Source organism: Dendrobates tinctorius, unplaced genomic scaffold, assembly GCF_039654945.1.
Source record: "Dendrobates tinctorius isolate UK_male_01 unplaced genomic scaffold, ASM3965494v1 ptg000004l, whole genome shotgun sequence".
Lineage (NCBI taxonomy): Eukaryota > Metazoa > Chordata > Amphibia > Anura > Dendrobatidae > Dendrobates > Dendrobates tinctorius.
In genome coordinates, this window is record NW_027361672.1 from 38115589 (window position 1) to 38187677 (window position 72089).

General features: G+C 47.0%; 1 protein-coding gene across 1 annotated transcript; it reads left to right on the plus strand.

The window, feature by feature from the left end:
• The first annotated feature begins 26200 nt into the window (after positions 1-26200).
• On the plus strand, positions 26201-50672 carry EEF1E1 (eukaryotic translation elongation factor 1 epsilon 1). The gene is made up of 4 exons (XM_073566987.1): positions 26201-26363; positions 26543-26743; positions 39354-39449; positions 50259-50672. Exons 1-4 carry the CDS (start codon positions 26277-26279, stop codon positions 50397-50399), a joined length of 525 nt encoding a protein of 174 aa, XP_073423088.1. The 5' UTR covers positions 26201-26276; the 3' UTR covers positions 50400-50672.
• The last annotated feature ends 21417 nt before the right edge of the window (positions 50673-72089 follow it).

Here is a 72089-nt window from a genome sequence, read left to right on the forward strand (position 1 = left end):
TTGTTGCTGACCATGTCCATCCCTTTATGACCACAATGTACCCAACATCTGATGGCTACTTTCAGCAGGATAATGCGCCATGTCATAAAGCTCGAATCATCTCAGATTGGTTTCTTGAACATGACAATGAGTTCACTGTACTCAAATGGCCTCCTCAGTCACCAGATCTCAATCCAATAGAGCATCTTTGGGATGTGGTGGAACGGGAGATTCGCATCAGGGATGTGCAGCCGACAAATCTGCGCCAACTGTGTGATGCCATCATGTCAATATGGTCCAAAATCTCTGAGGAATGCTTCCAGCACCTTGTTGAATCTCTGCCACGAAGAATTGAGGCAGTTCTGAAGGCAAAAGGGGGTCCAACCCGTTACTAGCATGGTGTACCTAATAAAGTGGCCAGTGAGTGTATATACTGTAACTATAGTTTGGCACACATTTTCAGTTCTATGACCTGGAGGCTGAATAGGTTGCGCACGCACTGTAATCAATTTATGTTGCATTATAAATAAATGGTCAAGGTAATAAGGGTTTGGTGTATATAAAGTACTTCTTTCATCTGTAATTTATGGCATCATACATGAGTCACCCAAATGTCCACCCCTCTGTGTTAGTTTTTGTCTTTTTTTTCCATCCTACCTGGAGTTTTCCCTGTGACTTAAATAGGAGGTACACTGGAGACACATGTCTACAGTTATTCATATAGCTCTTATGGGCACAGCTTGATCTATAGATACTGGCAATTATACAATGTTATTTTTTGTTATTTTTGTGCCTTAAGCTATATAATTATCTCTTTTGATCTGCAGGTTCCAGATGTGATGTGGATCTATGATATCTATTGTCGCCTTTAAATTACTCCATATACTTAAGGGGGTTTTACACATAGCGATATCGCTAACAATATCGCTAAAGCATCACCGATTTGGTGACGCAGCAGCGATATCGCTAGCGATATCGCTATGTGTGATACTTACCTCCGACCGGCTCCCCCGCTGTCCATCGCTGATCGCGCAGCTCCATTTCTCGTCGGGCGCTTCCTGCTGGGCTTCCTGATGGCGCCGACGAGCGACGCGTGGACACGGACGGGAGGACGTCAGGATCGCCGCGTCTGACAGGTAAGTATCGTCCGCTGTATCGCTGCTGCATCGCTGTGAGATCTTCCTGTGTGGAAGCTCACTAGCGATCATTTAGCGATGCACCAGCGATCCTGATCGGGTCATATCGCTGGTCGGAATCGCTGGTGCATCGCTAAATGTAAAAGGGCCTTTAGTGTTATTCTCTCTGTGTTATTTTATTTCCCTGGCTGTAAGTCTCCATTACAGCAGCACCTCTGTCGCACAGAGGAGTCGCCTGCGCCAATGGAGATGCTACCTGGCATCCTTAGCTAGAGTAACTACTTTAACTGCTATCGCAGCGATATGGGTCACCTCCCAGGACACACACCCCTAACAGTAGCGCAGGACCTAGACTTCCGTTACGCTCTGCCTGCTGGTGTCCCTGGTTACCGCAATGCTGTTGCTAAGGGGGAGTGCCCTGGTTTAGGAGCACATGTGCTGGCGTCCAGCATGATACCTAGCTCTATCCATGTTTACTCCACTGTTGAAACTTTGTGGCGATCACCGATAACTAATTTACTTTGATTAGCTAGTATATTTATATCAGACATGCACTACTTGGTTCAAGCATCTTCCCAGATGAAGCTGTTTTACAGCGATACGTGTAGGGTATGGGATAACCTGTACCATGTCCTATCTTGGGTGGCTTTGCCCTGTACAAAGGGCTATAACTTAAGAGTTTATCCAGCCTGCTTTACTCTTTTTGTTATTAATGCACTGGTATCGTCAATGTTCTAATCTTGACCCCTGGGAGCGGGAACTCAGGGGTCCCCTCACATGATCTAGCCATATAAATGACCCCTACACAGTACCACCCCACTAATTGATGCCCCCACCCCCTGCAACCCATTGTCCGACCACACCGTGGGGGGGGGGTCAGCTCTGCTCCGGCCTTTGGTTGACACTGGTATTGTCCATGTTCTACTGGTGGGATAACCTGTATCAGTTTTTTACCAACTAACTGCACCTCCCCCACTTACTACACCTTAAAATAAAATAATGACACCATAAATTCTTTGGATAATTATGGCTACAGCAGCCTTTTTTTAAACAAAGCATACAATGATTAAACATTAAATAATATATAACAAGCTGGGAGGGGTCCTCCCAAAATCTGGTGATTACCAAACATAAAATATAAACATAAAATATACCATAAATTTCTCCCAGCCATTACCCCACTGGCTCAGGAGAACCATAACCACAAGGGTTCCATTGTTTGTTCACTTGAACTTCCTGGGGATGCCACAATCCCTAGCCGTAAATCCTCCCCAAATTCACCAGATCCAGAACCATATTAATTCAAAATTGAGGATTCCATATCCCAATGGATCCCCCAGACCAATATATAACCAACTTCAAGGACCCCCCCAACCACCACAATGAGGGCCTTTGACCACCTCAAACAGTCGAGACCCCCGTACACCGAAATGCTATGGCCCTTTCAAGACCCTTCTATAAACCAAGAGCCCAGAGGTCACTACCCACCGCATTCAAATTGACCCCATCTGCCAACCAGAAATCATCCTCCCCTTTTTCCAACTCAAAATACCGAACTGAAACACCCTGTTCCTTCAAACATAGCTAGACACTGTCCTGTTCACCTTTATTCTGGCCTTATTGATTTTTTTCCACCGACCTCACATTCCACCAACATTTACGCTGAACAGTTTCTGACCACGTTGTTATGATCCCAGAAAACGGCATCCAATGCCTTACCAAATCATGCTTTATATCCTTAACTAACTCTGTAAAAGGCCGAACCCCAAGATCATTACCCCAACATGCAAAACCAAAATATCAGGAGCCCTGTCCAACCGAGCCCTATTATGAACTTCCTGTAACACCTTGTTACAACCCATCCCCCTAATACCAAGCCACCTGATCACTGCAGTGCTCCTGGGAAACCCCAGCTTTTTACCCTCCTTCCTCACATCAGCTCACAACGCTCCTCAATGGACATACGAATGGCCCAGAATCCAAATCAACAGCGGATTGGAAATGAAAACACAAGGCTTTAAACACCAGCCTACTTATAATAAAGCAAACTTTCCCATAATTTCCCTCAGCCCTGAAATTCTGCACCTAAACACTGAGGCATAATGTAACTGCGATAATGCCTAGAACCCCACCTGCCGATCCATTGCACAGCTTCTGCACTGAGCCCGCCTATCGCTGCCTCCTTTAATGACCCTATACGAAACGAGTGAGGTGCAAAGTGGGATGCATCTAAATCCAACAACTGCAAACTCTTCCTAAACACCACAGTAAACTGGTATTTAGACAGGAAACACCCATCCACGTGACACAGTAAGGGACGCTCATGACTTGGCTGAAAAACATTAAACAACCGAAAACACTTTACTGGACACATCAAAGAATCCTTTACCGCTCCCAAAACTACGCGCTTACCCTTGCCCTCCTTATCAGTCATGGACCTTCGTATCCAAAACTCTACACCGGTTGCTGTAACCACCAAATCCCTAGCTAGAAGCCCTCCTAGTTTATTTTTGCTAGGTGATACCACTTCCCCAACTTTCAATGCCCCGAAGAAAGCAAAGAACGCTAACTGAAAAAGACAAACTTCAAACTCCAAAATAAGCAATGTTCCCAAAACCTTCATAATCTCTCCAAATACTGAAAGAAACAGGATGCCTCCCACTTACACCGCAATGGGCAATCTTCAATATGCTAGGGGAATCTCGGCAATCTCTGCCCAAACATATAAAAGCAATTTTGGTAATATGGACTTTTGGTAATATGGGGATAAGACAAATGGTGAATGAGACTAAACTTATTCGGCTCCTTCTTAAGCACAACCCCCAGGGGTAAAACAACCAAATCCTCAAATGGAGGGTCACAAAGTGGTCCCGATATCCATCCTAAGGTGACTTCCTTACCCAACTTCTCCGAAACCACCTCCCCATATTGCTCAGCCGACCGAAGAGTTTTAAAGGACCCAGAGAATATCAAACAGAAGACCAGAAATTATGAAGCTGTCCATAAAAACTGACAACAACAATTCCGCCTTGCCTCTGGTGGCCCCATGGGAGGAAACACTGCAATGCGAGCAGAGATGCTTGAATTTACAGTTGGCTCCAAATTTACAATCGCTTTCGTTAAACTGCCAGCATAAACCTGGCTTTTGCACACCCGAATGACCTGATAGTCAAGTACTCAAGGGACTGGTGGACAGACTATTGAATTGGCCAGTGCCCTCGGCCACCTGTGAAAGGAATGACCGAACCTAGTGGGAGCCATAACCTGTAACCAAAGGCCTATGTTTTTCTGATCCCACCGAATCGCAGGATGAACTGCTTTCTTCTGATGGAACTACTCATCATATTGGAGCCATGATTGTCTCCTGTAAATCCTATGGGCCTCATCAATGGAGTTTGTAAAACAGAATAGAGGAGAGCACTCACCAAAATAGCGAAAGCTTGAAGCCAATTGACAAATGTTTGAGGGATCAGGCACCACCTACACTTCTCCTCATCCTCCTTCTTACTATCATCTTTCTTGCTTTTATCCAGATTAAATTTCTCTAGCGGAAGCAGGGAAAAAAGCTCGACATATTTGTCCTTCCAGATTTTTTCCCTAACTTACTTTTTAAGATGAGCCCCTCAAAACACACATACACCTCGCCATGTGCCAAGTCATCCAAATGAATCCTACAATACTTTTTTTTCCGTCAGCACCAACATAGAAACGGGATCAGAAAATCTACCCGGTGCCTCTGATGCCCTACTGTCAAACCATAACCACTAAACTGCGGACCAACCCACGCCGCTAAATGCCCTGGAGCTGTTCCTCCCCTTTCCAAATGTGTGAGCAACTCTCTTACATTTACCAGGATATGCCTAACCCCCTAACTAGCAAAATATGATCTAACACCGACCCAATGACCTACACCTACTGGCTTCACTTTCTGGCTCCCACCCAACACGGGAGACATCAGAATTTGAGTTAACGGACAAGACATGGAATAACACTCACCAGGCTGCAAGTGAGCTGTCACCCCTGCAGCCGGAAATCCATAATCCCGATGTCTGCCCACTGCGCCGATCCATCCCACTGGACCCTCAGGTGCCTGAGGTCCGAAGCCAGGTGACGCTGTTTATGCTGATCCCATAGCCCTGGAAAGCCACACCATGCTGGGAAGTGCCGATCCAAATAATCCTCTTGAACTAGCAAGCTGTGTCTGCAATGGGGACCCTGCAGCACATAGCCCACTGTCCGATCTCCTCCTACGCAGCAGAGTGGGGGTGGCTACCAAAGGTAATCCTGTGGGGGCAGGTGGAACCACCATCGGGGGAAGTGACCAGGCTGATAACCCTGCAAGCAGGGACATACAGCCCGCCGGTGAATTCTCAGGTCCCATCCCGCTGTCCATCACCGCTGAGGAGCCGGACCACCCGACAGGAACAGCGCTGCGGCGAACCGTCATGCCGTCACTCCTCCCATGATGCCTGGCATACACAGACCCCGCCCTAACACAGGTTGAGGCAGAAGCCTGCTAACTGCCGCTGAACTCAGTCTAGCAATTGGATTTTTCCCAGACCAGGGACCTGCTGACGCTCTTCCTACCTGGTGCCTGGCTTGGAGGGTCCCCAGAGGGGCTCCTGTGCCTGCACTGGGTCCGGGGAGCTGTGTCCAACGATAGCCATACCGGAGGCCTTACCCGACAGGCAAACCGCTTGTGTGGGGGATCCTCCGCCACCGTACTTGTCCCCCACCAATAATGCCGGCCACTTTCCTGTCCAGCCAGCTAGTAGGCTGCGACTGAGCCACAACCCTGAGGCTCTGCAGGATCTGATCCACAGACGACATGGTAAGCTGTGATATGGGGTGAATAATCTTGACCCCTGTGAGCGGGAACTGAGGGGGCCCCTCCCATGACTTGACCATATAAAGGACCCTAACACAGTACCACCCCACTTATTGATTCCCCCTTCCCCCCAACCCAGTGTCATACCGGCCTCCGCCCACGCCGTGTGTGTGGGGGGTACGCTCTGCTCCGGCCTTTACTTTCAGACTTATGCCTTAGCTGGGTTATTGACTAAACTGTATATATGTCAATATTGCTACTTTTGACAGCCACATTGTACAGTCTATACGAATTGCTTTGCACAATATTACTGCTAATGCTTTGTTATGGTGGTGTATTTCACTGTTTATATCATTGTTATTGCCACACATTATTGCCAGGGAGTGTGGTCCCTTTCCTTGGCTATGTGGTTGTCAAACTGTGTATACGTGTGTTATGTCAAATGCTGGATAGCTATACTGCATAGTCGGGACTTATTTTCCTGTACTAATTAATACCATGTAATAAAAAGGGGGGAAGCCAGCGCTGCCTATGGTCAGAGCGCAATACATAAAGTGCATATGCACATATTTATTTCTATCTGTACTTTAAAATTAGACATTTAGCAAACAATTGATCAATTCTTTGAGCCACCCCTCCACGTCACGGCATTCTCATATGGGGCAGTCCTACTCTATGTTTTTTATATTCGCTGTGCCATTACGGCCTCCTAAATGTATTAAAAGCAAGACTGTATAAAATGCAAGTGTACCTGAAGCGTTTCTGAATCACTGCCATGGTGCCAGAAGGGCAAGCGCAGATAAAGGACTACCAGGTCCGGACATGGACATTTTAGATCTGACCTCCACACTGCCAGACCAGCAACCACAGATGAAGGGTGAAACATGCCCAGACACAGGTGCATAATCCAATTGAGCCTGAGGCAGGGTAGGGGTGATGTATGTGTGTATAGAAGCCTAGATCAATCACAATTAAGACAGATAGAATGGCGTGCATAACCCAGTGCGCACAGCAAAAAGTGGTGGTCAGCCACAAACCAATATCAAATAAAAAAAGGGGGGACGCCAGCGCTGCCTATGGTCAGAACGCATACATAAAGTTCATATGCACATCTTGATTTCTAACTGCACTTTAAAATGAGACATTTAGCAAACAATTGATCAATTCTTTGAGCCATCCCGCCATGTCACGGCATTCTCATATGGGGCAGTCCTACTCTACGTTTTTTATATTCGCTGTGCCATTATGCCCTCCTAAATGTATTAAAAGCAAGACTGTATAAAATGCAAGCGTACCTGAAGCGTTTCTGAATCGCTCCCATGGCGCCAGAAGGGCAAGCGCAGATAAAGGACGACCAGGTCCGGACATGGACATTTCAGATCTGACCTCCACACTGCCAGACCAGCAACCACAGATGATGAATTATGGATGGAAGAAGAGGTCATGGTGATCTGGACGGAATCCAAAGGAAAAATGAATGACAAGAATGAGCGAGACATCACTGGTGAGAACCTGCACAATATGCTCATGTATGGTCTGCAGAACATTAGTGTAAAACTGATATTAACGACACCAGCCCAGCATCTAGGGACTAATGACCGGGTATTTTTGACAAGGAGAGAAGTTTTAAAAGATGGTCAAGCAATACCTGGCCAACCAAATCAGCATACTCCCTACTTCTTCAGCGACTTCCAACAATTGGACCTGAAAGCTGGACACCTGGCATGGTCTGTCCCCTTATGCCTTGGAGGTGTTGTGCTGCCCTGCAGCTAGCATCTTGTCTGAGCAGGTTTTTATTGTCACGGGGGGCGATCATAACAGACAGGCAATTTCGCCTGTCAACAGAAAGTGTTGACAGGCTCACTCTTTTAAAAATGAACAAAGCCTGGATTAGATCTGACTTTTCCACACCACCAGATGACAGCAGCACATGGTGTTTTTAAAGTTCAATATTTGAATAAGGCCCGCCAGTTGTTGCCGTCTAAGGTCTATGGATGACTATCCTTATAATTTTTCACTGGCTTTGCACATTGTGCAAAGCCTTTATTAGTGTAGAAGCACCACAACTACACTTTCTTATTTTTTTATGAGGCCCTTAAGTTGGTGCCGTCAAGGGTCTATGGATGACCCTCCTTATAATTTTTTTTTTGCTTTGCATTGTGTGCAGAGCTTTTGTGAGAGTAGAAGTACCACAACTACACTTTATTAATAATTGAATGAGGTGCTTCAGTTGCTGCCTTCAAGGGTGTATGGATGAACTTGCTTGTAACTATTGACAGGATTTGCACTGTGTGCAGACCTTTTATGAGTGTGGGAAAACCACAACTACACTTTATATGCGCTATTTGAATGAAATAATATAGTTGGTGCTTTGAAGTGTGTATTGATGACCCTGCTTGTAATTTTTTGCAGGCTTTGTACTTCGTGCATAACTTTTATGAGACTAGGAGCACCACTACATGACAATTTGAACAGAATATGTATGAGACCCTCCTGCAAGTCTATGGGTGCGAGAAAAACTCGCACACCACACAGACCATCAGTGTGACTTGCGAGAAATACGCACCGGTGTCCTTTGAAAAGGTGGCAATTCAGTGCGGTGTACAGTAAAATCAAACTGACAGCTTACAATAGAATAGACAGAATAGAAATATATACCTAGTATAGGTGTGAGTGTATATTTATATATATATATATATATATATATATATATATACACACACAGTATATCAGTGATACACATATATATATGGTTATTGACCCCCCCCTTGGCTAAAAAAAATCTGCCCCCAGCCACCCCAGAAAAGGTGCATCTGTAAGATACGCCAATTCCAGCACTTAGCCTCTCTCTTCCCACGGCCCTGTCGCGGTGGCATATGGGGTAATAACGGGTTAATTTCACCTTTGTATTGTAAGGTGGGTGACATTAAGCCTGGCTTAGTAATGGAAAGGTGTCAATAAGACACCTATCCATTACTAATCCTAAAGTTTGTAAAGGGTTAAATAAACACACACAGGCAGAATAAAGTATTTTAATGAAATGAAAGAACACATAATTTTGCCATATTTATTCTTCTGCTAATCCAAATGATGCCCTCAATCTCCTGTAGCATAGTAACATAGTTTTGAATGCTGAAGGAAGACCTTATGTCCATCTAGTTCAGCCTATTTTTAGTGCAGCTGTTCTGCATTGTTGATCCTGGGGAAGGCAAAAACCCACAGAGTAGAAGCCAATTTTCTCCATAGGGAAAAAAATTCCTTCCCCTAAGCTGGGTCAACCATCTCCCTATAATATTATGTTATTCGTAACCTTCTATACTGTTACTCACAACTGCGTTACTGTTACTCACTATACTGCGTTTTACCTGAGGATTAGCCTGCAGTTTTCCCCTGCGTTTTGACACCTGATCATGGAGCAGGTATCAAACCGCTGCGGATTCCACACAAAGAAGTGACATGCTGCAGATTGAAAACTGCAGCAAATCCGCGCGGAAAAATCCGCAGCATGTGCACAGCGTTTTTTGTTTTGCATTGATTACAATGCTACTGTACAACACAGCAGAAACTGCTGCAGATCCGCAGGGCCAAAATCGCTGCGGATCCGCAGCAGAATCCGCAACGTGTGCACACACCCTTAATGTCACCTTACAATACAAAGGTGACATTAACCCCTTATTACCCTATATGCCACGGCTACAGGGCAGTGGGAAGAGAGAGAGGCTAAGTGCAGGAATTGGCGCATCTTACAGATGCGCCTTTTCTGGGGTGGCTGGGGGCAGATTTTTTTAGCCCATGGGGGGCAATGAACATGGTCCCTTTCTAGGCTATTAAAGGGAATCTGGCACTTATTTTTAGCCCTATCAGCTGCCGGCACCGCCATCAGGGGCTTATCTACAGCATTCTGTAATGCTGTAGATAAACCCCGATGTAACCTGAAAGTTAAGAAAAACGAGTTGTATTATACTCACCCAGGGGCAGTCCGGTCTTGGTCTGATGGGTGTCGTGATCCGGTCCGGCGCCTCCCATCTTGTAGCGGTGACGCCCTTTCCTTGGCTTCCCGTCGCGGCTTCGGTGCAGGTGCACTGCTGCTCTGCCCTGTTGAGGGCAGAGCAGAGTACTGCAGTGCGCAAGTGCCGGGAAAGGTCAGAGAGGTCCGGCGCCTGCGCACTGCAGGACTCTGCTCTGCCCTCAACAGGGCAGAGCAGTGCGCCTGCGCCGCGACGGGAAGCCAAGAAGAGGACGTCACCGCTACAAGATGGGAGGCGCCGGACCGGACCGCGACACCCTCCGGACCAAGACCGGATCGAGACCGCCCCTGGGTGAGTATAATATAAGGCTAAGTGCACACGTAGATTTTCCTCCTATGGATTTTTCCACGCAGATTTGAAGAAATCCGCAGGTCAAATGACCTGCATTTTTCCTGCGGATTTCTTCTTTTTTTATTGCGGTTTTCCAGCGTTTTTTGTGTGGTTTCCCACTGCGGTTTTCCCCCTGCGGATTTGGAGAATGGAGCAGGTGGAAAACCGCACAAAAGAAGTGACATGCTGCATTTTTTGTACTGCGCAGAAAAAACTGCAGCGTCTGCACAGCGTTTTTTTTTTGCATTGATTTACATTGTACTGTAAATCACTTTGCGGATCTGCATCGTTTCGGCGCGGTAAAATCCGCTGCGGATCCGCAGGAAAAATGCATCGTGTGCACATGGCCTTACTCGTTTTTCTTCTCTTTCAGGTTACATCGGGGGCTTATCTACAGCATTACAGAATGCTGTAGATAAGCCCCTGATGGCGGTGGCCGCAGCTTATAGGGCTAATAATAGGTGACAGATTCCCTTTAATATCTGCCCTTAGTCACTGGCTTTCCCTCTCTGGCAAAGAAAATTGCGTGGGAGTCCACGCCAGTTTTTTCCTTGAATATTATTAAATACATACAGGTCCCAAATTTTAAACACACATACTACTAACACTATTAAACACTGACATATATTAGGCTATGTGCCCACGTTGCAGTTTTGAAGCGTTTTTTTCCTGAGCAGAAATGCACACCCTTGCCAGGGAAAACACATGCATTTTTTCATGCGGTTTTTGAAGCGTTTTTGCATGCGTTTTCCTATGCGGTTTTTTGAGCGTTTTTGAGGCCAAATAAAGTTGAGACAAAAAAAAAGGCTAATATGAGGTTATTTCCTGTTCAAACTCCTTTTCTCCATTTTGTTTTCTTGCTGTTTTCAATATGCCTCCCTGCCAGTGCCCCCATACTGCTGCCAGCCAGTGCCCCCATACTGCTCCCAGCCAGTGCCCCCATACTGCTTCCAGCCAGTGCCCCCATACTGTTCCCAGCCAGTGCCCCCATACTGCTGCCAGCCAGTGCCCTCATACTGCTCCCAGCCAGTGCCCCCATAGTGCTGCCAGCCAGTGCCCCCATACTGCTCCCAGCCAGTGCCCCCATACTGTTCCCAGCCAGTGCCCCCATTGTGCTGCCAGGCAGTGCCCCCATAGTGCTGCCAGCCAGTGCCCCCATAGTGCTGCCAGCCAGTGCCCCCATACTGCTCCCAGCCAGTGCCCCCATACTGCTGCCAGCCAGTGCCCCCATACTGCTGCCAGCCAGTGCCCCCTATACCGCTGCCAGCTGTTACATCATCCCCAGTCATGGGCCTTACTGTTAAAGTAATCAATCTTTTTATTTTTTACAAAATTATCGCACACAAAGAGTTTCTTTAGAAAATTTTTTTAATAAACATAAATTAATGTTTTAAATTAAAAAAAGGCAAACAAATAGCACCCCGTCAACAGGACAGAGTAGGGGGGTGGGACGTCCAGCATGGTTGGTGGTGAAACCAAAAAAATTTTAAAAAAATTTCGTACTCTGGATTGTATCCATATGCTGGAAACATGTCTTGTGAAGACACAGTAGAGTTGGGTGATATAATATTATTACCAGAGGTTTGAGGTGCAGGTGGTTGGCCATAAGAAAATGCTGCTGCAGCGTCAGGCCTGTATGCTGCCGCCTGCCCAAAACGCTGCCATGTAGCTGCTGCTTGTCATGGTCACGCGTGGCTGGACACAGCGCCTCCAGCAGGGCGGATTTAGATGACACGCGTGACCCTGGATACACCTCCTCCAGCTGGGCGAATTTAAATAATAAAACGTGCAGCTGGATACGCCGCCTCCAACAGGCGAATTTCGGAAATACACGTATGTCTGGAAACTCCGCCTCCAGTAAGGCGATTTTAAACAATAAAAGGGAAAACCTGGGTAACAATAACAATGGTGGCCCTGCGATAGGGAACGAGGAAGTGGAGACCTCCTGCACTCCCCTGAGTCAGTGTCTCTACGCTCCTAACGTTCCCTAGGCCGGTTCCGCACCGCGCGACGATCAGGAACCTAAAAACCCTGACTCGCCCTGCACCTAATCCCTCACTAGTGAAGTGGACGGTGTGGAAACTAATCCCACCACTGCACTAAAACACACATAAGGAAAAAAGAGACAAAACAGGGAACACCACTTAGCTTTGCTCTGTTGCTTATGCTCCCAGCAACAGAGCCCACCACCTGCGTACATCTTTTCAGAGTCCAGCATATGAGTCCAGCTTTCCAGCAAAAGAGTCCAGCATCTCGAGTCCAGCTTTCCAGCAACCGAGTCCAGCATCATGAGTGCAGCTCTACACTATAGCTGCCACTCCACCAAGCCATGCAAGAACTCCTTGCTGACACCATAGCTGCAACTCCACCAAGCCATGCCAGCCCTCCTCGCAGACACCATAGCTGCCACTCCAAGACTCTCACTGAGCTGCCCGGGACTCTCCTTCAGCTCCATCCTTCACCCAGGCTTGCTTGTAACTGAGGACTATCACCAACAGTGATTACCAAACCTGACACTCTTTTATAGAGCAATCACACCTGTTTTATAATCATGTGCACTAAACTAAAGAAACAGAGTGCAATGATGCTCACCACCACCGAGGGGCAAATCTAGAACAAAAGACACCACAGTGCAATAATCCTAATGGCCACCGGGGGGAAGCTAGAATTGAAACACACAGCCAAAGGAAAAAAAAAGGTTACTTGTGCATTTTCTCTGTCATATCCAACCTGGATCATGACACTGCTGGTGGTGGTGGAGGCCCACTTTGGGGATTAAATATATTAAGTGACCCGTCATTATAGCTGATGACGGGGGAATTGGGGATGGGACGTCAACAGTCATTAAAAGTAAATTGACTGCTGACATCAACAGATTCTGCTGATCCCATGGCATGGATCTTAGGCGACCGGCTACAAATGAGCCGATATTGTCCAGCTCATCTTGCTTCGATGAAGTATCGAGCATACTGAGGGTTCGACTAGTGAGGTTTTCTAACGCACTAGTCGAAGTCTCAGTATTTGGGACCTTCTTGGGTGCCACCCTTCTCGATGCAACGGGACGGGCAGAAGCAGCCCCCATCCTAGTGGGCCTTGACACGCCATCAGCAGAGCTACAGGCAGCGCCCGAGGCAGGAGCAGCAACACAGGACTCTGACGCCACCTCCACCCCAGATGCCGAAGTGCCAGCTGCAGAAAAGATTGGCGTTGCAGATGATATATCAGAGGGCGCCGGGGATGATGGCTTGGCCTCCGAACCATCCGGTGAGGAGTACATCAGATGTTCCTTGGCCTCCTCTCCCAGACCCTGCTCCGGGCTGTTTTGATGGGCCGGTGGAGTTTCTGCCCTGATGTTGCTGTCAGTTCTGTAGAAGGAAGAAAAAACCCATGTTAATTAAAGACTACTTTAAAATGTTAACAAAATTAAAAAAAAAAAAAAAATATATATATATATATATATATATATATATATATATATATATATATATATATATAAAATTTACCTCTGCAAGTTCCTGTTTGTTAAAATGAATTGGAGTTGGCCCGAATATTGAACCCTAACCCTCGGAGGCGAGCTTCCGCTTGCAGGTTTCATCGACTTGATGAAGCAATCGTTCACTGACCTCCAACGTTTCTTTACATCTTCCACTGAAATGAAACAATAAAAAACGCTTTTTTAAAAATAAATCTTTACAAAAACTGGACAAATTCAGTTTATGAAATACATACTTATCAGTTGTTGTCCAGCTAAAGGCAGATGAGTTCACTGTGGATAAAGTTCCTTGACTATAGCCAGCCAGACATCCCGCTAAGAACCTTTGTATTCTTCGCAGGAGTGGTCCCAAAAGGCCGGATATTTTTCAATCTACAATAAAGTTAAGAAATTATTTTGAAATAATTGTGTAGTCAACAATATGAATATTATATCAATATCTACATTTGCACCCATAAATTCATATATATCCACTCGAAAACACACTTTCAAAACCAATATAGATATGTATGAATCCATGTACACATGTGCACACACACAACCACCCCAACATGGCTCTTTCAGCCTGCTCTCCGTTACGATTACGATTACCCTAACCTTATTCCCAACCCTAACCCTAATCCCAACCCTAACCCTAATCCCAACCCTAACCCTAATGCCAACCCTAACCCTAATCCCTAACCCTAATCCCAACCCTAACCCTAATGCCAACCCTAACCCTAATCCCAACCCTAACCCTAATGCCAACCCTACCCCTAATCCCAACCCTAACCCTAATGCCAACCCTAACCCTAAAGCCAACCCTAACCCTAAAGCCAACCCTAACCCTAATCCTAAACCTAACCCTAATACTAAACCTAACCCTAATCCCAACCCTAAACCTAATCCCAACCCTAACCCTAATCCCAACTCCAACACTAATCCCAAACCAAACCATAATTTTAAATTGTTATTTTTAATTCAAATTAGGATTCAGGATGGGATTACATTTAGGGTTTGCATTAGGGTTAGAGTTGGGATTTGGTTAAGTGTAGGGTAATTTTTTTGGGAGGGGGGGGTTAAAAATGGTGTATATATGTGTGTGTGTGTATATATATATATATATATATATATATATACACACAGTATATATATATATATATTATTTTTTTTTTGGGAGTGGGTGGGTTAAAAATGGGGTATATATGTGTGTATATATATATATATGTATATATTTTTTATTTTGGGGAGGGGGTCAAAAATGGGGTATGTGTATATATATATATATATATATATATATATATATACAGTCATATGTAAAAGTTTGGGCACCCCTATTAATGTTAACCTTTTTTCTTTATAACAATTTTGGTTTTTGCAACAGCTATTTCAGTTTCATATATCTAATAACTGATGGACTCAGTTATATTTCTGGATTCAAATGAGGTTTATTGTACTAACAGAAAATGTGCAATCTGCATTTAAACAAAATTTGACCGGTGCAAAAGTATGGGCACCCTTATCGTTTTCATGATTTGAACACTCCTAACTACTTTTTACTGACTTCCAGAAGCACTAAATTGGTTTTGTAACCTCATTGAGCTTTGAACTTCATAGCCAGGTGTATCAAATCATGAGAAAAAGTATTTAAAGGGGCCACTTGCAAGTACTCCTATTTGATTCTCCTATGAAGAGTGGCATCATGGGCTCCTCAAAACAACTCTCAAATGATCTGAAAACAAAGATTATTCAACATAGCTTTTCAGGGGAAGGATACAAAAAGTTGTCTCAGAGATTTATCCTGTCAGTTTCCAATGTGAGGAACATAGTAAGGAAATGGAAGAACACAGGTACAGTTCTTGTTAAGCCCAGAAGTGGCAGGCCAAGAAAAATATCAGAAAGGCAGAGAAGAAGAATGGTGAGAACAGTCAAGGACAATCCACAGACCACCTCCAAAGACCTGCAGCATCATCTTGCTGCAGATGGTGTCACTGTGCATCGGTCAACAATACAGCGCATGCATAACGCCTTTTTGTATGACCAAACAACTCAATCTTTGTTTCATCAGTCCACAGGACCTTCTTCCAAAATGTAACTGGCTTGTCCAAATGTGCTTTTGCATACCTCAGGCGACTCTGTTTGTGGCGTGCTTGCAGAAACGGCTTCTTTCGCATCACTCTCCCATACAGCTTCTCCTTGTGTAAAGGGCGCTGTATTGTTGACCGATGCACAGTGACACCATCTGCAGCAAGATGATGCTGCAGGTCTTTGGAGGTGGTCTGTGGATTGTCCTTGACTGTTCTCACCATTCTTCTTCTCTGCCTTTCTGATATTTTTCTTGGCCTGCCACTTCTGGGCTTAACAAGAACTGTACCTGTGTTCTTCCATTTCCTTACTATGTTCCTCACAGTGGAAACTGACAGGTTAAATCTCTGAGACAACTTTTTGTACCCTTCCCCTGAAAAGCTATGTTGAATAATCTTTGTTTTCAGATCATTTGAGAGTTGTTTTGAGGAGCCCATGATGCCACTCTTCATAGGAGAATAAAATAGGAGAACTACTTGCAAGTGGCCACTTTAAATACCTTTTCTTATGATTTGATACACCTGGCTATGAAGTTCAAAGCTCAATGAGGTTACAAAACCAATTTAGTGCTTCAGGAAGTCAGTAAAAAGTAGTTAGGAGTGTTCAAATCAAGAAAATGATAAGGGTGCCCATACTTTTGCACCGGTCAAATTTTGTTTAAATGCAGATTGCACATTTTCTGTTAGTACAATAAACCTCATTTGAATCCAGAAATATAACTGAGTCCATCAGTTATTAGACATATGAAACTGAAAAACCTGTTGCAAAAACCAAAATTGTTATAAAGAAAAAAGGTTAACATTAATAGGGGTGCCCAAACTTTTACATATGACTGTATATATATACACACATATATATATATATATATATATATATTATTTTGGGGAGGAGGGTTAAAAATGGGATTTATATGTGTATATATTGTTATGGCTGGCAGAACGCACCAACTTATAAAATAGTAGTAGGTGCGTTCGCAGCCCAGGGTCCACTGTGCAGAGGTGGTACGCTGCTGCTAGATAATGGCGGGAGACTTAAGCGGTGTGAAAACAGTCACACGTGGATTACGTCACCCAATGTTAACAGTAGCGAACTCTGTTAACTCACAGAGCCGCACCACCGCTGAATGTAAATGCCGGAGACTGTTTAGCTCACAGAGCCCGGCCAAAAGAGCGCACAGTGAGCGGCCACAGAACTCTACCCCAAGGACACGGGGTTAGAGTCCCTCTATGCACACTGAGCGCGCGGCGTCGCTGCCACGAGCGTCGCTAAGGACACTGGCTATGGAGTGTGGAGCACTCGCACTGAGGCGTGCCGAGTCACTGGTGTGGACTAAAGCCTGACTCCAACTCTGACCTACCTACACCTAAGCCTGGGCGCTAGCAGGCTAGGCTGCACAACACATGCGTACCAAGGGTAGAGGTTTCTTAATGAGTCAGTCACCAGAGACATTCATACATGCATACACCACTCACTCCTCATAGTCTGAAATTACAGTCTATCCTAGCGCATGGCCAAGCGGCCATGCGAACCTTTTGTAGCCGTGAGCGTCCGGGACCTTCCTTGCTTCTCGGATGGGCCAATCCGAACACGAGCAGGACCTGAGCACGTGACCTTCGATCTCCAATGGGAGATCACTCCACGGGCATGCTCAGTGGCCCGACATGAGGACTTAGTCCCTGGAGAATCTCGCTGCTGAGCCGCATGCATTGCCATAGCTGTGCCAGAGGTGGCAGCAGCAAGCAAACCCACGGAGCTGGTCTGCGCAGAGCGCCGGGGCCGACGAGTTTGCTGAGCAACCTCCTCTGCGGCTGGAGAGGAATGGGAGACCGTCGGAGGCAAGGCTTGGGATTCTCGCTGTGCAGCGACTGAAATCCGACGCCTAACATTACCCCCCCTAGGGCCCACTCCTCTCTGAGCCTCGCTCTGCTCAAACTCTGCAATGAGAAGAGGAGCGTGGATGTTCTCCATCGGCTCCCAGGTCCGGGCCTCTGGACCATGACCCTTCCAATCCACCAAGTAAAACTTTTTGCCCCGCATCACCTTGCATCCCACGATGGCATTGACCTCAAACTCATCAGATGACAGGTCTGATGTCCTGGCAGATGGCTCAGAAAACCCGGACATGTGAACCGGCTTGAGGAGAGACACATGAAACGTGTCCGAGATAGCGAAGTGTGGTGGAAGGGCCAGGCGGTAGACTACAGGGTTAATCTGCTCGAGGACCTTGAAAGGGACAATATAGCGTGGTGCGAACTTAGCGGATTCCACCCGCAGCCTGATGTTTTGAGCGGAGAGCCACACTAAGTCGCCAGGGGCAAAGGTCAGAGCAGGGCGCCGGCAAGTATCAGCGGAGGACCTCATTCTCTCCTTGGAGGCCCGGATAGCATCCTGCCTGCGGTCCCAAATGTCACGTGCCTCCACCGCCCAGTCTGCCACCCTAGAGTCGGTGGACAACACGGGCATGGGCACGAGGATGCGCGGATGCTGACCGTAATTTAAGAGAAATGGGGTCTGACCGGTGGAGTCGGCCACCGCATTGTTCAAGGCGAACTCCGCCCACGGCAGCAAGGATGCCCAATCGTCCTGCCTGGCAGAGACAAAATGTCGCAGATATGTCACCAGGGTCTGGTTGGCTCTCTCCACCAACCCATTCGTCTTGGGATGATAGGCCGAGGAGAGATTTAGCTCAATGCTGAGAAGAACAGAGCTCTCTCCAGAACCGAGACGCAAACTGAGGACCCCAGTCACTGACAATCTTATCAGGCATGCCGTGTAGGCGGAATACATGTTTAATGAACAACGCTGCCAGGCCTCATGCCGAAGGTAGCCGAGAGAGTGGTACCAGAGGCACCATCTTGGAGAAATGATCGGAGATCACCCAAATGACGGTGCTGCCACTGGACTTGGGCAGACCCACCACAAAATCCATACCGACCATCTCCCAGGGCCTGTCCGCAATCGGCAGAGGATAGAGTAACCCAGCGGGCCGCTGCGGAGAGGACCGATTCTGGGCGCAAGAGACGCACGCCTGAATATAGTCCCTGACGTCACAGGCCATATGCGGCCACCAGTACGTCCTCACCAGGAGTTCAGAGGTCTGATCCCAAAATGGCCACCCACTCTGGACAAATGAGCCCAAGAGAGGACCTCCGGTCGCAGATGGGCAGGGACAAAAGTCATGCGCGGAGGTACAGACTCGAGAGCAACCGGAGCCATGGTCCTCAGGCTCTCCGATGGGACTATCAGTCGAGGCTCCTCCTCCTCCGATGACACCACGGAATGAGAAAGAGCATCGGCCCAGACGTTCTTCTCCCCGGAGAGAAAATGCAATGTGAAATGGAATCGGGAGAAGAACAAGGACCATCTGGCCTTGGGAGAATTCAGCCGCTGAGCCGTCTGTAAATAGACCAAATTTTTGTGGTCGGTGAACACCTGGAAAGGGTGGTGAGCCCCCTCCAGGAGGTGTCTCCACTCTGAGAAGGCCAGCTTCATTGCTAGCAACTCCCTGTCCCCGATGGAATAATTCCTCTCCGCCGGTGTGAAGGTCTTGGAGAAGAAGCATGGATGCTTCCAACCTTGCGAGTCCTTCTGAAAAAGGACCGCTCCAGAATGAATGGCTTATCTACATCAGGGCGATGTAGAATGGGAGCGCTAGCAAAGTGGGGCTTAATGGAGGCGAAGGCCTTGGAGACAGTTTCCGACCACAGTTTGGGATTTGCACCGTTCTTGGTGAGGGCTACCACGGGTGCTACCAAAGTTGAGAAATGGGGAATGAATTGGCGATAGTAATTTATGAACCCCATAAAGCGCTGCACCGCTTTGAGAGAATGAGTTTCCTGCCAATCCATCACCGCCTGTAGCTTGGCAGGATCCATGGCCAAACCCTGGGCTGAGATGATGTAGCCCAGGAAAGGCAAGGACTCCTGCTCAAACACACATTTCTCCAATTTAGCATAAAGAGAGTTGGCCCGCAGGAGATCGAAAACTTTGCGAACATCTCTCCGGTGGGAGTCAATGTCTGGAGAGTAAATGAGAATATCATCCAGATAGACTACTACCGAGGTGGCAAGCATATCCCGGAAGATATCGTTCACAAAATCTTGGAAGACGGCTGGGGCATTACATAGCCCGAAGGGCATCACCAGGTATTCATAGTGCCCATCTCTGGTGTTAAAAGCAGTCTTCCATTCGTCTCCCTCACGAATGCGAATCAGGTTATAGGCTCCCCGCATATCAAGCTTAGTATACACTCTCGCTCCTTGTAGCCTATCAAACAGTTCCGATATCAGGGGCAGAGGATACTTATTCTTAACAGTTATGGCGTTAAGTCCCGTGTAATCGATGCACGGACGTAATTCTCCATTCTTCTTTTGGACAAAGAAGAATCCCGCTCCCGCCGGAGACACCGACTTCCTAATGAATCCTCTTGCCAGATTCTCCCTGATATACTGAGACATGGCCTCTGTCTCTGGGAGAGATAGGGGGTATACTCGACCCCGGGGAGGCTCAGCGCCGGGCATGAGGTCAATAGGGCAGTCGTAAGGGCAGTGTGGCGGAAGGGTCTCCGCCGCCTTCTTGGAGAAAACGTCTGCATACTGCTGATATGGCTTGGAAAGCAAGGAGAAATCTGCAGGAACCTCGGAAGTAGCGACCTGTACGCAGTCCCTCAGACACCTACCCTCGCAGGACTTGCTCCAACCGAGGATTTTTTCCGAAGACCACTCTATGTGGGGAGAGTGAGCTCGTAACCAGGGAACCCCTAGGAGGACCTGGTCGATACCTTCTGGCATCACAAGGAGAGACAGCATCTCCTGATGAGAAGGAGACAGTGAGAGTCTCAGTGGAGCCATCTGGTGGGTGATTTGGGACGGGAGTGTCGCCCCATTCACCACCCTGATGGTGACTGGTTGAGGTAGCAAGACCAGGGGGACTGCGTGTTGTTGAGCGAAGGCAGATGACATGAAACTGCCCTCCACCCCAGAGTCCACGCAAACCTCCACCATCAGAGTGGAAGAATCAAACTCTAACGTCCCTTTAAACAGGAGCTTGGAGGAGAAAGTAGCAGTGTCTAGTAGGCCCCCTCCGATAACCACTAGACGGGAGCATTTCCCGACCGCTGTGGGCACTGGTTAGCAAGGTGCCCAGTCTGCCGACAGCGGAAGCAGACTGGAGGTACCCGCGTGGCCCGGGCCCTGGGCCCCGTGCGGGACACCTCCATGGCCTCTGGAGGCTCGGGCGGTGGACCGGGGGGTTCCAGCGGTCTAGCAAAATTTGGAGCCAACTTATAACGTTGGCGGGACCTGGAGCGCTCCAACCCTCGCTCAGTGAAGCGAACGTCAATTCGGGTGGAAACCCTAATGAGCTCCTCTAGAGTGGTGGGCACCTCCCTGGTGGCCAGGGCGTCTCTGACATGATCAGCCAGGCCTCTCCAGAATATGGGTATGAGAACCTTATCTGGCCACTCCAGCCCTGAGGCCAGAGTTCTGAAGAGGATGGCATACTGGCTGACCAAAGACGAACCCTGGGTTAGAGCAACTGAAGTGCCGTATCGTGCGTGACCCGAGGTCCCAGGAACACCTGTTTCAGAGTGACCAAGAAATGGGTGGCACTCTGTACCATGGGATCCCCGTGCTCCCACAGCGGGGTGGCCCATTCCAAGGCCCTGCCCGACAGGAGGGAGATGATAAATCCCACCTTGGCCCGCTCAGAGGGAAATCGTATAGCCAGCAACTCCAGGTGAATGGAGCACTGACTCACGAAACCCCTGCATGAAGCACTATCACCCGAGAACTTCTCGGGCAGCGGGAGGCGGGACAAGGTCGGGGCAGGACTGGCCGTGGAGACATGAGCGACAGCCTCTGTAGTTGCCTGAACGGCGACCGAGGTAACATCCGCAGCTGAGGTGGAACGCTCTAGCGCTGCCAACCTACCCTCCAGCTGCTCGATGTACCTATGCAGACGTTCATCCGCCATTATTAGCCAGACCCTGGTGCTAGGATAATGTTACGGCTGGCGGAACGCACCAACTTATAAAATAGTAGTAGGTGCGTTCGCAGCCCGGGGTCCACCGTGCAGAGGTGGTACGCTGCTGCTAGATAATGGCGGGAGACTTAAGCGGTGTGAAAACAGTCACACGTGGATTACGTCACCCAATGTTAACAGTAGCGAACTCTGTTAACTCACAGAGCCGCACCACCGCTGAACGTAAATGCCGGAGACTGTTTAGCTCACAGAGCCCGGCCAAAAGAGCGCACAGTGAACGGCCACAGAACTCTACCCCAAGGACACGGGGTTAGAGTCCCTCTAGGCACACTGAGCGCGCGGCGTCGCTGCCACGAGCGCCGCTAAAGACACTGGCTATGGAGTGTGGAGCACTCGCACTGAGGCGTGCCGAGTCACTGGTGTGGACTAAAGCCTGACTCCAACTCTGACCTACCTACACCTAAGCCTGGGCGCTAGCAGGCTAGGCTGCACAACACATGCGTGCCAAGGGTAGGGGTTTCTTAATGAGTCAGTCACCAGAGACATTCATACGTGCATACACCACTCACTCCTCATAGTCTGAAATTACGGTCTATCCTAGCGCATGGCCGAGCGGCCATGCGAACCTTTTATAGCCGCGAGCATCCGGGACCTTCCTTGCTTCTCGGATGGGCCAATCCGAACACAAGCAGGACCTGGGCACGTGACCTTCGATCTCCAATGGGAGATCACTCCACGGGCATGCTCAGTGGCCCGACATGAGGACTTGGTCCCTGGAGAATCTCGCTGCTGAGCCGCATGCATTGCTAAAAATGGGGTGTGTTTATATATGTATATATTTTTTTTGGGGGAGGGGGGTTAAAAAAAACCACACACGTTAATTAAAAAAATATTTAATGAAGTTAAATACACCAAGTTTTTGACAATTTTTTATTTTTTAGGCAATCCAGAAAAAAAAATTCTGAGAAAAAAAAATGATGTCATTCTGCTCTGCGCAGGCGCCCTGGCACACCTGAGATGAACTAATTGGCGTGGGAAAATTGCCCACACTCCTGAGCTCATCTCAGGTCAGCCTGGGAGTCCGCGCATGCGCAGACCGCACCGCCCGAGTTCACCTGCTTTATGGCCCCGTTCATTGTAGCGGCGTCGGTGGTTTAGAGTGGCCACATGTCATGTGGCCGCTCTAAACTGTAGATCTTCGTGGGACACTCGTTTTTGGGAGGGTAAGTATTTTTGTGGTTTGTTATTTTATATTTTTTTTTTAGGTGGAACATGGTCTTCGGGGAATTAGCTGTGTAGGTAAGTAGGGATTTTTTATTTTATTTTTATTTTAGGTGGCAACATCGGGGACAGGTATTTATTATTTTTTTCCACAGGTAACCACTGGCCACCAATGAAAAAAAATTATTGGACAAATTTTAAAATTAAAAAAAAAAAAAAAAAAAAAGAAAAAGGTTTGTAAAAAAAAAAAATGGATTTCAAAATATTGGGGGCCCATAATAAGTATTTTAAATAATTTATTTAGAAAAATAAGGGGGGGGGGTTATTTTATGGACGGACGGGGGTGGAAAAAAAATAGGGTTTTTTTGTAACAGCAGGAACAGCTCGATGGGAAATACTGCTCCCATCGTGCTGAGCCTGCTACCACTCGTGTGAAGGGGAACAGACATAGGCCGATGGGAGGAGTAGTCCTATTGGCCTATGCCAGACAGCACACAGACGCCGCACACCCTGACACACACACCGAGACACACACATAGACACACACACAGACACTTACCACACTGATCAGGAGGCCCACATCCAGGTCCATCCTGCGATACCATTCCATACCGGCAGCCATGATCCAGGAAGACAGGAATTATGGGATTGATTCTCGTCTTCCTGGATTATGGGATGCTCATGGGATGGCATTATGGGATGGCCTGATGTCACTTCCTGTTGTGTGCGTTTTGAGACGCTTGAAAAACCGCAAATATTTGTTACATTTGCGATTTTCAAGCGTTTCAATACAACTCTATGTATGCGGAATCGCAAACGACTCCGCAAATTAATTAACCTGCTGCGATTTTTACCGCTTAGCGATTCCGCAGTGGTAAAAATCGCACCATTGGCACAACATGTGTCTTCAATTAGGAATGCATGGAATGCTTTTCTTAAGCGTTTCCGCGGCAAAATCGTGCATTTAAAATCGCCGCGGAAACGCTTAAACGCTATGTGGGCACACAGCCTAAATCTAACTGTTCTGCATGGGTTTACTGTATGTAAACCATGTCTCCTATCCTGTCGGGTTCTGCAATGATTTTACAGAAGCCGACAAATGAATTATCGGCTAGTCTGCTATCTCTGTATGAAATATAAAGATATAGTGTGTGTGTGCGTGCGTGTGTGTGTACATACACACCTATTCTACATGTATATATCTATTCTAACCTATTGTATTCTATACTGTACGTGGCAGATCATTTGCCGGCTTTTAATATCTATAATAATAAATGCGCTAAGCAGCTTCCGGGTTGTAACAACTTCCGTCCAGTTTTAACTGGTGACGTCACCGCACACCTCTTGCCATGTTAACCCTCAACACACCACTCCTCCTCAACACACACTCCTCTCACCTTTCACCATCTCCACTCACACCCCCCCCTCTTTCACTCCACATACGACCCTTTCTCTCACTCAGTCTCTTATACTCACGCCGTCATCGCCGCTGCTCCACGATCCCCGACAACTTCTTCCTCCGGCGCCATCCTGGATCCAGACGTTGTCCACGCCGGCAACATGTTCTTGCGGCGACGCCATCTTGAGTATCGTGAAATACTGAAGATGGCGTCGCCGCAAGAACATGTCGCCGGCGTGGACAACGTCGGGATCCAAAATGGCGCTGGCGAAATCTCGCGAGATTTCGCCGACGTCATTTTGGATCCCGACATTGTCCTTGCGAGATTTTGCCGACGTCATTTTGGATCCCGACATCGTCCTTGCGAGATTTTGCCGACGCCATTTTGGATCCCGACATCGTCCACGCCGGTGACATGTTCTTGCGGCGACACCATCTTGAGTATCGCGGGATTTCACGATACTCAAGATGGTGTTGCCGCAAGAACATGTGGCCGGCGTGGACAACGTCTGGATCCAGGATGGTGCCGGCGGAAGATGTCGGGGATCGTGGAGCAGCGGCGATGACTGCGTGAGTATGAGAGACGGAGTGAGAGAAAGGGTCGTACGTGGAGTGATAGAGGGGGGGACGTGAGTGGAGATGGTGAAAGGTGAGAGGAGTGTGTGTTGAGGGTTAACATGGCAAGAGGTGTGTCACTATCCTCCCGATGCGATAGCATCGGGCCTTAATCTAGTATATATATAAATATATAGTGTGTTTTGAAGATTATTTCGTTTTAAAACGATGTTTACAGTTGTGTTTTACAATGCGATTTTAACATGAGCTTTTACATAGAGAACTGCTGCATGTAAAATTTCATGTTAAAATCGCACTGCATACGGATGTCACACTGTTACTAGATGTGAGGAAATCGCATCCTCACATTGCAAACGGATTACATAGGGATCACTGTTCAGGGAACATTTGTGCGATTCTTGGTCACCAAAATCAGACCCATTTTTATACAGTAAGGGTGACTCCAGCCTTAGGAATTGCTCAGAGTAACATTTTGGTGCTCACTCATCTCTGCTTGCTGATCTTCCACGTAGCCATGCAGAAGGCTGTACTAACAGAGGGAGCGATCACTGCCGATCTTCCCATAACCATAGATCAGTAAGTTCCACATTGCTTAATAAAAGCGCTTTTATGATGCATCAGTGAAGAAATGAAACCGTCTTACAGGTCAAAAATAACATTTTTCTGCCACCACCACCATATAGAAAAGAGAGGAAAGAGCCTGCCCACAGTGGTGGGAACACCAGCCTGATCTGAAAAAGTAACAAAGCTTTATTATAAATGACATTTTTGTGGCTTATAATGACGTTTTGTTACTTTTTTAGATCAGGCTGGTGTTCCCACCACTGTGGGCAGGCTCTTTCCTCTCTTTTCTATACACGCTCATGGAGAACCCTTTTCAGCATAGTGAAGTGGGGCCCTCCGTGCTTTCTTCTACATTTTCTGCCACCACAATACAATTCTGTGCTTATTCAGTCACTAAGAGGCCAGCAGAGAGGAGACGAGTATGACTCTCCCCCGCCGCTCTAATCTAACACACTGCCACACGTCAACGCTGCGGGCGATCTTCCCCCAGATCATTCAGCTCTATGGTTCCATAAGGATACGCCCCGTTCATGACATCCACCAATCATCGCTAGCAACTTGCGCAGCACCGAGCCACTGCCTATGTAATGACCAATGAGAGTGAGCTGTTTCCCGATGGGCGGGGCGTACAGTGTGGTTGGCAGCGTGTGTGGCTTGATGAGAATTGCCAACCAAGATGGCGGTGGAGGAGCTGACCGCGCTGGAGAAATGTCTGGGGCTGAAAGCGGGAAAGTACAGCAGCCGTGTCCAGGGGAGCAGCCAGGTGAGCTCGCATTGTGCCCCCACCCATGTTAAGTTGCTGATCTATTCTAATGAACATAAAAGTAGCGTACAGACCATTGTGCTAAGGACAGCATGATGTTAGCTCCATGCTCCCTCTAGTGGTAACTTCAGGCAGCCAGCAGACTGTGTTTTGCCATTTATTGTTATTTTTTTTTCCAGATTCCTGTGCTTCAGACCAATAAAGGTCCCAGCTTGGCAGGCCTCGCCACCATTGCCTCCCATTTAGTTACACAAGCCAAGAAAGAGGAACTATTAGGTGTCTCTATAGAAGAGAAGGCCGTTGTGCAGCAATGGCTAGAATACCGAACAACACGCATAGACAGATTAACCTCCAAGGAAGATGTCAGGACTGCACTAAAGGTCAGTGACAAGACCATGTCCTCTGTGATGATGGCATCGGGGTGCAGGGAACAGCTGAGCGGCTTGAGTCTGACACTATGGGGACTACGAGGAGAATCGTCCTTCTGGTATCTACCCGTTCATCTCCGTGTCCACATTGATGGGGATCAGGGGAATAAAACCTTTATCTGCACACAATTACCTATGTCAAGTACTAGAATTTGTAGGGTTCTTCATTATATAAATAGGAAAATGAGCTGAAGTCACTAATTAGCTGCAATCCTGTATAAGATCCTGCTGATAACAATGGAAGCCACCAGTCTGCACCTTTCAGATAAAGTCCCACTGGAATTGTGAGTTACTAGAGGGACGTTTCCATTTGGGACTTGCATATATTAGAGGAGATTGGCTTCAGTGAGCAGGGGTCTCCAACTCGGCAAAGTAAATGGGCCGCACATAAAAAAAAAATTAAGCTGGCGGGCCACATTCCTTTCAAACTTAATACAGTCACAATTGATAGCGGTATCTAAGGGGTTAAACGGCCGCGAACGGTGCAAATACCGATCGTGGCCGTTCAAATAGGTTGTCAGCTGCGATGTACAGCTTACCTCAGCGGATGATAGTGTGAGTTCTGCATGTGAGCCGGCGCTATCATCTCGCTGTACACAGCCACAGTCACCTGCAAAATCCAGCAAGGGGGGGGAAAGTCACGCCACCGCTCTCTGCACGCTGGCGTGATATCATTACACAGCGCCAGAGAGATGTCATCATGCAGGGCCACAGCCACTATGGAGTGGCGCACTCCTCCTCTCTTGTGGCGTAACTACAAAGTTATGGACCCTAGTGCGAGCTTTCAAGTGGGGCCCACCCCATGCCAAAATACACGCACATCTCCGCTCAGCAAACCTCGCGCGCACACACGCGGCTCTGCTCCATGCACCCTGTAAACCCCTCCTGACCCCACACAGAAACTTACCCAGCACCATGACAACCAGCACAGACAAAGACCGCAGCGTTCTGCATACAATGAGGCCCCTGATCATGTGACCCCCTGACTCCTCCCCCTCCTGTGACCTCATTACAGGTCCTGTGCACACAGAATACACAGCCATCGCGCGCTCCTGGATGGCTGCGTGCCTTCCCCCTTCTACCTGTCTCAGGGGGTGAGACATGTGGTGCACTGCGGGCCGCAGATGATTGCCTCAGGGGCCGCATGGTTGAGAACTCTGATCTAAAGCTTCATGTTTTAGTATGATGGCGCTTAAAGGGGTTGTCCACTACTAGAACAACTCCTTCTCAATCTAAATATTTGACCCCGATAAAATAAAAAAATCTCGCCTCCCGTTCCAGCGGTGTCAGCATTCGCGGCCTTGGGGCTCTTGTACCTGTGCCCCCCCAAAAAAAAAAAAAAAATGATGTGGGCTCCCCCTTATTTTTATTCAGCAAAGGCTAAGCACACAGTTGCAGGCTGATATTAATACCCTGGTAAGGGGCCATGGATATTGGTCCACTCCCAAACCAATAACACCAGCCCTCGGCCACCACAGAAATGGCGCATCCATTAGATGCGCCAATTCTAGCTCTTAGCCTCGGCTCTTCCTGCCTGCACTGGTGCATTGGCAAGCGGGGTAATGGTTTTGGGGTTGATGTCAGTTAACATCAAGCCCAGGGGTTAGTAATGGAGAGGCGTCTATAAGACACCCCTGTTACTAACCTTGAAAGTTTAAAGCAAAAAATACATACAAAGAAAAGTTCTTTATTTGTACAAAACACTCACTGACCCTCTTTTATCCATTTGTTACCTTTAAAACATCAAATATTCCAAAGGGGTCAGCTGTAAGTCCATCACACGTCCCACACCGATCTCCAATTCTGCTGCATCCGGATGTCGAAAAGTGTAATGGCTCCCACCAAAAGAAATAAAACGAAATCAACGCTTCTAATTTCAAATGCACCACTCCTCCTGAGGCCCAGTGTGCCTCAACTGCAGTTAGCGTCCACATGTTTGCCATTACTGTAGCGAGGAGAGCCCACTTACGGTAATCTATGGGGTGCATATCTCCAGGTCGCTAGAATGTACGGACACTGCAATGCATTTGCAGTTTTCACTCTGCAACATCCACTGCTGTTTGTTTCTAAAAAACACCCATGGAGTCAAAATCATCACTACACCTGTCATTACATTTCCAGAGGGATGCAATTTCCAACATGGGGGCAATTCAGGCAAACTATTCTAGGAAAACCTGCGCTCCAAAAAGTCAAAAAGAGCTCCTTCCCTCCAGAGTCTCGCCGTGTGGCTAAGCAGTACTGTATAGCCAAATGTGGGTTATTTTCACCTTCCACAGAAATTGTGTAGTTGATTTTACTCATTTCCCCTTGTGAAAATGTAAAATCTGGGGCTAAAACAACATTTTAATTTTTTTTCTTTACCGCCCAATGGTAAAATTTTTTCTGAAACAAATGTGTCAATATGATCACTGCACTAGAATATTTCATTAAGCGCTGTAGTTTGTAAAATGGGGTCACTTATGGGGGGGGTGTCATGCTGTCCTGCCACCCCCAAAGGCTCTGCCAATGTGACATGGCACTCGCAAACCATTCCAGACAAATCTGCACTCTGCTTTAGCACTCCTTCCCTTCTGAGCTTTGCAATGTGCCCAAATAGAAGTTTATAACCAAATATTGAGGTATTGCCGTAATCAGGAGAAATTGCGTAACAAATTTTGTGGTCTCGTATTTAGTATTTACCCTTTTGAAAATTAAAAGCTTAGGGCTAAAACAACATTTTAGTGGAAAAATTTAATTTTTCGTTGTCACAGCCAAATATTATACAATTCTGTGAAATGGCTGTGGGTTCGAAACGTTCACAACACCCCTAGCTGAATTCTGTGAGGTGTAGTTTCCAAAATGGGGTCACTTGTGGGGCTTTCTGCTGTACTGGTATCGCAGGGCTTTTGCCAATGTGAAATGGCATCAGCAGTAAAATTGTGCTCCAAAAGTCAAATAGCGCTCCTCCCTCTCGAGCCCAGCTGTCTGCCCAAGCAAGAGTTTCTGATCACATATGGGGTGTCCCTGTACTCAGACGAAATTTCACAACACATTATGTGGTCCATTTTCCGTTACCTATATTAAAATAATTTGGGGCTAAAACAACATATTTGGGTAAAAAATGTAATTTTCTCTAATCCCCTCCACAACAGCCCATAGGAGGTTGCCTCCCCATCCTGATTAGGGACAGGAAACGAGAGGTTAAATAGCCCTCCCCTTCCTCTAATCCCCAGTGTTTTCCTGTCCCTAAACAGGAATGAAGATGTGCTATGTGCTCTATGGATGGGTCCGGCGACATCCCGGGTTTCTCCTTGAGCCGGGCAGCCGGGGTCGATCGTCCTGCACCTTCCTCCCCGTTCCTGCTCCCGCCGCTGGCGGGACCCGCACCATCCTCCGGCACTTCGGCAATGCTGGATGGTGATTGGGGCTGGGGACCTCCCGTAGCTCCCCAGCCCGGTATTTGCTCCCCCCCCCCCCCCCGCGCGCCGCATGCCTGTCTCTCCTGAGCGGCATGCACCGGAAGTGACGTGCACCACAAGGCCCGGAGATGCGACGTCGCTTCCTCCTTGCGTTCCACAGTGGAACGCACCACCATTTTGGCGGGAAATTTAAAAAAAAAGAAAAAGGAAGAGGAAAGGTGGCGCCTGGAACTTGAGGGGGAGCGATCTCATCCGATTGGATGAGGAAAAGGTAGCTGGATCTCGGTTCCTATTTAAGGACCCTGATGGAAGACGCCATAAGGTAGGACAAACGTCTGCATGATGGATGCGCCTTCCCTGAAAGCTGCGTCTGCAGAGCCCAGCTCAAACCCTGGCCCAGTGAGTACACTTGGAAAAGGGTATATACCTTTTTGGTTTAGGACCCATTCTTAGGGGCCCCCCTCCTTCTCTCTCTTTCAGGGAGACAAGGATCCTACACCAAAAACGGAAGAAAAACTCACAAGCCGAAAATGCACCATCTGTAGGAAAAAACTCTCCCCTGATTATAAAAAGACATTGTGCCAGCAGTGCACGGCAAAAATCATACGGGAGGAACAACCATCCCTGATAGAGGGATGATGCGACAGGAAATCCAGTCGTCCCTGTCTACCTTCTCCCAGTTATCCGGGGGGGGGGGGCCCTCAACCTGAAGGTAGAGGAAATACGCCCCTGAGGACATCTCAGATTCAGAACCCGAATCATCGGTTTTGGCGGACTGGAGGGAAGAGGGTGAACTAACCCCAGTCCAGTCAGAAGATAAGTGGTTCTTTTCCTCAGACGATATGGATGAACTACTCTCAGCAGTCAGGAACACAATGGGAGTAGAAGAAGATAGGTCATCCTGCACTGAGCGGGGTGGCCTATTTGGCGGCCTGAAATCCAGGAAGAAAATGATTTTCCCTATCCATGATAATATCCAGAGTCTAATCCTGGAAGAATGGGAACTTCCGGACAAGAAGCTAAGTATCCCGGGCGAAATGAAGGATCGATTTCCCCTGGACGAAGTAGTCGCGAAACCTTGGACTGAGATTCCAAAAGTGGATATCCAGGTAGCCAGAGTAGCTAAAAAGACTACGCTACCCTTCGAGGACTCCTCACAGCTGAAAGACCCGCTGGACCGAAAGATGGATAGCCTATTGAGAAAGTCCTGGGAAGCCTCAGCGACTTCCTTGAAAACAAATGTTGCATCGGCCTGTGTAACCAGGACCCTGTACCTCTGGCTTCAGCAGCTAGGAGACCATATAAAAAGGGGAACTTCGAAGGAAGTTCTCCTAGCCTCTACCACTTCTACAGAAGGCAGCCGCCTTTTTAGCAGACTCCTCGGCGGAGTCAGTCCGTATTGCGGCAAGAACGTCCGTGCTCTCTAACACCACTCGAAGAGCCCTATGGCTAAAAATGTGGAGTGGGGATATCCTATCAAAATCATGCTCTATCCCATTCAAAGGTGAATACGTATTTGGGCCGGTTTTGGACGAACTATTAGAGAAGGTGACCGACAAGAAGAAAAACCTTCCTGAGCCAAAACCACCAATGAAAAAACCCTATCCACCCCAGACTCAAACCCCGCAATACAGGGGTAAAGGGAAAACGGGACGTTGGAGCTACCCAAAAGGCGGAAGAGGCAGGAATATTTTTCACGATTCCCGTTCAGACAGAGACAAAAAATGACGCCAACCAAGTAGGGGGCAGAATTGCAGATTACTTCCCAAGCTGGCAGGAGATAGCAACGAACCAAAAAATCCTGGACTCGGTCAGATGGGGAGAAAAAATAGAATTTTCCTCCAGCCCCCCACAAAACTTGGAAGTTACACTTCTTCCGTCAGCAAAACTGCAAAAGATTCTACACGGCGAGCTCAAAAAGATGCTATCATCAGCGGTAATCTCTCCAGTCCCAGAACTGGAACAAGGTCAGGGCCACTACTCACGACTGTTCTTAGTAAAAAAGCCAAGTGGGAAATACCGGATCATCATCAATCTGAAGAAGCTAAACCAATACGTCCAGTACCAACGCTTCAAGATGGAATCGATAAAGACTACGATACCACTGATTGGACGAGACTTTGCCATGGCCACCATCGATCTCCAAGAGGCCTATTACCACGTTCCCATCCATCCATCCATCCCATTGGCAATATCTAAGGTTCACAGTCACTCTAGACACGAAAGTACACCAATTCAGAGTTCTACCCTTCGGCATCTCTTCGGCACCCCGAACATTTACAAAGATAATGGCAGAAGTGGTAGCATTCCTCAGAGGGAAGGATATATGTGTCGTCCCTTACTTAGACGACCTCCTGGTCTTGGCTCCTTCCAACACCATTCTAAGACAACACCTACAAACAGTCCTGCAGACCCTGACGTCCCTGGGCTGGATGGTAAATATGGAGAAATCAGACCTGAATCCCTCAACCAGGAAGATCTTTCTAGGGATACTCCTGGATTCCCACAACCAAATATCTTTTCTTCCGTCCACCAAGCAGGTGGGTGTGAGATCAAAAGTTCAGACTCTAAAAAGTCAGAAAACAGTGACCATAAGGTTTGCCATGTCAACATTGGGGTCAATGACTTCGTGCATCCAAGCGGTCCCCTGGGCCCAGGCCCACTCAAGTATACTCCAGAGATGTATCCTTTCCGGCTGGAACAAAGACCCAGAGACCCTCAATACGAGAATCTCACTACCCCAGCACGTAAAGCTGTCTCTCAACTGGTGGCTCAACCAGGGAAATCTAGCGAAAGGGACACCCTGGATACAAGATCCCATGACATCAATCACAACAGACTCCAGCAAACGCGGCTGGGGAGCAGTATCATCTCAGGGAATCTTGCAGGGACTCTGGCCCAGAGACATGGAAAAACAATCTTCAAACTACAGAGAGCTGAGAGCGGTAGAAGAAGCCCTAAAGGCAGCAGAAACATTAGTCCAGGGAACCCATGTCCGAATTTACTCCCAACAATATGACCACTATGGCCCATCTACGTCATCAGGGCAGCACAAAATACGGAAGTCTGCAAAACATTTCGGCACGAATATTCAGCTGGGCAGAACACAATCTCCAGTCCCTTTCAGGTCTCTACCTAAAAGGATCCGACAACACCGAGGCAGACTTCCTAAGCAGGACAGACTTGGATCCAGGGGGATGGAGCCTCAATGCCAGAGTATTCCAGACCTTAAACAAAAAATGGGGTCTCCCAGAGGTAGACCTATTTGCGAGCCGGGAGAATGCCAAAACAAAGCATTACTTCTCCATAGGGCTGAACGAGAAACACTCAAGAGTAGACGCCTTCGCTCACCAGTGGAGCTTCGGACTGGCATACGCCTTTCCGCTGATTCCCCTAATACCAAGAACTCTGCAAAAGGTCAGGACAGACTGGGTCAACACTATCTTGAATCCCCCTCTCTGGCCAAAAAGGAGCTGGTTCGGAGCCCTAAAACTGATGAACTCAGAGGGTCCCCTGATGCTGCCCACGGACCGCGACCTTCTACATCAAGGTCCCATCCTTCACCCGGCTCTCCACAGTCTAAGCTTGGCAGCCTGGTTTCTGAAACCACAATTCTAAAAGCCAGAGGCCTCTCAGATGCAGTGATAGCTTCACTTCAAAAAAGTAGGAAACCTATTACAAATGCCATATATATTCCAAAATATGGAAAACCTTTTCAGCATGGTACAGATCCACTCCCATAGATCCCTTCCACCCCAACGTGTCAAAGATCCTAGACTTTTTACAGGATGGGTTATCCAAGGGTCTGAAACCAAGCACCTTGAAGGTCCAAATATCAGCCCTAAGTTCTTTCTTCGATCAAAGCCTGGCAGAGCATCGATGGATCAGGAGGTTTATGTCAGCAGCTTCCAGAATCCATCCAAATAAATCCAACATGGCCCCGACATGGGACCTGAATATAGTACTAAAAGGTTCAAATGGAGGGTTCGTTAGACCCATCGACCAGGCCCAGATAGGTAAACTATCCTGGAAAACAGCACTACTCGTAGCCCTTACAACGGCAAGGAGAGTGGGAGAAATTCAGGCTCTGTCCATCAGAGAACCCTATCTAAAAATTCTGGACGATAGGCTAATTCTTCGGCTAGACCCTTCCTTTGTGCCAAAAGTGTCTTCAGATTTCCACAGATCCCAGGAAATAATACTGCCCTCCTTCTGTGATAGCCCGAGGGACGAGAGAGAAAGAGGATTCCATTTACTGGATGTCCGGCGGGCAGTTATGACCTATTTGGAAGAGACAAAACTTTGGAGGAAAGATCAGAATCTCTTTGTTCAGTTTGGCGGACCAAACAAGGGGAAGAAAGGGTCCAAAAGCTCCTTAGCTAACTGGATCAAAAAAGCGATAACGGCCGCTTATAAAAGCCAGGATCTACCTCCTCCGGTATCCCTGAAAGCCCACTCCACCAGAGCTGTCTCCGTCTCCTGGGCAGAAAAAGCTGATGCATCCATTGAGCAGATCTGCAAGGCCGCGACCTGGTCTTCAGTCTATACCTTCACGAGGCATTATAGATTAGATCTTAGGTCAGTACGAGATCTAGCCTTTGGCAGGAAAGTCCTGCAAGCCATGGTCCCTCCCTAAACCATTATCCTTTGGTATACCTCCTATGTGCTGTCGTGGAGGGGATTAGAGAAAATAGAACTACACTTACCGGTAGTTGGGTTTCTAAGACCCTCCACGACAGCACGGGTAATTTCCCCCCCTAACAAAATTTTGTTCTTGTGACTTATGTGAATTAATATTTCAAGCATTCACTCTATGTGGTCCTTGGAAAACACTGGGGATTAGAGGAAGGGGAGGGCTATTTAACCTCTTGTTTCCTGTCCCTAATCAGGATGGGGAGGCAACCTCCTATGTGCTATCGTGGAGGGTCTTAGAAACCCAACTACCGGTAAGTGTAGTTCTATTATTACAGTCCAGTACTTTAAAATTCCACTAAGCACCTGGGTGTCTAGTTTCCAAAATGGGGTCACTCGTGGGGGTGTTTCCACTGTTTAGACACATTGGGGGCTCTGCTAATGCAACATGGTGTCCGCTATCTATTCCAGCCAATTTTGCTCTCCAAAAGTCAAATGGTGCTTCTTGCCTTCAGAACCCTGTCGTGCACCCAAACAGTAGATTTCCACCATATATGGGGTATCTGTGTACTCTAGAGAAATTGCACAACAAATTGTGTGTTCCATTTTCTCCTGTTACTCTTGTGAAAATTAAAAATTAGGGGTCTAAAGCAACATTATGTGGGAAACATTTTCATTTTTTCCTTCCGCATTGCTTTAATTCCCATTGTGCACCTAAAGGGTTAATAAACTTAAATGTGCTTTTCAGCTATTTGAGGGGTGTCACTTTTGGGTATTTTCTGTCACATACGTGCCCCATAGGTAAGTTTTGCTAGAAAAACGCTAATTGGCTTTTAACCCTTCTAACTTGATGCTGTTGTAAAGTAGACACGAGAAATGTTAACTATTTTGTGTTCTATAACTATTTGGTTTAAGGGCATAAAAACTCAGTGTGAAAAATTGAAACATTGAGATTTTCGTAAATAAGCGCAAATCCTATCAATTAAAATTGACCACTAAAATGAAGTACAGTGTGTCATGGAGAAACATTCTAGGAATCACTGGGATACATTGAAGTGTTCCAGAGTTATTACCTCATAAAGTGACACTGGTCAGAATTGAAAATCGAGGATCACTCATTAACGTACAAAGTGGCTCTTAACCCCTTTTCGACATCAGATGTAATAATACGCCGATGTTGGACTCCCCCTGTTTGGTGCGGGCTCCAGCAATGAGCCCGCACTTTTCCAGGCACGTCAACTGATACATCACTCCCGGCTATTATCTAATTAAATGCCGCTGTCAGTCTGACAGCGGCATTTAACTCAGGCTTCCGGCAAGCTTACCAGAATCCCGCTCATCGGTGACCCTGCCACGTAATCGCGGGTCACCGATGGGCTGGCATGACAACTAGAGGTCTCCAGCAGATCTCTATGGTTGTCAAAACAAGATTGCTATGAGCGCCGCCTGGTCGTCAGCGCTCATAGCAAGTGAGCATTTCTGCTACATGCAGGTGATCTGTTCATCACCTGTATGTATCAGAGCCTATGTGCAACCTATAGTCTCCCATGGAGACTATTGAAGCATGCAAAAAGCAAAAAAAAAAAAAATGCTTTTAAAATTATTTAAAAAAATAAATAAATAAAAAAAATATAAAAGTTCAAATCACCCCCCTTTCGCCCCATTCAAAATAAAACAATAATAAAAAAATCAAACATACACATATTTAGTATCGCCAGAATTAAGTTTTTTGTTCACTGCAACATTGCATTAAAATGCAATAAAGGGCGATCAAAACATCGTATCTGCACCAAAATGGTATCATTAAAAATGTCAGCTCGGCACACAAAAAATAAGCGCTCACCCAACCTGAGATCATGAAAAATGGAGACGCTTCGGGTATTGGAAAATGTTGCACTGTTTTTTTTTTGTTTTTTTTTAAACTTTGGAAAAAAATTTCACCACTTAAAAAACCTAGACTTGCTTGGTGTCTATGAACTCTTAATCACCTGGAGAATCATAATGGCAGGCCAGTTTTAGCATTTAGTGAACATGGTAAAGAAATTTAAAAAAAAAACTGTGGGATTGCAGTTTTTTGCAATTTCACAGCACTTGAATTTTTTTCCCGTTTTCCATTACACTATATGTTAAAACAAATGGTGTCATTCAAAAGTACAACTTGTCCTGCAAAAAAACAAGCCCTCACATGGCCATATTGACTGAAAAATAAAAAAGTTATGGCTCTGGGAAGAAGGGGAGCAAAAAATGAAAATACAAAAACACCTCTAGTTGTTAAAGTGGTATTCCAATCTCAGATCCTTTTTCAATGGGCGACTTCTTTTGCTGGTGCCATGTGGTAGTCGCCATGCAATTCTGCACCTCATAGAATAGGAATCCATTTCAGTGCATCTGTCAGTGATTGTGCGGCCCATGTTTTTCCTACGGTTATACAGTATGCTGCATTCTCTCTGATGGCTGGAACCAAAGATCTCAAATTTAAACTGATCAGACCAAAGCACAGATTTCCACTGGTCTAATGTCCATTCCTTGTGTTCTTTAGCCCAAACAAGTCTCTTCTGCTTGTTGCCTGTCCTTAGCAGTGGTTTCCTAGCAGCTATTTTACCATGAAGGCCTGCTGCACAAAGTCTCCTGTTAACCGTTGTTGTAGAGATGTGTCAGCTGCAAGAAATCTGTGTGGCATTGACCTGGTCTCTAATCTGAGCTGCTGTTAACCTGTGATTTCTGAGGCTGGTGACTCGGATGAACTTATCCTCCGCAGCAGAGGTGACTCTTGGTCTTCCTTTCCTGGGGCGGTCCTCATGTGAGCCAGTTTCTTTGTAGCGCTTGATGGTTTTTGCCACTGCACTTGGGAACACTTTCAAAGTTTTCCCAATGTTTCGGACTGACTGACACCTTCATTTCTTAAAGTAATGATGGCCACTCGTTTTTCTTTACTTAGCTGCTTTTTCCTTGCCATAATACAAATTCTAACCGTCTATTCAGTAGGACTATCAGCTGTGTATCCACCAGACTTCTGCACTACACAACTGGAACGCCGTACGCACCCCACACACACTGTATACACCGTATGCAGCCTCTTGAGCGGTACCACCAGCGGAACACCATCGCGAACACGCCGCCGCCAGGATCAGCCAAATGATTCACTGACCGCCACCATCTTTGTACAGGAGGAGCGCATGCGCAGTTTTAGGCTATGTGCCCACGTAGCGTTTTAAAACGCACAGTGAAAACCGGACTCCTTCCCAGAAATCGCGCGGTTTTTTACGCGTGATTTTGCCGCGATTTTCTCAAGCACTTTCCAAGCGATTTGAAGCATCGCTTGGAAAGTGATTGACAGGTTGGTCACACTCGTCAAACATAGTGTTTGACAAGTGTGACCAGGTTTTTACTATTGAGGCCACCTATGCGGCATCAATAGTAAAAGATAGAATGTTAAAAATGATAAAAAAATAAAAAATCAGGGTATATTTACCTTCCGACGTCCCGCGCTGCTATCCCGGGCCTCAGCGTTCCCAGCGATGCGTTGCGAGACCTGTGATGACGTTGGTCTCGCGTTACTATAGCGATCTTGCGAGACTACGTCATCACAGGCCCTTGCCGCAAGGCATTACTGGGAACGCTGAGGCCCGGGAATGCAGCGCGTGACGTCGGAAGGTAAATATACCCCGATTTTGTATTTTTTCTTTTTTTTACAGGGGTATGGTACCCAGGGCCTGGAGGACAGTCTCCTCTCCTCCACACCGTGGGTACCAACCGCACATGAGACGCTTAATTTCCCGCATGGTGGGCATAGCCACATGCGGGAAGTAAGCGATTCTCATGCATTCCTATGGGTGCGGAATCGCGGCAATTCTTTGCGATTCCGCACAAAAGAATGATCATGCTGCGATTTTTTTTTTTTTTTTTTTTTTTTCCATGATGCGATTCCGCCGCAGAAAAAAGCGCAGCATTAGCACAGCATGTGCGGAATGCCATAGGAATGCATGGGGGGGCGTTCTGTACACAATTTTTAAATGTTTTTGCGCCGAAAATCTCGGCAAAAACGAATCGCATCGTGGGCACACAGCCTTAATGTGACCGCCGCTATCTGCACAAACATGGCGGCGGTCTGATTTACTGCACCTGCTGAAATTCTGCGCAGGTGCAGTGAATCATTCGGCTGATCCCTGACATGACATTAGAAGACAGCAGATGGGGGAGAGAGAAAGCGCACATGGGGAAAGAGAGTGGATAAGTGGGTGAGCACATGGGGGGGGGGGGGATTCTCAATGCTGCAAAGTCTGCCCCCATCGTGACATTACTGCCCCCCTGATGCGATAGCATCAGGACTCCATCTAGTATATACAGTATATAAAAACCACTGCATTGTTGGGATCTGTAACCTCCTTTATGCTTTCCTCGTACTATGCATTCATCCAATAATGGTTCTTTTTACCGTTCTGTTACTAGTAATGTAATATACGTGACTGAGCAATATGCACGGCATTGTGGTCTCATTTGTCATTTCTCTATTGCTACTTTTATTTTCTCAGGATCTAAATTCCTATCTGGAGGATAAAGTGTACATGGCTGGAAATGCAATCACTGTGGCTGATATCTTAACTTATTATGGGTTGCATCCATTCATAGTAAGTATTTAAAAATAAAAAAATCTGATCTTTAAGCCAGGTTCGGGCAGCCATACAAAAACTCAGACCCTGGTTCCGCCGCAGCTTTGTCTTCTCATCAAATATCGGACATTGCCAGAGCTACCAGCCATTTACGTGCACTATTCTGGGCCACAAATCGGCCAAAGTGCATGCTGCAATTGTTTGGTTTTCACTTGGTCATTCAGTCCGTGAGAGGGGATTGTCCTCTGAACGCCTACATTGACTAATAATGGTCAGTGTGCTGTCCGAATTATGCACTCCTCCGACAAAGCCCCAACAATCTCATACCTTTTTCTACAAAAAAAAAGTTGCTTTGAAGCTGCTCATTGACCTGTTAGAAACATTCCTGTAACACCTGAAGACCTATAGTTTTATGGAACTTCTGTTATCGGAGTAAATATATATCCAGCACCTTGCTGTATAATAACGAGTCAGGACTAGTCCGGAGAGGCATTTACTCACTGACACTAGTCCTTCACTTTTCCCCCAATTGCCAGTCCTTGCACTGCCCAGGTCTTCCCATTGTGTTCTTCTCCTGCCTCCCAGCTCTCTGCCCACCCCCATCACAGCTCTGCTAAAAACTTACTGATCCCAATGCTGACTCTTCACAAGCATACTGCTGAGACGGGAAGAGCACAGCATGGCCCTATTATTGGTAGTCACATTTTTCAACTATAATTTTTTTTTAATTATATATAAATAATCCGTTTCACCTCAGATGACCCTGTGCCTTTTCCATTAAAGGGAACCTGCCGATACGGGATTAATAGTAATCTGACGCTGTCTAGTCCTTGCATTGAAAGCCCGACTGCCAGGAGGAGATTAAAGGGGTTGTCCACTACTAGGACAGCCTCTTTTTGATCCAAATGTTTGACACCCATAAAATAATAAAAGCCATACTCGCCTTCTGTGCCGGTGTCGGCACTCAGTCTCGGGGCTACGGAGTTGCTGTTGTGACTAGAGTTGAGCGATACCGTCCGATACTTCAAAGTATCGTATCGGATGGTATCGGCCGATCTTTAAAAAAAGTATCGGTATCGCCGATTCCGATACCGGAAGTCCCATTCAAGTCTATGGGACTTCCGGTATCGGAATAAGAAAAATCCTTTCCTGCCCTTGTACAGCCTCTCTGGGGTCTGTACGGGCCTTTCGGGGGGCTGTGCCGGCCTGCCAGGGGGTCTGTGCAGGCTCCGGTGGTCTGTGCCGGCCTGCCGGTGGTCTGTGCAGGCTCCGGGGGGCTGTGCTGGCCTGCCGGGGGGCTGTGCCGGCCTGCCGGGGGGCTGTGCCGGCCTGCCGGGGGGCTGTGCCGGCCTGCCGGTGGTCTGTGCAGGCTCCGGGGGTCTGTGCAGGCTCCGGGGGTCTGTGCAGGCATCGTCCGATGGGACTACAAGTCCCATCGGGCGATGCCTGCTACCATGACAGTGATTGACACATTAGCCAATGATGGGACAGTAGTAGTCCCATCATCCGGCTAATGTGTTAAATGTAAAAAAAAAAAAAAAAAAAAAAATTACATGCTACATACATACAACATGCATACTACATACATGCTACATTCATACTACATGCAACATACATACTACATATATACTACATGCATGCTACATACATACTGCATGCTACATACATACTACATATATACTACATACATACTACATGCATGCTACATGCATCATACATAACACATATATACTACATGCATGCTACATACATACTACATATATACTACATGCATGCTACATACTACATGCTACATACATACTACATATATACTACATGCATGCTACATACATACTGCATGCTACATGCATGCTACATACATACTACATACATACTACATGCTACATACATACTACATACATACTACATGCTACATACATACTACATACATACTACATACATACTACATGCATGCTACATGCATGCTACATACATACTACATACATACTACATACATACCACATACATAACACATATATACTACATGCATGCTACATACATACTACATGCTACATACATACCATATACATACTACATGCATGCTACATACATACTACATGCATGCTACATATATACTACATGCTACATACATACTACATATATACTACATGCATGCTACATACATACTACATGCTACATACATACCACATACATACTACATACATGCTACATACATACTACATATATACTACATGCATGCTACATACATACTACATATATACTACATGCATGCTACATACATACCACATATATACTACATACATACAATACATTCATACAATACATACATAGACATACAGTACATATAACATAGAGTAACATACTTACCAATACTTGTCACATTGTTCCCCGAAGCCATTGTCTTTCCGGAATAAATATTAACATAACAAACCACAAAAATACTCACCCACGATCCGAAGCAGTCCACGAGTGTGTCCCACGACGATCTTGGGTAGAGAACTGCAGCATCAGCTGTTGCTGCCGTTCTCTACTGGCTGCAGGAATCCAATGACGGAAGGTAGGTATCCTTCCGCACTGTATTCCTCCGCCACTTAAAAAAAAAAAAGTCCCTAGTCTCACTTTATGCCATTGCTGTGTGGGAAATTCCCACGCAGCAATGGCATAAAGTGAGACTAGGGACTTTTTTTTTTTAAGTGGCGGAGGAATACAGTGCGGAAGGATACCTACCTTCCGTCATTGGATTCCTGCAGCCCGTAGAGAACGGCAGCATCATCTGATGCTGCCGTTCTCTACCCAAGATCGTCGTGGGACACACTCGTGGACTGCTTCGGATCGTGGGTGAGTATTTTTGTGGTTTGTTATGTTAATATTTATTCCGGAAAGACAATGGCTTCGGGGAACAATGTGACAAGTATTGGTAAGTATGTTACTCTATGTTATATGTACTGTATGTCTATGTATGTATTGTATGTATGTAGTATATATGTGGTATGTATGTAGTATGTATGTAGCATGCATGTAGTATATATGTAGTATATATGTAGTATGTGGTATGTATGTAGCATGTAGTATGTATGTAGCATGCATGTAGTATGTATGTGGTATGTATGTAGCATGTAGTATGTATGTAGCATGCATGTAGTATGTATGTAGTATGTATGTAGTATATATGTAGCATGCATGTAGTATGTATGTGGTATGTATGTAGCATGTAGTATGTATGTAGTATGTATGTAGCATGCAGTATGTATGTAGCATGCATGTAGTATGTATGTAGCATGTAGTATGTATGTAGCATGCATGTAGTATGTATGTAGCATGTATGTAGCATGCATGTAGTATGTATGTAGCATGCATGTAGTATGTATGTAGCATGCATGTAGTATGTATGTAGCATGTATGTAGTATATATGTAGTATGTATGTAGTATGTATGTAGTATATATGTAGTATGTATGTAGCATGTAGTATGTATGTAGCATGCATGTAGTATGTATGTAGTATTTTTTTTTTTTTTTTTTTTTTTAACATTTAACACATTAGCCGGATGATGGGACTACTACTGTCCCATCATTGGCTAATGTGTCAATCACTGTCATGGTAGCAGGCATCGCCCGATGGGACTTGTAGTCCCATCGGACGATGCTTGCACAGACCCCCGGACATCAGCACAGCCCCCCGGCAGGCAGGCACAGCCCCCCGGCAGGCCGGTACAGACCCCCACAGGGTGCACAGACCACCGGCAGGCCGGCACAGCCCCCCGGCAGGCCGGCAGAGACCCCGGGCAGTCCACACAGCCCCCCGGGCAGTCCACACAGCCCCCCGGCAGGCCGGCACAGCCCCCCGGCAGGCCGGCAGAGACCCCCGGAAGGCCCGAAATGACGGCGCATCATGATGCGCACACACCGCGCATCATGATGACGTCAGGCCGTCAATCAACTGAACTTCCGATTCCGATGCCGAATTCCGATATTGAAAAAATATCGGAAGTCGGTATCGGAATTCCGATACAGCAAGTATCGGCCGATACCCGATACTTGCGGTATCGGAATGCTCAACACTAGTTGTGACACTTGACGATGGCCCCTATGAGTGCTGGAGTCACTGTCCCACCTACGAACAAATCGAACATGAAGCGGAAGTCTGGGTTGCAACTGATCCTGGACTTCATCTTGCTGCTCAGTTTGACAGAAGGTGGGGACAGTGACTCCAGCTCTGATTGGACGCCAAGGTCATGTGTCACAACAACAGCACGGAAGAGTGCCGTGGGAACGGCTCCAGCACGGGATGTGAGTATAGGCTTTATTATTTTACTAGCTGAAGAGCCCGGCGTTGCCCGGGCATAGTAACTGACTGCCACCCCGGTCATGCTAAAGGATGTTGCAGGCAGCAGGTCGCTCTCCACGGCATCTCCAGACTCTGTCACGTCTGTCACATGTGCTGAGTGTGAACCTGCTGCATGCAGCATCATTCAGCATGACCGGTTTGGCAGTGGGTCAGTAATGGTATGGGGTGGCATTTCTTTGGAGGGCCACACAGCCCTTCATGTGCTCGCCAGAGGTAGCCTGACTGCCATTAGGTACCGAGATGAGATCCACAGACCCCTTGTGAGACCATATGCTGGTGCGGTTGGCCCTGGGTTCTTCCTTATGCAGGACAATGCCAGGCCTCATGTGGCTGGAGTGTGTCAGCAGTTCCTGCAAGATGGAGGCGTTGAAGCTATGGACTGGCCTGCCTGTTCCCCAGACCTGAATCCGATTGAGCACATCTGGGACAGCATGTCTCTCTTCATCCACCAACGTCACGTTGCACCACAGACTATCCAGGAGTTGACGGATGCTTTAGTCCAGGTCTGGGAGGAGATCCCTCAGGAGAACATCCGCAACCTCATCAGGCGCATGCCCAGGCGTTGTAGGGAGGTCATACTGGCACGTGGAGGCCACACACAATCCTGAGCATCATTTTGACTTGTTTCCACTTTTATTTTGGGGGTCTCTCCAAATCCAGGCCTCAATTGGTTCAAAAAATTGATTTCCATTGATGATTTTTGTGTGATTATGTTGACAGCACATTCAACTTTGTACAGAACAAAAGTATTCAATGAGAATATTTCATTCATTTAGATCTAGGATGTGTTATTTGAGTGTTCCCTTTATTTTTTTGAACAGTGTATATAGATGGGGGCCAAGCGAGGAGTATGGGAGGAAGATGTCTAAGTAGTGGACAACTTCTCTAACTTTAGCACTACTGACAGCCTAAGGTTTTCTGTTATGGAGGCATCGTCGACACGGCTTCAGTCACCGCTCAGTACATAGTGAGCGGCGGCTGTAAACACGCTTCGGCACTGACTGACAGCCGGCTGCACGGTGCGTCATGGCATTGAACAGTAGCTGAAGTCACGCCTCTCTGACTGAAAGCCCAAGACTGCACAACATCAGACCACTATTATCCTGCAGGCTAGCCCATTATCTGCAGGATAATGCTTTTTTTTTTTTTTTTTTTTTTTTTTTTTTTTACCCTTCGCCACGACAGCACCCACTGGAGGTATCGGATCCGCCCCAGTTGGAACAGGAAACCCTACAGGAAGATAAAAAGAGGCGGTCCGCCTTTCCTCCTCAGTTTTGGTTTCCTGTTCCCGCGGAACCTCAGGATTGATCCTCCAGGAAGATGTACCTGGGCCATATGCACGCCGCCTGCGCGGTGTCCATGAGAACGGCAGGGGCTGCGGTCTGGAAGCAGCATCGGGGGAGACTCCGTTAGACGGCTCCCCCCCTCGTCTGATGGCTAGAGGTGATGACCGGGTCCGGGAGGGGCCGCCCGGTCTCACCTAGGGGCGCGCCAGGTGGCACCAAGCACGCAGGAGCCACCGCTGCAGGAAGCGGTAAGTGCGCCAGTGGCGCGAAGAAAAAAAAAATGGAAAGAGAGAGGCAGCGTCGGGAGAAGCGCGGGCTGCATACAAAAGCGGCGGCGCGGTAGCCGGCCGGCGCAGATGCTCCTAGGCCCTGGAAGTTCACTCATTACATGATGGCTGAGGAGCGCAACGGTGCATGCGCGGTGAACCCGGGGAGGAGGAGCGACTTCCGGGAGGAAAAAAAAAAAAAGATCTATTTAAATAAGCGCCGCAGTTTAGCGGCAGGAAGCCATGTCATCCCCAGCGGAAGTACACGCTCCAGCAGGAGACTCGACGGGGGGCAGCTCCTCCAGGGACCGCGCGACCAGGACAGACACCGCCCGCAGGAGCGAAGCGGGAGAGTCAAGACCTAGGACAGGATCTCCGCCATCTGATCCGGTAATAAAAAGCTTCACTGGATGAGTGTGCAATATATATACGCTGCCTATTAAGCTGACCTCCTCCCCCCCCCCCCTCCTTTCGCTATGTCTCCCCTCTTCCAGGCGAAGAAAAAAGAGAAATCCAAACATAAAGAATGCGCTTTATGCGCTGAGCCTCTCCCTGACTCCTACCCCAAAAAGCTCTGTAAGCAATGCGCCAGAGAGCCTAGACAAGGGTCGGCAGTGTCTTCAAAGGAGATTCGGGCCATAATTAGGGAGGAAATACAGGCTATCACCCATGCCAGTACTCCCTCAGAAGCTAGGAGCAAAAAACAGGTGATCCTCAGAGTCAGAGGAAGAACAGGGGATATTCTCTGACTCTTCACTCGCATCATCGTAATCATCATCATCAGACATTGAGTTACGATCTTGTTTTCCCCTGGATAGTGTGGATAACCTAGTCAAATCTGTGAGGAACACTATGGGGTGTGAGGAGACAAGGGGCGCCCAAACCGCACAAGAAATAATGCTTGCGGGGTTGGCGGAAGAGCAAAGGAGAGCGTTTCCAGTAATACCGGCAGTTAAGGCCCTAATAAAGAGAGAGTGGGAAAAACACGATCAAAGAAGTTTTCTCCCATCGGCCTCAAAGAGGAAGTATCCATTTAGCGATGACGAGCTATTAAAATGGACCAAAGTTCCAAAGGTTGATGCCGTTGTAGCCTCTACCTCGAAGCAGTCTACTATTCCAGTAGAGGACGCAGGCTTATTGGCGGACCCGCTAGACCGTAAAGCGGAGTCATCATTAAAAAGGTCTTGGGAGTCCACCACAGGCATTTTTAAGCCAGCAGTAGCCAGCACATGCACCGCCAGGTCTGTGCTCGTGTGGTTGGACCAATTGGATCAACAAATCGAGCAGAAGGTGTCTAGGGAAAAACTACGGTCCGCTATTCCATTAATTAGAGGGGTGGCAGCCTTCATGGCCGATGCATCAGCAGACACTCTGCGGCTATCAGCGAGATCAGCTGGTCTTGTAAACAACGCCAGGCGGGCACTATGGATGATGAGCTGGAAGGGGGACGCGCAATCAAAATCTAAGATTTGCGCAGCCCCATGCGAGGGTGAATTTCTCTTTGGGAAAGCCCTAGATGACATACTTGCCAAAGCGAAAGAAAGGAAGAAGGCCTTCCCTGATTCTTCTATCCCTTTCTACTGGAGAACCTTTAAAAGGCGACCATTTGGAAGAAGGAGACAAGTGGATAGATCAAATAGATGGCCCACAAAGGAAGAAAAGCAAAAGGGTAGCATGTTTAGAGGTTCAACATTCAGAAAGGAAAATAAATACTAAAAATTCAGTCCTCCCAGTAGGGGGTAGACTATAAAATTTTTTTCTTCAAAATGGGAACAAATAACTTTGAGTCCATGGATCCTAAGTTTAATTAAAGAGGGAATGAAAATAGAATTCCTTCAAATCCCTTATGATTTCTTTATCATAACCCGCCTTAACTCTATAGTACAACAAAAGGCCCTCGAAGTAGAAATTCAGAGCCTACTATCCAAGGGGGTTTTATCAGAGGGACAAGAGGGTAGAGGGTTCTACTCTTCTTTATTTTTAATTTCCAAACCAGATGGTACGTTTAGGACAATTATAAATTTGAGGAAGCTTAATACGTTTATAAAAAATTATAAGTTTAAAATGGAATCAATCAGATCCACCATAAAACTTCTCTTTCCAAACTGTGTAATGGCAGGGATTGACTTGAAGGATGCTTACTATCATCATCCTATTCATGATAGATACCAAAGGTACCTAAGGGTCGCGGTGGTATTCGAAGTCAAGATCCGCCTCTCTACGGCGCCAAGAATCTTCACCAAAGTGATGGCAGAGGTGATGGCCTATCTTCGTCAGAAAGACACTCTAATCGTGTCTTATCTGGATGACTTCTTAATTATCGGGAAGTCCAGACTCGTTCCGCATTCCCTTCAGATGTTCTTAGGGTTCCAGTTAGACTCCAAAACCCAGAGATGTCTACTCCCTCAAGTAAAAATTACACTCACAAAAGAGAAGGTGGAGGCAGCCATAAGTAGACCACGTATGCCTCTGAGAGGGGCAATGTCGCTTTTGGGGTCACTCATTTCCTGTGTCCGGTGGGCCCATGATCACGTCCGCACACTGCAGCATCAGATCCTCCAAGAGGACAGGTGACATAGTGGTCACCTCAAGAGCAAGATAACCTTGTCACAGGAGGTCTTGGCTTCTCTAGAATGGTGGCTAGATGATAACCATCTGTCCACAGGAGTCCCATGGGTCATAGTACCATCTTGTATCCTAACCACCAATGCTAGCCCCCACGGCTGGGGAGCCCATATGGGGAATAGCTTTTGTCAAGGAAGGTGGAATGGAGATGAACTAGGCTACTTGTCTAATCTAAAAGAACTGACGGCGGTATATTATGCTCTACGCCATTTTCTTCCACAGCTCCAACGGAAGCATGTCAGGATCTTATTGGACAACACCATTACAGTGGTCTACATAAACAGACAGGGAGGTACTCGATCAGAGACTCTGATGTCTTCTGCGGCCGGCAAGAATCTTAAACTTAGCCGAAAGTTATTTGTTGTCCCTCTCGGCCCTCTATATCAGGGGAGAGAACAACCAGGAGGCAGACTTCTTAAGCCGACACACACTTCGGCAAGGGGAGTGGTGCCTCAATCACCGAATCTTCAAGGACATAGTAGCTCTATGGGGGCAACCTCAGGTGGACCTCTCTGCCACGAAAAAGAACAGAAAAATAAAAGCGTTTGCCTCCCTGTCCCTGTCAGATCATCCAGACATACTGGACGCCCTCCAGGCCTCATAGAAGTTCAACCTGGCATATGCCTTCCCTCCGATAATTCTCCTACCATAGGTCATTCGGAAGATCAGAGAGGACAAGGCGAGAGTATTTTTGATAGCACCATTCTGGCCCAAGAGACCGTGGTTCTCATGGCTACGAATTATGTCGGTGACAGATCCTTGGGTCCTCCCTTCGATTCCCAACCTACTCTCCCAAGGCCCTTTTTTCCACCCCCAAGTGGACAGCTTACACTTGACGGCGTGGAATTTGAAAGGCAGCTACTAAGATCGAGGGGGTTTTCTGAAACACTAATTGCTATGCTCCTACAGAGCAGGAAGCAGTCCACTACCCAAATTTATACAAGGATATGGAAAAAATTCCTGCAGTTTCCTACAGCGCCTCATACCACAGAAGTTCCGATAGTTCCTATCTTGGAATTTCTACAGAAAGGGAAGGACTGGTCTTAGACGCTCTTATGGAAGAACCCTTCGAGCCGATAGACACGATATCCCTGAAATGCTTGTCACTCAAAACGGCCCTCTTAGTGGCACTAACGTCGGCTAGGAGAGTGAGTGATATCCAAGCCCTATCCATAGACCCACCCTTTTTTCAGATATACCAGGATAGGTTAATATTAAAACCAAACCCCTCATACCTCAAGGTATCAACAAGTTTCCATAGATCTCAAGAGATACTTCTCCCGACCTTCTTTGGAGACCCCTCCACTTCGGAGGAGCGGAAATTCCACACCTTGGACGTTAGAAGAACTGTCCTAAAATATATTGAGAGGTCCAGGAGCTGGAGGCAGTGTAGGGCTCTGTTCATATCTTTTCAGGGCTGTAAAAAAGGGTACGGAGTCACGAAGAGCACCATTTCCCGATGGATCAGGGATGCCATTCGCTTAGCCTACTCCGCAAAAAATGAAGAGCCCCGGAGAACATCAGAGCACAATCCACCAGAGCAGTGGCAACCTCCTGGGCCGAGAGGGGAGACGTTCCAATTGAAACCATATGTAAGGCAGCAATTTGGTCAACCCCTTCTACCTTCTATAATCACTATAGACTTGACCTTTCATCAACTTCTGACCTAAGCTTTGGCAGGACTGTCCTTGGCACGGTGGTCCCACCCAGGTGATGGTCTCTGGAATCTCTCCAGTGGGTGCTGTCGTGGCGAAGAGTAAAAAGCCGGATTACTTACCGGTAATGCTCTTTTAATGAGTCCACGACAGCACCCGCTCACTCCCTCCCTGCTAAGATATCAATAATAAAGTGTATCTGCTAAGGATGAATAAGTAAAACTTAGAAAAGCAAAGACATTTCCTAACCTTCGGTGGTCCTCCTGGTACTCTGAAATACAAAACTGAGGAGGAAAGGTGGACCGCCCCTTTTTATTTTCCTGTAGGGTTTCCTGTTCCAAGTGGGGCGGATCCGATACCTCCAGTGGGTGCTGTCATGGACTCTTTAAAAGAGCATTATACCGCTAAGTAATCGGGCTTTTCTCTAAGCTCCACCCTAGTGTTAGAAAAAATTACAAAAAAGCATAAAAGCGAAAGTCTCATTATTTAAAAAAAGTGTGTGTGCCAAAATTTGTGACTTATTCCTGCTTGACAAATTTTCTCTTTTACATTCAAACTGGAGATAAAGAGAAATGTTGTTCACAATTTTTCTTTGGCAAATTCTTATTTTATTGTATTTTTTTTCTCTCTCTCTCTCTCTCTCTGACAGGCTGACCTCTCAATCCAGGAAAAAGAGACCTACATCAATGTGTCCCGATGGTTTAGTCACGTCCAGCATTACCCTGGCGTTCGGCAGCATCTCCCAAGCTTGGTGTTTATTAAGAACCGGATCTATACTAATGTCCATTAGCTGCTCAGCCCCCAGCTGTAGGTACAGATATGTTTACTGGCCCCCCTCGGTTATGTCTGGACCTCGTCATATGGCAGAATTTAGGAAGCAAATTGTCACACAGCTATTTTCTTATTTTTTATCCGTTTACCTTCTGGGAAGTCAACAGAATATTGAATATTTAATTGTACTGTATGAAATTACATTTAGACTTTGTGACAATTTTTTTTTATTGTTGCAGTTTCTTTTTTAAAAAAGCTGTGTGCCAATAAAAGATGGGTATTGCTTGTTTTATGTATTTTTATTTTTTGTTTCTTATTAAATAAGACACTTTTGTTCTAGCAGCTAAAAGCTGGTGTCTGATCAGGAGCATAACATTATAAGTTAGTGCCTATAGGCATGTATACCTGCATTTTTAGTCTTCCTTTACCCCTTAAGCCTGTTTTCACCTTCCTGGCATAGCCCCATTTTCAAATCTGATATGTGTCACTTTATCCCCGAAAATTCTGAGACACTTTACTCATGTCTCTACTTCCTTATAGTGGTAAATTTAGGTTAATAAGTTTTGCGTGTTATTTATGGGAAATATCAAACTGTGCTTTCCTCACCCTCCTGGCTTATTCTCCACCACTGCTCCTGGTGTCTGTTATTGTCAGCCGCACTGACGTCCTGTTGACAGTGCTGCAACATATAAGTGAGCTCAGCGGCTCTGCCCGAGTCGACAGCACAAGCTACTCGGACACTAAGCTGGCTGCAATGCTGCCGACATATCAGCGCAGCAGTCAATAACCGACACCAAGAGCAGTGGAGACTTAAGTGCTGGACCCAGGGAGGGTGAGGTAAGGACAGCCTAAACAACTGGATCTCTGGGAACAAGAGTTTTCTGAAAAACCATAAGGGTATGTGCACACGATGCAGATTCTGCTGCGGATCCGCAGCGGTTTTGGCTCTGCGGGTCCGCAGCAGATTCTGCTGCGTTGTACAGTACCTTTTATTTCCTATGGAAAAAAAAACGCTGTGCACATGCTGCGGATTTTTGCGCAGGTTACAATCCGCAGCATGTCAATTCTTTGTGCGGTTTCACACCTTATCATTATGAGGTGTGAAACCGCAGGCTAATCCGCAGATAAACCGCAGGACTTTTGTCCTGCGGATTTTTCAACAAAATCCGCACAACCTAAAAACTGTGTGCACTTACCCTAAAACCCCTTTAAATCCTTTAGGTTAGGCTGCCATGATGAATTTTAGGTGAGGTTTTGACACGGAATAAAAACAACAGCTTTAGCATTAGATGCAGAAATCTGTGGGCTAAAAATTCACTAACTATAGATGTAATCTGCAGATGGCTGTTTTTGTCAAAGCCAAATTCCAGGAAGTATCAAAGACAAAGCTTTTATTTAAAACATGGCACAGCAAAATGACAAAAACCACCAAGTACTTGTGGAAAGTATGTAGTTCTCTCATGCCGTCATACATATATCAGGATGATCATGTGGGTGCAGAAGCTGCATCCGCGGGAGTCTAGTGGTGATTGATTCTTCACATGTCAACTCCTCAGATGCTACAGTTATTAGCCAAACAAATTTAAAAAGTTATGGCTCTCAAAATATAGCAACACAAATATTGTTATAACTGTTTTTGCTGTGCCAAAATAGTAAAATAATAGTGCAAAATTTCTTTTATGGTGCATGTTGCAGAAGTCACCATAAGGCCAGGGTCAGACTAGCGTATGGCATCCGATGCGATATTTTAATGACCCTCGGCTCCTACTCTGCTGCGAGCGGGAGCTGAATGTCATGCGACTGTTCGTACAGAACGGATCAGAGCAGAGCTGCGGAGGAGGAAGAGAAACTAATTTCTCCATCTCCATTGTCGGCGTATATCGCACATCACTCGAATGATGTCCAAGTTATGTGCGTTGTCTCACTTGCACCCATAGGCTTATATGGGTGCGAGTGAGCTGAGTGTCTGTGACAATCGCAGCATGCTGCGATTTCACTTGCACGTTGAAAACGACCGAGATAAAATATGCTGATGGGAGCTTCCCCATAGATGAATACTGGTCCGATTGCTATGTAATGTTTTATCGCATAGCACTTGTCCGTATTCATCGCTAGTGTGACCCCGGCCTAAGAAAGACAAAAGTGGAATTGCTGTTTTCTAGTCTGTTCCTCCTGACAGCACCACAGGAGGTAGTCCTTCCTTGACCTATGACGGGACAGGATTACAGAGGTTCAAAGGCCGCTCCACCCGCCACTGTTTTTCCTGTCCCCATCAGGGACAGATGCATGAGAGGATTGTGGGAAGAGCAGAAGAAATCTTCTTAATCAGTTGAGCAGAAGCTCCTGATGGTCAAACACGGGAGGATAGGGGGGGTTCTAGCATCTCCTGCTGCATGGTACGGAGGCTGACACCTCGCTGAACAAGAGGTCCATCAGCCTACCAGTAGAGCTGGGGCCTCCTGGTTCAAGCCGCTTCCCCCTCAGGAGGGGCTCTCGGCTTTCACATCCATTCTCTGCCGTCACTGTGTGGAGGTGGACATCTCGCTGAATAAGGTATCCATCCTGCCAGTAGAGCTGAGGCTCTGGGTTCAAGCCGTTTCCCCCTCAGGAGGGCTCTTGGCGCACTCTCATCCATTTCCTTACCGTGTTGCAGGGGAGCGACATGTAGACCTATATTAACCGGCCTGCGCTCCAGCAGAGACCTCACTTTAGGAAAAGGAGCGTCAAAAATCACCTGCTTAAAGGGGGAAACCGCTCCTGACAATGCAGATGGAAGACAGGTGAGAGAGGTAAACTATTCTGGGCCTGAGTTAATAATAATAATAATAATCTTTATTACCAGTTACCAGTGTAGCAAAACAGCCATCGTTGGAGAAATAAAACACTGGCTGTGCTGACACTATCAGGCAGTCTGTAGCCGACAGCTATCTGGGTAGAGGTCCCTCAGCCAGCCGCCATCCAGTGCATTTTCTGCAATGCAGTGTTCCTGGTTGTGACGCCGCTTCCCTCTTCTAATGATATTTGGGGGCTAAGGAAGCAGCACAGGTAAGTGCACAGTGTAAATACTGTCACGAAAGGCAAGGCCTCTGGGCGGATACTAAGCCCCAGGTGCTGATGTGCTCGCTTCAAAATTTAACTTGCGCTAAGCATGTGATCCTCACTTTGTGGTTGAATAACACCTAGAGGGTTCTGTTGTCTGCCAGACCAGTATTAGTCTAACTACTCAATATCTGTAGGAGGCACATGGTGTTAATACAGCACATTACCCCTGTGAAAACTGCCCACCCATTAACTGGCTCCTTCAGGTGGGGCTAGTCTGACAATTGTGAGGTGTAGGTTTATCCTGAATGCAAATGGATTACCCTGTTACATGTAAGCCTGAGTCTGGTCTCGTGTGTTGCATCTCAGGGCCTCATAGTACCTCAAGGCACCTTAGTGGCTCATGGTTCCTCATGCCTCGTGGAGCTTCAGGGCACCTTAGTGCCTTGTAGAACCACCTAGCACCTCAGGGCACTTCATAGCTCTTCGGTACTTTTAGGATAGGTTCACACTGGGTGTTTTTGCTGCTTTTTTTTCTGCAGCAAAACCTGATTTCTTGGCAGGAAAGAAGCTATGGCAAAAACGCAGGTTTAGGTGCGGTTTTGGTGTGTTTTTTTTGGGTTAAGGCCGGTTTCACATTTGCGCTTCAGGGCGCAGCGACGGCCTGCGCACGGCCGCCGCAAGGCCCCGCACCTCCGCCTCCGGGCGCATGACGCTGCATGCGTCCCTATCTTTATCACTGAGGACGCAGGCCGTGCGCAGTATGCGTTTGGCGGCGCCTGCGTCCTTTTGACGGTGCGCCGACCAGCGCCAAACGCAACCTGTTGCAATTTGGTTGCGCTCGGCGCACCGTCAAAAGGACGCAGGCGCCGCCAAACGCATACTGCGCACGGCCTGCTTCCTCAGTGATAAAGATAGGGATGCATGCAGCGTCATGCGCCCGGAGGCGGAGCTACGGTCGGAGGTGCGGCAGGGGGCGGGGCTTTGCGGCGGCCGTGCACAGGCCGTCGTTGCGCCCTGAAACGCAAATGTGAAACCGGCCTAACTTGTGTCTTTGTGATGGTTAAAGCTGAGTGCCCCCATGACTTTTCTGTTGAAAAAAACGCTGCAAATAATGATACCTGCAAAAATGCTGAAAGAAGTGACATGCTCTATGTCCAAAAAAAGCAGCAAAGCACAAAATCCTGATGACACAAAAAAACAATGTGTGTGCATGAGATCTCTGAAATCTCATATGCTTTGCTGGTACTGTAAAAAGCAGGTTAAAATTTGCATAAAAAAGCAGCAAAAAACGCCAAGTGTGAACATACCCTTATAGTGCCTCATAGAACAGGAGTCTCGGTTCAGCATACTATCTTGTCCGGAGTTTCAGACTTGGCCCTAATGGCTAAAGTTGGGATGCTCATTCATAGTTTATGGTTGAAGAGAGCCATATGTACATCGAGTTCATCCTATAACATGGTGAGGTCGATGCTAACTTTCTCATGTTGGCGGGGGGAAGGATCCTTCCCGACTCCCCATACGGCAATAGGATTAGTTTCCTCTATCAACATACTCAAAAGATTCTAGTCCCATAACCTGTAATATTATATTCATCAAAGAAGGCATCTAGGCTTGCTTTGTATTTTTTATCGTGGATCAACTGCAAACCTTTACATGGTAGATGGTCCCATATACATTATTCTTACAGTTAAGAACCCATGGTTCCACTGCCCTCACAGTAGAGTATCTCCCTCTGATTGGAAGAAACCTTCTTTTCCCTGGTTATAAAGGTTGATCCTGTCTCCGTTACACTGTGGTTGTACAGATATCATTTATAGGATCTTGAGCTGGACCCTCATTTATTTGCATGCATATATGTACTGTACAAGACATGACCAATGGTAGGGGCATTTATTTAGACCAGTGGTCCCCAACCTTTTTTGCACCAGGGACCGGCTTCAAGCAAGACCATTCTTCCATGGCCCGGCAGGTCGGGGATGGAGGTTTGACAGGGGCGGGGCTATGGACGCGGTTGTAGTTTAGCAGTGCATACTTATTTAATTATAACATTTATAATGTGACTCAACTCACCATAGGTTTTGAATGAGTGGGAGCACCTGGCTTGTTTCTCTGTTTCAGTGGGAGCACTGGGCTACTTCTACTGATGACCGTCACTGCTAATGATGATTGTAACCTACAAGGAAATGGAGCATTGAGCACTCAAGAAAAATTGAACTGGAGTACTGTACATGCTGATTATTTTCTAATCATCAGAAAATGTATGTGTGGTTGCCCCCGTCCTGTCCAGCTCTGTGTGGCTCCCCCTGTTGTATGCATGGCTCCCCTGTGCCATCCTTGTATACATGGCTCTGCTCCCATCCTTGTATACATGGCTCCGCTCCCACCCTCCCATCCTGTATACATGGCTCCGCTCCCACCCTCCCATCCTGTATGCATGGCTCTGCTCCCACTCTCCCATCCTTTATGCATGGCTCTGCTCCCACTCTCCCATCCTGTATGCATGGCTCTGCTCCCACTCTCCCATCCTGTATACATGGCTCTGCTCCCACTCTCCCATCCTGTATACATGGCTCCGCTCTCACCCTCCCATCCTGTATATATGGCTCCGCTCCCACTCTCCCATCCTGTATACATGGCTCTGCTCCCACTCTCCCATCCTGTATACATGGCTCTGCTCCCACTCTCCCATCCTGTATGCATGGCTCTGCTCCCACTCTCCCATCCTGTATGCATGGCTCTGCTCCCACTCTCCCATCCTGTATGCATGGCTCTGCTCCCACTCTCCCATCCTGTATACATGGCTCCCCTGTCCCATCCTGTATACATGGCTCTGCTCCCACTCTCCCATCCTGTATACATGGCTCCCCTGTCCCATCCTGTATACATGGCTCTGCTCCCACTCTCCCATCCTGTATACATGGCTCTGCTCCCACTCTCCCATCCTGTATGCATGGCTCCCCTGTCCCATCCTGTATACATGGCTGTGCTCCCACTCTCCCATCCTGTATACATGGCTGTGCTCCCACTCTCCCATCCTGTATACATGGCTGTGCTCCCACCCTCCCATCCTGTATACATGGCTGTGCTCCCACCCTCCCATCCTGTATACATGGCTCTGCCCCCACCCTCCCATCCTGTATACATGGCTCCCCTGTCCCATCCTGCATGCATGGCTCCCCTGTCCCATCCTGTATGCATGGCTCCGCTCCCACCCTCCCTCCCTTGTATATATGGCTCCGCTCCCACTCTCCCTCCCTTGTATATATGGCTCCGCTCCCACTCTCCCTCCCTTGTATATATGGCTCCGCTCCCACTCTCCCTCCCTTGTATTTATGGCTCCGCTCCCACTCTCCCTCCCTTGTATTTATGGCTCCGCTCCCACCCTCCCATCCTGTATGCATGGCTCTGCTCCCACTCTCCCATCCTGTATGCATGGCTCTGCTTCCACTCTCCCATCCTGTATACATGGCTCTGCTCCCACTCTCCCATCCTGTATACATGGCTCTGCTCCCACTCTCCCATCCTGTATACATGGCTCTGCTCCCACTCTCCCATCCTGTATGCATGGCTCTGCTCCCACTCTCCCATCCTGTATGCATGGCTCTGCTCCCACTCTCCCATCCTGTATGCATGGCTCTGCTCCCACTCTCCCATCCTGTATGCATGGCTCCCCTGTCCCATCCTGTATACATGGCTCTGCACCCACTCTCCCATCCTGTATACATGGCTCCCCTGTACCATCCTGTATACATGGCTCTGCTCCCACTCTCCCATCCTGTATACATGGCTCTGCTCCCACTCTCCCATCCTGTATACATGGCTCTGCTCCCACTCTCCCATCTTGTATACATGGCTCCGCTCCCACTCTCCCATCTTGTATACATGGCTCCGCTCCCACTCTCCCATCCTGTATACATGGCTCCGCTCCCACTCTCCCATCCTGTATGCATGGCTCTGCTCCCACTCTCCCATCCTGTATGCATGGCTCTGCTCCCACTCTCCCATCCTGTATGCATGGCTCTGCTCCCACTCTCCCATCCTGTATACATGGCTCCCCTGTCCCATCCTGTATACATGGCTCTGCTCCCACTCTCCCATCCTGTATACATGGCTCCCCTGTCCCATCCTGTATACATGCTCTGCTCCCACTCTCCCATCCTGTATACATGGCTCTGCTCCCACTCTCCCATCCTGTATACATGGCTCTGCTCCCACTCCCATCCTGTATACATGGCTCTGCTCCCACTCTCCCATCCTGTATACATGGCTCTGCTCCCACTCTCCCATCCTGTATACATGGCTCCGCTCCCACTCTCCCATCCTGTATACATGGCTCCCCTGTCCCATCCTGTATGCATGGCTCTGCTCCCACTCTCCCATCCTGTATACATGGCTCCCCTGTCCCATCCTGTATACATGGCTCTGCTCCCACTCTCCCATCCTGTATACATGGCTCCCCTGTCCCATCCTGTATACATGCTCTGCTCCCACTCTCCCATCCTGTATACATGGCTCTGCTCCCACTCTCCCATCCTGTATACATGGCTCTGCTCCCACTCCCATCCTGTATACATGGCTCTGCTCCCACTCTCCCATCCTGTATACATGGCTCCGCTCCCACTCTCCCATCCTGTATACATGGCTCCGCTCCCACTCTCCCATCCTGTATACATGGCTCCGCTCCCACTCTCCCATCCTGTATACATGGCTCCGCTCCCACTCTCCCATCCTGTATACATGGCTCCGCTCCCACTCTCCCATCCTGTATACATGGCTCCGCTCCCACTCTCCCATCCTGTATACATGGCTCCGCTCCCACTCTCCCATCCTGTATACATGGCTCCGCTCCCACCCTCTCATCCTGTATACATGGCTGTGCTCCCACCCTCCCATCCTGTATACATGGCTCCGCTCCGACCCTCCTATCCTGTATACATGGCTCTGCTCCCACCCTCCCATCCTGTATACATGGCTCCCCTGTCCCATCCTGTATGCATGGCTCCCCTATCCCATCCTGTATGCATGGCTCCGCTCCCACCCTCCCTCCCTTGTATATATGGCTCCGCTCCCACTCTCCCTCCCTTGTATATATGGCTCCGCTCCCACTCTCCCTCCCTTGTATATATGGCTCTGCTCCCACTCTCCCTTCCTTGTATATATGGCTCCGCTCCCACTCTCCCTTCCTTGTATTTATGGCTCCGCTCTCACTTTCCCTTCCTTGTATTTATGGCTCCGCTCCCACTCTCCCTCCCTTGTATTTATGGCTCCGCTCCCACTCTCCCTCCCTTGTATTTATGGCTCCGCTCCCACTTTCCCTCTCTTGTATTTATGGCTCCGCTCCCACTCTCCCTCCCTTGTATTTATGGCTCCGCTCCCACTCTCCCTCCCTTGTATATATGGCTCCGCTCCCACCCGTGTATGTATGGCTGGGCTCCCCCATCATACTTACCCTCACGTCGCTGAACTTCCCTCCCTGCATCTCACGGCGCTTCAGCTTCTTCCTGTGTGGAGCGGTCACATGCTACCGTTCATTAAGGTCCACGAATATGGACGCTACGCCTATGGGAGAGGAGTGGCGTCCATATTCATGACCTTAAATAAGCGGTACACTTGACCGCTCAGCGCTGGATGAAGCCACCACGCCGACAGGGATGCAGGGTGAGTATCAGCTGCTGCACCGCTGCCGGCTCCCCTTGTGTCCGCGAACCGGCAAGAGCACTGCAACGGCCCGGTGCTGGGCCGCAGACCGGTGGTTGGGGACCCCTGATTTAGACCACTTCCATCAGTTCCAGAGTCCAGACTCCCTGTGCCATTAACATCGACAACGTAGGAGTGATGATCCACGCTTCCCCATCAGTGGTTCTGATGATGACCCAACATTGGTAATAACCGGGGATGTTAACGGCCAGACTATATATTTCCATAGTGTCCAGCCCCTTGTTTGAGGCCTAGCGATTTAAGGCTTCAGAATAGACATTTGTGGGCTCCTGGGTGTCCCATTTTTTCTCATATTAGAGGATTGGTCAGATCTTCCAGCAATTCAGGGCCTCAGTCCTGCAGGACTCCTTGTGGTACGGTACGATAGTCTGTAGTCAAGGTGTAACCGGCGCCCAGAAGGCCAGTGAAAGAAATAAAGAATTGTCCTGTGTTATTGAGCCCGTTTTTGGTCTGCAGCAATCCTCATGGTGGATATGGCAGTGGCTATCACCATACTTCTGCTGTGCAATAAGAGTTGTTTAAGGTCTATTCTATGGCTGCGGTGGTTATAAGTATAATTCATCTATCAATCACTGTAGTTCATTATTAGTGTTGGGGTAGAACAGTGGAGTCTCTCCATTCTGTATGATTCGTCTACCACATTTATGCTGGATGTTAGCATTACAGACATACTGTATATCTGACACTTGCTACGGTGACTTATCTTTGCATAGTTGTCTATATTTTCTTCTGGTTTTGCAGATCATTTACTAGATCTAAATTAATTTTGCCGGGACTCCGGTCCTTTATGGCTTCTGTACCCACCCTGGTGCTATTTCTCTGGTACTACTTCTGTGGTGCTGTCCGGAGGGACTGACTGGAAAAAAAAGTATTAGACCTATCGGTAATTCGACTTCTAGAAGTCCCTCAGGACAGCTCCCTTATTTCACACCCTTTTATGTTTATATTTGACTTGCACAAGATCGATCTTCCAGAAGATATTTCATTTAACATGCCACCATGGCTTGATCTGGAGTCGTTAAAGGGTTTACCTTGCATATGAGTTCTAGTGGCTTGTATAGACCATTTGCATCTATCCTTTGGTGGGTCTTTGAAAAAGACTGGAGGTGGGAGGGTCCTTTTAACCTCTCTGTGATCCTGTCCCCTCATAGGTCAAGGAAAGACTACCTCCCAAGGAAAGAATACCTCATGTGGTGCTGTCCTGAGTGACTTCTGGAAATCGAATTTCCAGTAGGTCCAATTCCTTTTATTTCATTCCCCCTAGAAAGTACTTTAAACGTTTTTCATTCTAAGAATTCCAAAATGGTGACATTGATAATTGCAACTCACACAAAGAATAACACTTGAAGAAAGGCTACAATAACAGCAACAAATAAAGATATGGCACAATGCAGAGATGTTGCATTTTGGTGCGCTCGGAGCACCGTCAAAAGGTTGCAGCGCACGCAAAATTCTAGCGCACGGTCAGCGCACCCTATGCTAAAGATAGGGTGTGCAGATCGCATGCAGCTGTGTGCGATACTAGGCGGAGATGACCGGAGGGGGCGGGCAGGGGGCAGGGCTTAGCGGCGGCCGTGCGCTGCGGCCCAAAACGCTAGTGTGAAGCTAGCCTAAGCTCTAACGGGCAGGTTACATTTTAAAAATTACAAATTGATCCACCCCCATGCTTAATGGTTAGCGAGATGTTCTTTTCCTGAAATTCTTTGCCCTTTTTTCTCTACACATACCTTTTGATCATTTGTGGCCAAGAGTTCTGTTTTAACCTAATCGGTCCACAGGACTTGTTTCCGAACTGCATCAGGCTTGATTAGATGTTCTTTTGCATACGTCTGACACTGAATTTTACTGTGAAGGCAAATGGGAGGTTTTCTTCTGATGACTCTTCCATAAAGGTCATATTTGTGTAGATTAGTGATGAGCGAGTGTTCTCGAATAAGGTGTTATCCGAGCATTCTCGTGTCCTAATCGACTATTTTTGACATGCTCGAAAAAAATGCTGGATTTGACATAGTTGTTAGCCACAACACATGCAAGGATTGCCTAACAAACAGACAATACCTGTTACTCATGAGTCATGAGAAAGATTGCTTAGTGCAGTCGAAACGCGTTGACTGGGTCATATTGACCATGAAAATTTTCTTTTGTATGCACTATAATTTCTTTTCAAAAAGAAAAGGAAAATCCACTCCTGTTGAGCCGGACTCCAATTTTTTTTTTATTATTATCCTTGGTCAAAGTTATCTGAGCACACACATACCAACAATGCAGGGTGTCTAAACTTTTGCATTGGCCCATTTTCCTTTTTGTAATTTTTGAAATGTAAAAGATAACTAAATATGTATATTTATTTTTGGTCTAAAATACAAAGAAAGTGTGTCATCTTTAACTTTACCATTTTTAGAGATCATCTAATCTTTAACTTGCTTAACTGTTCACAATAACAGTAATTTTGACCAGGGGTGCCTAAACTTTTACATGCCGCTGTATCTTGGTGTTTGTCAAGTGAATGTTATAGATGCTGCCCTATCTCCACACAGCACGTTTCAGACTCTGGCTCCGTGTATGTTTAACCCCTTTCTGACGTACTATCCCATCCACGTGACCCGGGACCGTGGACAGGATAGTACGTCACCGCGATCAGCGGCACTCACGTCGGGAGCGCTGCTGATCGCAGCCGGGTGTTAGCTGATTATCACAGCTGACACCCAACACTATGTGCCAGGGGTGGTCCATGACACCTTAACCCCTGGCACACTGCGATCAAACATGATCGCAGTGTACCAGGGGCATAGGGAAGGGGGCCTCCCTGAGACCCTCGGAAAAGCACGATGTGAACAGCGCGATGCAGAGAGGCGGCTTTCTCAGTGCCTGCTGAGAGCAGGCACTGAGAAAGACTCTGCAGTGCCTGTCAGATCGCTGATCTGACAGAGTGCACTGCAAAGTGTCAGATCAGCGATCTCACACTTTATAGTAATGTCCCCCCTGGGACAATAAAATAAAGTAAAAAAAAAAATAGGGTAAAAATAATTTTTTAAAAATTGCTAAATAAAAAAAAATTCCCTAAAATTCTTTTTTTGTAAATAAAAAAAAAAAAGTACACATATATGTATCGCCTCGTCCGTAATGACCTGCCCTTTAAAACTGTCCCACTAGTTAACCCCTTTAGTGAACCCCTTCAAAAAAAAATTAAAAAACAAAGCAAGAAACAATGCTTCATCATCATACCGCTGAACAAAAGGTGCAATAACGTGCAATCAAAAAGACGGATATAAATAAGCATGGCACCGCTGAAAACGTCATCTTGTCCCGCAAAAAACGAGCCGCCATACAGCGTCATCAGCGAAAAAATATAAAAGTTATAGCTCGCAGAATAAAGCGATGCAAAAATAATTATTTTTTTATATAAAATTGTTTTTATTGTATAAATGCGCCAAAACATAAAATATAAATGAGGTATCGCTGTAACTGTACTGACCCAAAGAATAAAACCGCTTTATCAATTTTACCACACGCAGAACGGTGTAAACGCCCCCCCCCCCAAAGAAATTCATGAAATGCTGGTTTTTGTTCATTCTGCGTCCCAAAAATGGGAATAAAAAGCGATCAAAAAATGTCACGTGCCCGAAAATGGTACCAATAAAAACGTCAACTCGTCCCGCATAAAATAAGACCTTACATGACTCTGTGGGTCATAAAAAGCGTCTTTTAGCGTGTGACAGCTGCCAAACATAGTAAATCAAACCCCCCTTTATCACCCCCTTAGGCTGGTTTCACATTTGCGTTTTTTTGCGCTGCGTTTTTGCACCTATATTTAACATGGGTGCGCATACGTGCGCATTGGCATGCGCACGTATGCGTTTTTCGTGCGCTGCGTTTTTTTAAGATGTGCGTCCATAATTTCCAGACGCTACATGTTGCATTTTTTGGTCCACCCAACCACTTAAAAAAAACGCATGCACCCGTTTTGCGCAAAAAAATAACATTTATTGTCTATGGGTACGCATACGTGCGCATTTGCATGCGCACGTATGCTTTTTTTGTGCATGCGTTTTTTAGGTGTCCATTGGTTAGACAAGTTAAAAAAAAACCCAACTACAAAAACTTCATGTCTGTATAAAAGTAGGTGTCTGCCAGAACTGTACCACAACTACAGAGACAGCCTGGAGAGCAGACAGACTGCAAAAGAAGACACCATTTTCAATTCCAGTTTCAGCGGCAAGAATGTGAGTATTATTACATCTAAAAATGTATTCCTGTCCTTTTAAATTGGATATGTACTAATGCTTTGTATTTTTACATGCAGTATGTCTTCGGAATCTGAATATTCACCATCTCGGCAGGAACTGGCGCAAGCAGACTGTGAGGTGATTATTTCCGTGCGTTTGGTAAGTATATCTGCTGCTTCTCAAAATCTCTAACGTTTGTTGTTTTTTTTTTGGGACATCGTCATCTTCAGCAGACGCGACTAGTGAGGGCGAACAGCATGAGCAGCCAAGCCAAGTCCCGGTGGTGATACGGAATGTAAGTATCAAATGAATTTTAATGTCCTTTACTTTTTATCTTCTATCTTTCCTCTTTTCTGGATCTTTTTTAACATTTTATTCACACAAAATTCGAATATTCTAATGAATGTTTTTTGTCTAGGTTCCACAACGGGATGAAGACGTCTACCTGGATAATGAGCACCTTATCCGCCTGGTCCAGGAGCGTGCCCCATTGTGGGACAGCCGTGACCGGTTGCACAAGGACAATGTGGTGACCCATCGGCTATGGAATGAGGTGGCCGCAGCGTTCATCGGACGACCTCGGACACGTCTCAGCCATCCGACAGCAAGGAAGCATCTTGCACGTCTGCAACACGGACAGCTGCTGACCAGGAAGCTGGTCAATCAGGTGTTTCCCTGTCCAAGGTCTGTGCCACTGGTTATGCGGGGACTACCCGCCAGCGGCAGAGGGCCTTGGACAGGAATGTCTTGCCCGAGTTTATGCACTTGAGCGAGGCCTTTAATGCCAGCCTCAAGTCGCTGTTAGACAGAGTGGAAAGGGGTTTTTCACTAATGGAACGTGGTTTTAACCACATGGAACACCGCTTCCACTCTGTCGAACAGCGCCTTGACCGTCTGGAGGCCGACCTCAACAGACCAGCGCACCATTTTTTTAGTAAAATTGAAAAGGGGATGGCGGAACACCTTAGTCCTGAGCAACAGCTGAGTGTGCTGCAGGCCTGCAACAATGCTTTCTTGCAGGCTATGCAGCATAGTCGGTACGGGCAGCAGTCAGTGGTGTCATTTCCAACTGTGCCACCATTGACTCGCTTCACCTCACTACCGACTTGTGCTGCATACCACTGCACGGATACCTCTGTTCAAAGCCAGGACACCCACCATTACACCACCACAAGTCTGAGTGCTGCTGGTCACTTAACCAACACGACTATGGCAAGCACTGCTCCTGTCTGGAGCACCACCGCCACCCCCATGCATGCTTGGAGCACAGCCACCGTGACCACTCCTCAAACGTCGAACAGCCCTGCCGCCAGCACTATAACATGTACTAGCCCTGCCACCACCACTCCGCAAACATGGACCATCACTGCCACCACCAGTCCTCCTGCAAGGACAAGCACTGCCAACGCCACCACAGAGCATCAGCAACAGCCACAGCAGCAGCAGTCACAGCAGCAGCAGACGGGGCACCTACATTCCTTATTTGCCACAAGTTCCATGCGGGGCCAAAAATCAAGGAGGGAATTGGGCCCAAGGAGGTCCAGGCAGGCCAGTTTAAGGAGACAAAAAACACTTAGGACCACTGTCGCTGAACCTCTGTCCTCTCCTCCTAGTGTGTCTAGTTCCATTCTCATCACTGGCCTCCCTTCACCCACAAGTTTTGTTGCACCTTCCCCTAGAACACCATCCACTATAAGCTGTTCATCTTCACTGCACACCCCCAACTTGCAACCATCTGCCACCAAACGCCGAAAAAAATAAAGTTTTTGTATAATTTTTTTTGTTTAAAAATAAATTTGAATTTCTGGTTTACCACAACAAAGTTTGATTAATATTTTTGCGCCGCCTACACACACTGCGCCGTACACACAATGCGCCTTCAACTTTGCAAGGTGTCATTAAGTGTTTTGAGGATGAGCTGTTTTTACCATCCTCATTTCACTTATTGTTATACTAGGCCAGGGGGATGATAGATATACCTTGTAATTAACAACATACTCTTATTGTGTGTTCAATCAACTGATGGGTAAAATACACATTATATGGCCAATACCCAGGCCTATGGCCAATACCCAGGCCTAGTATCATAACTATTTATCAATCATGGGCAGGTTAATACACATATGATTTTTAACCTGCAGCGTCGCTTCGTACCAATATATTTCACGAAAACTAGCGATGCTGCAGTTTAACTCGTATGTGTAGTTACCTGCTCAGGTGTGAGAACATCATTAATTCACAGGTATACATGGGAAGTTGTTTATTTTAATGGAGTGTAAAAAGACATAGTGCACTCGGTACAGGTATCAAAACAGGTTTTTTATTAACATACACACACGAAAACATTTTTACACCATTTTGTCTTGCCAGTGCACCTGTCCTACATCAGAGAAAAAGTAGGCTGCAAATTGGTCCCTCATTTGGCCAACTTCAACGGATGACCTGAGAGGGTGCTGAGTGAATTCAGGCAATGGGTTAGGAGCAGCATCATTGAGTTCAAAGGTCGGGTGCTCTTTAGCCATCACAAAATTATGTAGAACCACACACGCCTTCACCACCTCATCCACTGTTTCAAGTTTAAGATTAATGGCTGTGCCGAGAATTCGCCATCTGGAGACAAGAATCCCAAAAGCACACTTTACAGTTCTTCTGGCCCTGGTCAGCCTGTAATTTAAAGATTTTTTTGGTGTGGTCCAAGTCACGGCTGGAGAAGGGTTTCAGTAGGTTTGCGCATATTTGAAAAGCCTCATCCCCACCATTACAATGGGCAGTGGCGGAGCTTCGGTGTGGGGAAGAGGCCGTGGCATAGGGAAATTAAATTGGTTGCCATACAACCTCTTGCCCATGTCTGAGTTTTTAAAAGCCTGGGAGTCATTATCATGGCCATATGCTCCAATGTCCACTGCTACAAACATACATCCGGCATCCGCAATGGCCATGAGTACTGTTGAAAAGTACTTTTTGTAATTATAATACTCCGATCCAGTTCTTTTGGGTTTGATGATCCGTATGTGTTTCCCATCCACCGCTCCCAAACAGTTGGGGAAATTGCATACTGTCCAGAATTTGTCAGCAATTTCCATTCACGTTTCAGCGGTGGGCAGGAGCATAAATTCTGGACAAAGAACGTTCCAGAGAGCCCGGCAGGTGTCCGCAACAATTCCAGACAAGGTGGAGATTCCAATACGGTACTGGAAGTGTTCCTCAGGAGGAATCGCACGACGGAGCTGTGTGTCCTGTCTTCGGATGGATTCTTGGACACGAGCAAGCAAATCCCTGAAACTTTCTTGGGACATCTGGATATAATCTGTAAATTTCTCCGGGTTTGCCTGTAGCTCACTGTAGAGGGTGTGGTACGCCCCACGGCTCTCCCGGAGTTCAACAATCGGATGTATCCACAAACGCCGCCACTGCCGTCTTCGCTGTCTCTCTCTCTTCCTTTGTTCATGGCAAGCAATTACATATGCCCTAGCCATCGCGATGTCCAAATCCAAGTTGAAGTGAAAATTCTTCCAGTGCAGATCCATGTTGACACGAGAAAAATCAAGCAAATGTGAAGAATACGGCTGTAGACAGGGTCTATATATTAGCATACCACACTGCCACTGATGTCCCATTGGTGGTGTGTATTGCAAGATTGTTATCTAGATTTCTTTTTGTGGGAAGACAAACAATGTCCAAAAAAACGCAAACGCATTGAAGACGCATGCAAACGCATACAAACTCTGCAGTTTTTTTCTTCATGCGCACAAAAAATGCTGGAAAAAAAGCAGCGTTTGTATGCGTTTTTTTTAATGCGTTTGTGCAAAAAACGCAGCGCAAGTGTGAAAGTAGCCTTAGTTAGGGAAAAATAATAAAATTAAAAAAATTATTTCCATTTTCCCGTTAGGGTTAGGGCTAGAGTAAGGGCTGAGATTAGGGTTAGGGGTGTGCTGGGGTTAAGGTTGGAGTTAGAATTGGGGGGTTTCCACTGTTTAGGCACATCAGGGGCTCTCCAAACGCAACATGGCGTCTGATCTCAATTCCAGCCAATTTTGCATTAAAAAAGTCAAACGGTGGATAACAACTTTTGGGGTCCAATTTCTCCTGCTACCCTTGGGAAAATAAAAAAAATTGGGGACTAAAAGATCATGTTTGTGGAAAAAATATGATTTCTTTATTTTCATGCTCGGACGTTATAAACTTCTGTGAAGCACTTGGGGGTTCAAAGTGCTCACCACACATCTAGATAAGTTCCTTGGGGGGTCTAGTTTCCAAAATGGGGTCACTTGTGGGGGGGTTTCACTGTTCAGGCACATCAGGGGCTCTCCAAACGCGACATGGCACCCAATCTCAATTCCAGCCAATTTTGCGTCAAATGCGCTCCTTCCCTTCTGAGCTCTGACATGCGCCCAAACAGTGGTTTACCCCCATATATGGGGTATCAGCGTACTCAGGACAAATTGCACAATAACTTTTGGGGTCCTGTTTTCCTTGGGAAAATAAAAATTGGTGGTGAATATATCATTTTGTGGAAAAAATATGATTTTTTAATTGTATGGCTGTACGTTATAAACTTCTGTGAAGCCCTTGGGGGTTCAAAGTTCTCACCATATATCTAGATAAGTTCCTTGGGGGGATCTAGTTTCCAAAATGCAGTCACTTGTGGGGGTTTTCCACTGTTTAGGCACATCAGGAGCTCTCCAAACGTGACATGGCGTCCGATCTCAATTCCAGCCAATTTTGCGTTGAAAAAGTCAAACGGCGCTCCTTCCCTTCTGAGCTCTGCCATGCACCGAAACAGTGGTTTCCCCCCCCCACATATCAGGTATCAGCGTACTCAGGACAAATTGCACAATATCTTTTGCAGTCCAATTTCTCCTGTTACCCTTGGTAAAATAAAAAAAATGGACCTGAAGTAATTTTTTTGTGAAAAAAAGTTAAATGTTCATTTTTTTAAACATTCAAAAAAATTCTTGTGAAGCACCTGAAGGGTTAATTAACTTCTTGCATGTGGTTTTGAGCACCTTCAGGGGTGCAGTTTTTTAGAATGGTGTCACTGTTGGGTATTTTCTATCATATAGACCCCTCAAAGTGACTTCAAATGTGATGTGATCCCTAAAAAAAAAAAATTATGTTGTAAAAATGAGAAATCGCTGGTCAACTTTTAACACTGATTATAACTTCCTAACAAAAACAATTTGGGGTTCCAAAATTGTGCTGATGTAAACATGTGGGAAATGTTACTTATTACGTTTTTTGTGTGCCATATCTCTGTGATTTAAGGGCATAAAAATTCAAATTTTCACCAAATTTCCATTTTTTTTCACAAATAAACGCAAGTTATGTGAATGAAATTTTACCACTATCATGAAGTACAATATGTCACGAGAAAACAATGTCAGAATCACCGGGATCCAAGGAAGCGTTTCAGAGTTATAACCTCATAAAGGGACAGTGGTCAGAATTGTAAAAATTGGCCCGGTCATGAACGTGCTAACCACCCTTGGGGGTAAAGGGGTTAATTCCGAAACACTGCAGAGTTTCAGAGAAGAAAATTGTTTAATAGCTGCAAGTCAAACTAGTTAGGAGAGGTGGGTCTCCGGGCTTCTCCCTGATGCTCTTCTTGAGTGACAGGTCTCTCCCGATAGACGCACACAAGGAGAGACCTGTTAGTCACTGGCAATGGGCAGGGAGAAGCTGCCTGAGATCCGAATGTCTGACTCATTTCTAGTATGGCTTATCCCCGGGGACTACTGAACTATGCGTTTCTCTTAACCCCTTACTGCCATGTGACGTACTATCCCATCCATGTGCCCTGGGACTTAATTCCCAGGGACGGGATAGTATGTCACAGAGATCAGCGAGGCCCACGTGGTGAGCGCCGCTGATCGCGGCCGGGTGTCAGCTGATTATCACAGCTGACACCCGGCACAATGTGTCGGGCGGTCACGGACCGCCCCCGACACGTTAACCCCTTGCACACCGCGATCAAACACGATCGCGGTGTACCGGGGGTTAAAAGGAAGCATCGTCAGGGACGGGGCTCCCTCCATGCTTCCCTGAGTCCCCCACAGCAGCGCAATGTACAGCGCTGCTGCGGGGGTCTCCCTGATGCTCTTCTTGAGTGACAGGTCTCTCCCGATAGACGCACACAAGGAGAGACCTGTTAGTCACTGGCAATGGGCAGGGAGAAGCTGCCTGAGATCCGAATGTCTGACTCATTTCTAGTATGGCTTATCCCCGGGGACTACTGAACTATGCGTTTCTCTTAACCCCTTACTGCCATGTGACGTACTATCCCATCCATGTGCCCTGGGACTTAATTCCCAGGGACGGGATAGTATGTCACAGAGATCAGCGAGGCCCACGTGGTGAGCGCCGCTGATCGCGGCCGGGTGTCAGCTGATTATCACAGCTGACACCCGGCACAATGTGTCAGGGGCGGTCACGGACCGCCCCCGACACGTTAACCCCTTGCACACCGCGATCAAACACGATCGCGGTGTACCGGGGGTTAAAAGGAAGCATCGTCAGGGACGGGGCTCCCTCCATGCTTCCCTGAGTCCCCCACAGCAGCGCAATGTACAGCGCTGCTGCGGGGGTCTCCTTCCCTGCAGGTCCCCGGATCCAAGATGGTGACGGGGACCTTCGGCGGCCTGCAGGGATCTGGCTTCCTCAGTGCCTGCAAAGCACAGGCAAGAGGAAGTCTTCTTCAATGCCTGTGACAGATCAGCGATCTGTCACAGGACAGTGATGTCCCCCCCTGGGACAACCTAATAAAGTTAAAAAAAAAAAAGTGTAAAAATAATTTTTTTAAAAATCGCTAAATAAAAAAAAAATATTCCCTAATAAATTCATTTTTTTGAAATAAAAAAAAAACAACAAAAGTACACATATTTGGTATCGCCGCGTCCGTAACGACCTGCCCTATAAAACTGTCCCATTAGTTAACCCCTTTAGCGAACCCCTTAAAAAATAAAAATAAAAAACGAAGCAAAAAATAATGCTTTATTATCATACCGCGGAACAAAAAGTGCAATAACGCGCGATCAAAAAGACGCATATAAATATCCATGGTACCGCTGCAAACGTCATCTTGTCCCACAAAAAACGAGCCGCCACGCAGCATCATCAGAGAAAATATAAAAAAGTTATAGCTCGCAGAATAAAGCGATGCAAAAATAATTATTTTTTATATAAAATTGTTTTAATTGCATAAAAGCGCCAAAACATAAAAAAAGACATAGACGAGGTATTGCTGTAACCGTACTGACCCGAAGAATAAAACCGCTTTATCAATTTTACCGCACGCGGAACGGTGTAAACGCACCACCCAAAAGAAATTCATGAAACGCTGGTTTTTGTTCATTCTGCGTTCCAAAAATCGGAATAAAAAGCGATCAAAAGATGTCACGTGCCCGAAAATGATACCAATAAAAGCGTCAACTCGTCCCACAAAAAATAAGACCTCACATGACTCAGTGGGTCAAAATATGGGAAAATTATAGCTCTCAATATGTGGTGATGCAAAAACTTTTTACAATAAAAAGCGTCTTTTCGCATATGACAGCTGCCAAACATAAAGACCCGCTATAAATAGTAAATCAAACCCCCCGTTATCACCCCCTTAGTTAGGGAAAAATAATAAAATTCAAAAAATGTATTTATTTCCATTTTCACATTAGGGTTAGGGCTAGGGGTGTGTTGGAGTTAGAATTGGGGGGTTTCCACTGTTTGGGCACATCAGGTGCTCTCCAAACGCAACATGGCGTCTGATCTCAATTCCAGCCAATTCTGCGTTGACTAATTCAAATGGTGCTCCTTCCCTTCCAAGCTCTGCCATGCGCCCAAACAGTGTTTTACCCCCACATATGGGGTATCAGCCTACTCAGGACAAATTGCAAAACAACTTTTGGGGTCCTATTTCTCTTGTTGCCCTTAGGAAAATAAAAAATTGGGGGCAAAAATATCATTTTTGTGGAAGAAAATATGATTTTTTTATTTTCACGCCTGGGCGTTATAAACTTCTGTGAAGCACTTGGGGGTTCAAAGTGCTCACCACACATCTAGATAAGTTCCGTGGGGGGTCTAGTTTCCAAAATGGGGTCACTTGTGGGGAGTTTCAATAGTTTAGGCACATCAGAGGCTCTCCAAACGCACATGACACCCGCAGACCATTCCATCAAAGTCTGCATTCCAAAAAGTCACTACTTCCCTTCCGAGCCCCGACGTGTGCCTATACAGTAGTTTTCTCCCACATATGGGTTATCAGTGTACTCAGGACAAATTGGTCAACAACTTTTGGGGTCCATTTTCTCCTGGTACCCTTGGGAAAATAAAAAATTGGGGACTATATGATCATGTTTGTGGAAAACTACGATTTTTTTATTTTCACACCCGGGCATTATAAACTTGTGTGAAGCCCTTTGGGGTTCAAAGTGCTCACCACACATCTAGATAACTTCCTTAGGGTGTCTAGTTTCCAAAATGGTGTCATTTGTGAGGGGTTTCCACTGGTTAGGTACATCAGGGGCTCTCCAAATGCAGCATGACACCCGCAGACCATTCCATCAAAGTCTGCATTCCAAAACGTCACTACTTCCCTTCCGAGCCCCGACATGTGCCCATACAGTAGTTTTCTCCCACATATGGGGTATTGGTGTACTCAGGACAAATTGAACAACAACTTTTGGGGTCCATTTTCTCCTGGTACTCTTGGGAAAATAAAAAAATTGGGGACT

Coding starts and splice junctions, on each gene's coding strand:
- EEF1E1 (XM_073566987.1), top strand. CDS start 26,277: ATGGCGGTGGAGGAGCTGACCGCGCTGGAGAAATGTCTGGGGCTGAAA. Junction 26,744..39,353: donor ATGTCAGGACTGCACTAAAG/GTCAGTGACAAG, acceptor TTATTTTCTCAG/GATCTAAATTCCTATCTGGA. Junction 39,450..50,258: donor ATGGGTTGCATCCATTCATA/GTAAGTATTTAA, acceptor TCTCTCTGACAG/GCTGACCTCTCAATCCAGGA.